We start from the raw sequence: 72,089 nt of genomic DNA on the forward strand, positions 1-72,089 counted from the left end.
TAAAGATCTCAATAATTCTGAGCCAAAGATACGGACAATCTCTGCATGGATTCTTGGAAAAGCCAGTCAGAATAACCCAGTTGTTCAGAAGCAGGTTATTCTGTACTTTCTATACAAATATTTAAATCATGCTTCCACTGCTTGGCTTTCTCATTGACTTGGACAAATTTGTCTAGCTGATTGCATTGCATCAACATTTGGTCAATATTTACCTACTTATGCCTTGTTTTAACTTCCTTTACCTGTCTATAGTTGCACCAAGGCCCACCCTACCTTCTCCATCTCATGGTTCCTAGATATTTCCTGTCCTAATTTAGTCCGCCTTCTCACTTTTATTTTCTCATTTAGTTCTTCACCCAACATCTAGCCCTCCGCAGACCCCGCAATGGCGGGAGCCTCGTGCACTGGGCTGCCTTTTTTTCTTCACCCAACAGCCATTCCTGTCATATCTGGTAATTAATCTTACTGATTCTTAACACGTGTCCCAGATTGTTGAACTTGGAGCGCTGAGAAAACTAATGATAATGGTGAAATCCAGTTCCATTGAAGAGGCCATCAAAGCTTTATATGCTGTTTCAGCTGTGATCAGAAGCAATGTTGATGGCCAGGAATTGTTCTATTCAGAAGGTGGAGATTTGATTCTACAGGTAGAGAAGATGAACTAATTGAGAATCAAAGTAGTGTTTCAAATTACAAACCCAAGTCTGTTGATTAAGACAATTGATTTTTCATCGTGCAGGATATAATGGGCAACTCTAGTATCGATGTTAGGCTTCGTAGGAAATCCGCCTCTCTAGTTGCCTCTCTAGTTGCAGAATCAGTGGAGGGTCAATTGCAAAATACAAATAAAGCAGAGCTTCATTTCTTCCAGAATCGTCTCTTCTTGAAATCTGTGGTTGATCTGATGGCGTCTACTGACCTTGATCTTCAGGAGAAGGTTTCTCTCTCGTCGTTGATTTTTCATTACAACTTAGCCCGTTATGCATGATGTTAGGGAAACAATGTGGATCATCCTGTGGATTTAACAGGGATTAATGCCGGTGTGTTTCCCATTTTAACTCCTGCCATTGACAATATGTTTTTTTCCCAGGCATTAATGGCAACTAAGAGCCTACTCGAACTTACTAGCACCGAAGCGCTAGATTTCAAGGACTTCTGCGGTCTGGATGGAGCACTGGAGAGGATGAGGGTGCAATTGGAAGAGTTAATGTTAGATGAAGACGGGAGAGACTTTGCGACTGACATGGATAACCTTCGTAGAGAAGTGGAGTTCATTTTTCGTAGCAAGCTAGAAGAGGTACAGCTGGGAGTTCCTTAAGACTTGCATAATTATGCAGCTGCTATTACTATTATCACAATACAATTGTATGGATCTAACATGGCAGGTGACATTGGTTCCAACATGACATCTATATCAGCTGTTAGGAGTTCGACATGCAAGCCATCTTTGACCTGTATTTGTGTAAACATGATTGGAGCTTTTTATGGTCTGGATGGATCTGTGATTACCTATTTAATGTGGGTTTTGCACATCCCCCATCCACAATGCTAAAGCAGTCCTTTAGTACAAAATCAGAGGCTAGTTTTTTTTTTTTAAATTTTTATTGGATATTACATGTTAACAAGATCTAATGAATCTGAAGAAACATTCAAGCAGAACTCTATGGTCTTTGTGTTGACCTGGATAGAAATCTGGATATATTGAATTAGTTTTCACTGGGAATGTAACGAAACAAGCCATGAATATGGGGATTGTCTGATTTTTTATTTTTTATCTTTGTAAAATGTTGACGTTAATCAGTTGACTGATTGAAAGTGCATCAGTGGATCTGCATTTCAAATGGCAAAATTCCATTAACTGATTGAAAGTGGTTCTGTATTCCTCAATGCTGGTGAGTATCAGATACCTGAGAACTGACCATATCTGGAAGGCCTATCTCTTTATAAAGAACCCGTAGTGTCTGATGATGAGCAACCTACTCCAGAGGAACAGGTCTTCAATTTCATTTGAAGGTCTTTGTCTTTGTGTTTTGTGTTATATCCTTTTTATTTTTTGGCAACTTTTTTAATCCTTTAGGCCTTGTTTGGATCTCAAGTAAAACATTTGTGATGGATTTTTTTTTCTTTCCACGATTTAGAGGGTAATGACATGATTATGGTTAATTTAGAGGAGGTATAATCATAATTTGAAGGTCCTTCTAAACTGGCCCTTGGGAACTCAAGCCTGTTCTTTTGAACTAGAACGGGTTCAACCATGACCGGGCAACTAAGGTACTGAGGTGTGCTCTGTTTTTCTGTTTATAAATTTCTTAAAAATGCTCTTTATCAAGTCTATTTAGCTTCATGAAACAATATCATTTATTTAGGCAACTAATATATGTCACTGCAATGTTCTGACAATGGGCTGAACTCACTGTGCTGCTTCTATGGCTTTATTTAATCTGAAAATTAAGAAATAAAAGTTTTTTTTTTTCTGATATTTTATTCTTCGTACTTTGGAGGAGATGACAAATCTCACTTGACAGGATTTTCTTGAATTTTCTTTTCTTTTCACCGCTCTGATGAAAGCTTGCTCTTCATACTTTTTTTATTAATTCTTGTTCAACTTGTCTTTTTCATTGTGTGGTTTATAAGAATATAATCCCAGCATCTTTTTGATGAGTGAGTCTCTGGACTCATATGATCATTTCTTCTTATTGGGCTGACTCTCTGTATGGTGACTAAATAGCCTTTGCACGAAGATAAATATCTTCCTTTTCGGGTGGCAGAGGTCTGAACAAGGTAATTTTTTTCAACGAGTAAATGGTTTGTAAGTGTCTTTGGATGATGGCACAGTATGGAATAGAGCAAAATATTTTACGAACTGCAATCCCAACTATTGGATTGGATGATGATCATCAAAATAATAGCAGCTTCAGGATGATGCTCTTCAATTCTAGAGTTTTTTTATTTTTTTTCCTCTGAAGACATACTCTTTCACGAGAATTGGGACATGGGAGTTCAGAACTCTATATTCTTTTTTAATGAAAGGATACAACTTGCACACAGATGTACAAACTGAAGGAACAGAAGTAAATGTGGTTTGCTCTTTAGAAAGAATAGCTTATCTAACAATGATTTTTACGTGAATGGCATTTGCCAAGGTAAGTGTGAGTTGCTGTTTAGAAAGAGTGGCTCCGAAGTTAAAGGCAAAGGCGTTATCCACTTTGGATTGTTGGACAATTTCAAATAATTTAATAGAAAAGTCAAAGATGCTTTTGTTTTGTGTTTAAAATTTGGAGGGAAGATTCAAATTAAAGTTCTCCCCCTCTTTCTTTGAAAACTAGAATCAATTGCATGAATGGGGACTTGAACCCAAGACCTTGATGTGTGTGTGAACATTGTGCTCTCTAAACCAAGGCAAAACAAATAGTCCCACATAGGAGCTCGAGAGAATTTTTCTCATCCATATAAGATGGAGAGTTGGAGAAAGGCTTGAGCTTTCAAGGGGCTTTAGAATTTGTTGGGTCTTGGGCTTTTAGAAGACCACAAGCCCATGTGTAAAAAACACACACGCGCTCCTCGCCTCGCCGGGTCGGGCCGTGGCCGTGGCCCGAGGTTTGGGTTTGGGTTTAAATGAAAAGGTTATTTTATTGCAAAAAACCGTTAAAATCTCAACGGACACAAAAATGACTGTTGGGAGAAAAAACGTTACTGGCCTTTAAGGGTGTGTTTTAATGGTGGCTCTCTCCAACAGACACTTTCTGGTCTATAAAAGGGGACTAGACAGATTGATTTGAACACAGAAAATTACACAGACGTTTTTGCACATTCTGAAATTTATAACTCAAGGCTTTCTGTTCTGTTCTTCTTCCTCCTTCGTTCCGTTCATTCTGAGCACAGCTCCGTTGGTGATTCTGGGTGGACCAGTCAGCGAGTGCACGTGGACTGGGGCCAATTTCGGCTGTTTTATCTTGGAGCGTCGGTTCGCAAATCCCGGTTGCACCGGTAGGGGGTGGATACGATTCTTAAGGAGAGTGACCAGTGGCACGACTCAGCCTTATTCTTTTCAATCCGATTTCCAGAGAGTTTTTCAATCAAACAGATAAGTTCTATTTTATTTCCGATTTCCAAACAGAAAGAGTTTTTTCATTTCAAATTGCAGATTTTTTGGGTTCGAATAAACCATAGATCAGATCCATATTCTAAATATATTTCTCCAACTGTCTTAAGAATCGTATCAAAACATATCTGATCTTATGGCTACTGATAATCCAAACCCAATTTCTGGTGAGAATTCCAATCCAAATTCTGTCGTTCGAACACCTGTTGGGAACAGAATTCTCAATACTGTTCCTGATTTTTCCAAAATCGAACGACTAACTGGTTTGAATTACAAAAGATGGAAACAACAGATCTTGTTTGCTTTGCAACAAATTGGTGTTGCTTTTGTCCTTACCCAACCAAAACCAAATGAAGAAACTGCTAATTGGGATAATGCAGATTATATCTGCAAAAATCATTTGTTGAATGGTTTGTCTAATGAACTTTATAATATCTATTATTCCTATGAGCATGCTGCTAATCTTTAGAATGCCATAGTAACTAAATATGAATTAGAGGATGCTGGAAATAGAAAATATGTGATAGGAAATTTTTTAGACTTTACTATGGAAGATGGAAAACCTATTTCTGCCCAAATAGATGAGTATCATTTTATTATTGGTGAATTAGCTAAGGAAGGTATGAAATTACCTGATACATTCATGGCTGGTTCTCTCATTGAGAAATTGCCTTTGTCTTGGAAAGATTTTAAAATTGGAATGAAACACAAGACAAAAGAATGGACCTTAGACCAAGTGGTTGTTCGGGTTAAAATTGAAGAGAAAAACAGACTTAAGGATAAGCAACTAAAGGCCAAAGAGTACACCTTTAAGGCGAACATTGTTGAAACCAAGAATGATTGATCTAAGAATCTGAAACCGAAGAAGGATAAGAACTTCAAGAAATCTGGACCTAAGAAGAAAGGAGTCTGTTTTGAATGTGGGAAACCCTGACACTATAAGAAGGATTGTCGACACCGAAAGACTGGTTCATCCAGTGCTAAGGTTAATCTAACCGAGGCAGATATGATTGCAGCAGTTGTGACTGAGGTGAACTTGGTGGAAAATCCAAAAGAGTTGGTGCTGGATACAGGTGCTACCAAGCACATATGTGGAGACCGAAGTTCCTTCTACAACTTCACTACAGTTGATGGAGGAGATCAGGTCTATATGAGCAACTCACAGACCTCGAAAGTCATGGGCAAAGGCAAGGTCCTTCTGAAGTTAACTTCAGGAAAGATACTTGCATTGCAAGAAGTGCTGTATGTGCCGGATATACGGCGGAACCTGGTGTCTGGCGCGCTCCTCAACAAAAATGGACTAAAGCTCACTTTTGAAGCAGACAAGGCGATCCTTAGTAAAAGTAATGTATTTGTAGGAAAGGGCTATAATGCCAATGGTTTGTTTCTACTGAATGTACTTGAAATTATGAATGAAAAATCATCTTCTTCTGCTTACATAGTTGAATCTTTTGATATATGGCATGATAGACTAGGTCATAGAAGTGCACCTTTGTAGACACCCCATTTTGACCGGACCCAAGTTCGTGCTGATTGTGCAAAACCCCGTCCAAAGAGTGAATGGGTGACCCAAATTTAACCCCAGCATAGGTTAAGGTCTCACCAAGATCCCCATAAAATTTTGTTGAAATCCGAGCTTGTTCACTTAGTAAACAGGTCAAGATAGTGGGCGCAATGCTGGCCAGAAGGGGGGTGATTTAGCCGCAACAAAGAGTATCCAGATGAGAAGGGGGGTGGATTATCCTGTGATGGGCGCGCCTGGGCCGAATAAGACAAAAGTGGCGGGCGCGCCCTATCATTTTCCGCGCGCCTTATCACTTAAGGGTGCCAATATGAATTGCCTTTCATTTGTATATATAAAAAAAATGAATGAAATAAAAAAAAAAATTCATTTTCGTGGAGAAAATTTCCGCAGAGGCAGAGAGGGAGGATTTTCTTCTCCGGCAACAGTGCAGGAGCTCCGGTCTACACCACCATCTCTCCATCCCAATCCCCGACTCCTCTTCTCCTTTTTCTTCTTCTTCCAGCTTCCTCCACCTCCATTAAACCCAAACCCCCATCGAAAACCTCCAAGCTCCGGCCGATCCTTGCGATCTGAGATCTGAGATCTGAGGAGAAAAGCAGAGGGGGAGAGGAGGAATCTCATTCTCGTAGATAGACAGAGAGAGAGAGAAAGAGATGGAGAGATCGAGAGATCAAGAAAGGGGATATCACGGTCATCTTCTCCGGCATATTTTGCCGGAATCCGACGGTCTTTTTTTTCGGCGAGGATCGTCCTTTTGAAATTTCTCAGATTTGGAGCATTGGAAGAATTTCCGAGACTTGCAAGGAAGAGTGAGTGTTAGAGAGAGAGAGAGAGAGAGAGAGAGAGAGAGAGAGAGAGAGATCGCCTTCTCCGATGAGATTCCGACGGAATTCCGGTCGGATTGCCATCTCCAGCAAGGTCAGATCTGAGATCTCTTTCTTTAATTCCATTTCTTCCATCTTTAAACCTTAGATCTTCATTTTCTTTGCAATTTTTTTTAAGATCTGCTAGAGTATTTTAATGGCAAATATCGAGCTCTGTTTGGAGGATTATCTTCTCAGCCTCTGAGCTTCGGATTGTATTTTCTAAGATCTTTTAATATTCCCTTCAATCGGTGTTTCTGGTAAACATTTCCCCCGAGTCTATTTTCGTGAGTTATCATGCTCCAGCTATCTTTGGGTTGTAGTGTGGATTTCATTTCTATGATTTTTTATCTGTAGAATATTTAGGAATATTTGTTGTGTGAAATTTTGATTTGATAAAATGATCCGAATGATTTGACCCTATTATTTTTAGTTGGAGAAATGTTTCTTTTGGCTAGTCCCTAATTACATGGCTGCTTGTTTGTCTTATGTGAATGAGCTGAGAGTTGTAATGGTTTCTGATGCCAATAAATAGTAGAGGGCAGGGCAAGTTTAATGTGATTATCAAAACATAGCAGTGTTGATTTCATAAACCTAGAAGGGGATCTTTTGATTATTTCTGTTGATGAGTAAAACTGGTATTACTATGTTTTGTATTCACTCAGCTTGTAAGAGCTTTCATTTATAAAATTAGGCATGAAGATACATGCTGCTCTTTTGAAATCTTGTGATGAACTTGATGTTTTTGAGGCTAATGCTTTGGTTGTTATGTTCTCGAGATCGGAATGAATGAAGAATGCAGTTAAAGTGTTTGAGGAGGTTGATAAGGGAGATTATGTCGAGGGGAATTCAATGCTTTCTGGTTGTGTGTAAAATGGGTTTTACGGTGAAACACTTGGTTTGTTCTATGAGATGCAAGATGTAGGTCTCAACTGTGACCAGGTTTCAGTTTTAAAGTGTTATTTCTGCGTCGGGTCGGTTAGGAAGCTTATTGAATGGAATGGGGATTCGCGTTTAAGGCAATAAAAAAATGGATTTGATTCTGACTTGCAGGTTGGAAATAGTCTTATAAACATGCATGTATATAAAGATGTTGTGTCTTGGACAAGCATGATATCCTCTTATGTTCATAATGGGCTTGCAAATGAAGCCCTTGATTTGTTCTGTGATATGTTAGAGGCTGATATTGAACCTGATACATTAACCTTAGTGAGCGTATTTTCAGCTATTGCCTCTTTATCTGCCATGAGAAAAGGAAAACAAGTTCATGGATTCCTAATTAGGAGGGGTTGGGTCATGGGTGGCTCTCGTGGTAGTTCACTTGTGGTTATGTATGCAAGGTATGGAAATGTGGATAACTCATGTAGAGTATTTGATGCAATTAAATGTAGTGATTTGATGCCGGACCATGTTGCCTTCCTTGCATTTGCTCTATGCTTGCAGTCATTTAGGGTAGGACGATGAAGGTGATAGCCCAAGCCCATCTTTAGGGGACTCGCTCAATCCAAGTAGCGCTCCCCTCTTTTGTTTAGTAGGCCTACCCAACCTTTTGGATTTCTTTTAACCATTTTTTTAAAAAAGAACCCTTCTCTGGGCAATGATAAGGTTACTTGGAGCCCGTCTTTGTATTTTGTGGCTCACCGTTTTTTTTTTGCACTTGAATCTGCACAAGTTGATGCCCCCTGTTATGCACCAAAATTTATAAAAATCAGAAATATCATTGCATGCATTTGTATAATTTGTTGAAAATTTAAGATTCTTCTTTTATGTTAAGTTTTGAGTTAGGTTCTGAAGATGAATGGACTGTTCAGGTGAGACTATCTTGAAAGCTTATCATACTTATTTTTTATTTAAATAAATTGTTTAATTGAAGAAGGAAATCAGATGACTACTCTATTCGATTTTATCGACATGAGTACTGTTTGATTTCAAGGCGGTTTGTAGAAATATTATATGTGTATGAAATCAGATGATTACTTTGGCATCATCTGATTTCGTTGGAGTCCCCGTATTGGGGTTTGTGGTTGGCTTTGAAGTGTTTGATATTATTTTTACTTCATTAGGCTACCTAGCGGCTGGTCTGGGCTAATTAATGTTGTTTATTATGCTATGATTGCTATTATTACAGGTTGTGTACTCTTTAGTTATAAGTCTTTCTTTGCTTAGTACTTGATTTGTTTATATAAGAATTGAATGGAAATTTGAGATTGCCTAGTAGCTCTTTTCTGCTCTCTTGGTGGACTAACACAGTCTTCTAGACTTCTTTAGATACTAGAGCCTGTACTAGGAGGCATATTTTGTCTCATTAGGAAATCCTCCTTTGGAGGCAAACCTCATTTTTTAGCTTAACCTCAAGGAGGTTGCTTTGATTTTGATGAATGATGTACCCATAGGAGGCATGCCTTGCCTCATTTAGAGAGCCTTTGAATCATTCGTTTGTGTGGTGATGTTATCGGGGGAGTCTTTGACTCATTTGATCTTTATTGTTGTTATTATGGACTCATCTGTCTTGGCTTTGTAAGTAATTAGCTTTTAGAAGGCCTGCTTGGCCTCATTTGTAGAATCCTCTCTGAGGTTGCACCTCAATTTGTACCTCTGTTAATTAGAGACCAATTTGGTCAATTAGTTGTCTTAGCCTCGCTTACCCCTTGCAAGGGCAATGATAAGGTTACTTGGAGCCCATCTTTGTGTGTGTTTGGGAGACCCACCCGGTCTCATTCTCTCGCTAGTTCTCCTTTTTGTGCGTCGTTTGGTTTTTGGGAGAACACCCTACTCGGCTTGGCTTCATACTCCTACCCTTATGGGGTACTGGGCGCACATTTGTTGCACCCTAGGGCTAAGTAGCTGTCCGGCCCGGCTGGGTGTTTTATCTCTGCCAAATGTGCAAATTATTGTTCCTTTTCTTTTAGGGAGTCTCTGACTCATTTATCCTTTAGTTGGTGTTAGTGGAGTCTTTGACTCATGTTCCTTTTCTTTTAGGGAGTCTCTGACTCATTTATCCTTTAGTTGGTGTTAGTGGAGTCTTTGACTCGTGTTTCCTTTTTCTTTTAGAGAGTCTTTGACTCATCTATCCTTTAGTTGGTATTAGTAGAGTCTTTGACTCATGTTTCTTTCTTTTTTAAAGAGTCATTGACTCGTCTATTCTTTAGTTGGTGTTATTTGAGTCTTTGACTTATGTTTCCGTTTCTTTTAGAGAGTCTTTAAATCGTCTATTCTTTAGTTGGTGGTAGTGGAGTCTTTGACTCATGTTCCTTTTCTTTTAGGGAGTCTCTGACTCATTTATCCTTTAGTTGGTGTTAGTGGAGTCTTTGACTCATCTATCCTTTTAGTTGGTATTGTTAGAGTCTTTGACTCATATTCCTTTTCTTTCAGAGAGTCTTTGACTCACTTGTCCTTTGCGGTGTTATTAGAGAGTCTTTGACTCATATGCTCTTATAATGGTATTATTAGAGCCTAGTTTCCCCTTTTAGCTCTAGGATTTGGCCATAGGATGTTGTTTTTTGTATATTCCCTTAGGTCTTTGACCAAAAGGGTGAAAACTCTTTAAAACTTCAAAACATTGGAAAAGTTTTAAAATCCAAATAAAACCTTGAATATTTTAAAACTCAAAAACATTAGAAATTTAATCAAAAACATTTGAAAAACCTTAAAAAGCCTAAAGTGTTGAGTGTTTTAGAAATAGTCATTAGAAGAGTTCGTTTTCGAACTACATTGGCTTGATCCTCTTCCACGAGATACGTAGCGCAGCTTGGGATTTACATCCCAAGTCCAGCCAAACTTCTTTGTAAATAACTGTTTTAAACCTTCTTCAAAAACCTTTAAAATCTTGTTTTCAAAAGATCTTCCTCTAGAGTTAGGAGTTTCTCCTAGATAGAGAGTTTTAGAGTTAAGGTTTTTCTTTTGATAGGTTGTTTGATTGTTTGTTTGCTGTGTGCTTGTTTTAGAGTTAGGGGTCTGTCCTAGAGTTATAGGAGCACCTCCGTCCGGTCAGTCGGCGATCCACATCGCCGAGTGATGACTAGAGTAGGATACGGTAGTCCAACTTTGGTTTTCCTTAGGAAATACAGCCTAGTTACACATAGATTGTAGGAACCACCTGCATTAGCTTAGGGCTAATCTGCATTTAGTTAGGGCATATAGGGTGTCCTAAAATCCACAATTCACTGGAAGTTAATTAATCGTACAAGAAACTTTAATAACTAGTCCGGTCTTTTAGATCGAGTCTAGGATAGAGGTCTAGGTGTCTTAGGCATCCTAGCTTAGAATAGGCGCGAAGAACTACGTTGCCTTGATTCTTGTGGAGGCGGGGATACGTAGGCTTATTTGGATGAATACCAGACCATCCGAGGACTCGGGCTAATAATTTAGAGTCTTAGGATTTTGTTTAATTATTGTATGTTTTGATGTGTTTTCTTACTTTCTAGTACTGATCCTATACCTTTTAGCTATAACTTGCATGTGTTTGCACATCAGAACTTAGACACCCATTAGGCATGTCACTCATAACCTAGCTATGCTTAGGTGACACATCTTTCATTTTATTTTATGTGTGCTTATTATCTTTATCCTCAGGAAATGCATGCTTAGGTAGACGACTCCTGAGGATTGTTCCCATTTCACATGATTTTTACCCAAACTTCTTTGGAGTTAATAATAAATGGCATAAGAGACCAAGTGCTTGCACTCGGACGAATTGGGGGTGCTCTCAGACCTTCCCCATTCGTAACCAGGCACGAACCCATATATATTTCTGGTTATCCATTGCACAGAGGATTTGATTTTAGGGTTCCATGGCATATCCATGGATGGCGACTGAGTTTATTTTAGGTATGTCTCGGTTTCGAGCCCTGGCTCCGGATCGAGACATATCTCTTTCTTTTTATATCGCCACTCGTGCTATGCTATGAGGGTGGCATCCGTTTTGAGAGTTCCTTGGTAGAGCTCTCCACACACGTGGATGATCCAGAGGGTGCTAGGGACTCGTTCCCTCGCCTCCTATCTCAGGATCGGGGTCCACAACCTTATATTAAAAGACTTTGCAACTTAGGTTTAATTAATGAAAAGATTGAACCTAGTAAAGAAAAATGTGAAATTTTTTATGAAGCAAAATTCACTAAGAAACCTCACTTTAGTGTTGAAAGAAAAACTGAATTATTAGAGCTAATTCATAGTGATCTAGCTGATTTTAGAAATCTTGAATCTAGAGGAGGTAAAAGGTACTATGTAACCTTTATAGATGACTACTCTAGGTACACTAAAGTATACCTTCTTAGATCAAGAAGCCTTTATCAAATATAAAAATGAAGTGGAAAATCAGTTAGATAAAAGAATTAAAGACTTAGAATAGATAGAGGAACAGAATACTCTATAACTAAGTTCTGTGATGATAATGGTATTATCCATAAAACCACAGCCCCATACTAACCTGAATCAAATGGTATAGCAGAACGGATGAATAGAACCTTAAAGGATATGTTCAATGCTATGTTAATAAGTTCTAATTTACCCTTAAACTTGTGGGGGGAAGCACTTTTGTCGGCATGTTATATATATAACAGGATACCTCCAAATAAGAATGGTCAAATACCATATGATTTATGGCATAACAAGATGCCTAGTTTATCTCACTTAAGAGTTTGGGGTTGCTTGGCTAAGGTTGGAATACCTGAACCTAAGAAAAGAAAACTAGGACCTAAAACTTGTGACTGTGTATTCATAGGATATGCTCAAAATAGTACTGCCTATAGATTTCTGGTTTTGAAATCAGTTGAAAATATCCTAGAATATAACACTATAATTGAATCTAGGGATGTTGAGTTCTTTGAACATCACTTCCCTATGAAGAAAGAAATTCCTAAAGAACCTAGTAATGTTTCAAGAAATCAAACTGAAACTGAAAAGGAATTGGACCCTGAGTTTCAAGAACTCAGAAGAAGTAAAAGACAAATGAAAGAAACAAATCTAGGAGATGGGATGTTCACCTATCTAATAGATAAAGATCCTGTAACTTATACTGAAGCTGTAACTTCTCCAGATGCTGTATTCTGGAAAGAAGCTATAAAAAGTGAACTAGACTCCATAATAGAAAATCACACTTGGGAGCTAGTGGACCTTCCTTCTGGAACTAAAGCACTAGATAGCAAGTGGATATTTAAAAAGAAGTTAAGACCTGATGGGACAATTGATAAGTTTAAAGCAAGGCTAGTAGCTAAAGGCTTTAGACAGAAGAATGATATAGACTACTTTGATACTTATTCTCCTGTTGCAAGGTTGTCCATCATTAGGATATTATTAGCTATAGCTTCTATTCATAAATTGGTAATACATCAAATGGATGTAAAAACAGCTTTCTTAAATGGAGATTTAGATGAAGAAATCTACATTAAACAACCAGAAGGATTCATTGTAACTGGACATGAAAACAAAGTTTGTAAATTAATTAAGTCACTGTATGGCTTGAAACAAGCACCTAAACAGTAGAATGACAAATTTGATAGTGTCTTAATTACAAATGGCTATAAGATAAATGAATCTGATAAATGTGTTTATAGTAAGTTTAATGGTGATGAAGGTGTAATTTTGTGTGTATATGTAGATGGTATACTGATTGTGGGTACTAGTTTGGACATAGTTAAATCTACTAAGAGATTTTTAATGTCAAACTTTGAAACCAAAGATATGGGTGAAGCTGATGTAATTCTAGGAATGAAAATCATTAGAAAAGAAAATAAAATAATATTGTCTGAGTCTCACTATGTAGAGAACATTCTTAGGAAGTTTGGACAATATGATAGTTCACCTGCAAAGACACCTTTAGATTGTCAGGTTCACCTAAAGAAAAACAAAGGTGAGTTGGTATCCCAAAAGGAATACTCAAGTATTATAGGTTCAGTGTCATATTTAATGAACTGTACTAGACCTGACATTGCACTAGCAGTTGGAAAACTCAGTCAACACACACATAGACCAGGACATGAACACTGGCGGGCTTTGACTAGGTTATTGAGGTACTTAAAAGGTACAATGAACTTTGGACTGCATTTTAGGGGGTTTCCTGCTGTCTTAGAAGGCTATAGTGATGCGAATTGGATCTCTGATTCAAGAGATTCAGTGTCTACCAGTGGATATGTATTCACCCTTGGTGGTGGTGCGATTTCTTGGAAATCGGTTAAACAAACATGTAATACAAGTTCCACTATGGAAGCAGAATTTATTGCCTTAGCCCTAGCAGGAGCTGAAGCCGAATGGCGCAGGAATTTTATGGCAGATGTGCCTTAATGGCCAAGGCCAGTTCCCTCGGTGTTTCTACACTGTGACTGCCAAGCTACTTTAGCCAAGGCAAAAAATAAGACCTATAATGACAAAAGAAGGCATATTCGCCTGAGGCATAATTTGGTAAAGCAATACTTGAGTGAGGGAACAATAGCACTCGACTTTGTAAGGTCGGAGAGGAATCTGGCAGATCCTCTGACAAAGCCACAGATAAACAAGGTGGTTTATGAGGCGTCGCAATGAATGGGGTTAAAGCTCGTGGCATGAACCATTAGTGATGGACACCCAACCAATGTGAAAGGAGATCCCTGGAATTTGGTTCAATGGGTACTAACAAGTCACCGGATGGTTTGTTAACACTATCACCCCCTACTCCTAGGTGCAAAATATTGGAAGATAGTGTTCACTGCAAATGAGAAAGGATGAGTTATAGGCTCTTAATCAGTTCATAACCTATATTGGGTGGTATGTTACTTGCAGTGCATACTTGATGACTGACCTAAGTGAATGTGGAAGTAAGGCCGCCTCCTATGATAATTTAACGAGTAATTCTCTAGAACATTCATGAGAACCAAGACGGGAACAAGGCCAAAATGTTCCAAAACTGTGATTGAATCACCAAGGAATCGATGGTAGGGTGTGGGTGACAGGTTAGTCGGTTACACCTACGAGGAAAAGTTGAAGAAGTATAACTCTACCCGTACTCGGTAACGTAATCTGTTTATCCTAAATATCGGTTGAAGTCCAAAAGACACCGGTATGAACCCGCTCTATTTTTTCTAATGTGCTCAGATACTTCCGTTTTTCAAAACTGCAACTGTATTTTGAATCTTGTGGGGGATTGTTGGACAATTTCAAATAATTTAAATAGAAAAGTCAAAGATGCTTTTGTTTTGTGTTTAAAATTTGGAGGGAAGATTCAAATTAAAGTTCTCCCCATCTTTCTTTGAAAACTAGAATCAATTGCATGAATGGGGACTTGAACCCAAGACCTTGATGTGTGTGTGAACATTGTGCTCTCTAAACCAAGGCAAAACAAATAGTCCCACATAGGAGCTTGAGAGAATTTTTCTCATCCATATAAGATGGAGAGTTGGAGAAAGGCTTGAGCCTTCAAGGGACTTTAGAATTTGTTGGGTCTAGGGCTTTTAGAAGAGCACAAGCCCATGTGTAAAAAACACACACGCGGTCCGAGGTCCGGGTCCGGGTGTGGGTTTGGGTTTAAATGAAAAGGTTATTTTATTGCAAAAAACCGTTTTAATTTTTACCCTTTGGTTTTGATATGGACACACTAGCTTAATTGCAAAGAACCGTTTAAAATTTCAACGGTCACAAAAATGACTGTTGGGAGAAAAAACGTTACTGGCCTTTAAGGGTGTGTTTTAATGGTGGCTCTCTCCAACAGACACTTTCTGGTCTATAAAAGGGGACTAGACAGATTGATTTGAACACAGAAAATTACACAGACGTTTTTGCACATTCTGAAATTTATAACTCAAGGCTTTCTGTTCTGTTCTTCTTCCTCCTTCGTTCCGTTCATTCTGAGCACAGCTCCGTTGGTGATTCTGGGTGGACCAGTCAGCGAGTGCACGTGGACTGGGGCCAATTTCGGCTGTTTTATCTTGGAGCGTCGGTTCGCAAATCCCGGTTGCACCGGTAGGGGGCGGATACGATTCTTAAGGAGAGTGACCAGTGGCACGACTCAGCCTTATTCTTTTCAATCCGATTTCCAGAGGGTTTTTCAATCAAACAGATAAGTTCTATTTTATTTCTGATTTCCAAATAGAAAGAGTTGTTTTATTTCAAATTGCAGATTTTTTGGGTTCGAATAAACCATAGATTAGATCCATATTCTAAATATATTTCTCCAACAGTTTAGTGTCGCTATGGATACATCATTTCGTATCATTTTTAACATAGGGGCAGCGACGATATGGTTGAAACTTGAAGGACCAATTTTTTATAATGAGACGAACTCACTTGTCTTTTCCTTCTTTTTAATTACTTGGCGCCGGAGAACTTTTTGGAGATTGTAATGGGTTAATCTTTCCTTTGGATTTGGATCAATGGCAGGGTAGGGATCACCTGATGAAGCTGCTGCCCAACTAAAATGAGCGCGAGTCGGGGTCGCTGGTCGTAATCAACGCGGCCACGTGTCCTTTTGGTTAATTAATTCCCTCACTCTGCCCGTCGGATCTTTTTCTTTTATGCTCATGCACGCTCTGTTGTGTTTTGTTTTCCGTCTAGTATCATCTACCTAACTTTGGGTTTTGCTCTCTGTATAGTATAGATGATGGCGAGTGGTGCTGCGCCTTGTGTGAAAGTGTGGACCCCGATCCGAGATAGGCGGCGAGGGAACGGGTCCCCCACACCCTCTCTGGATCATCCACGTGTGAAGGAGAGCTCTACCAAGGAACTCTCGAAACGGATGCCACCCTCATAGCATAGCACGAGTGGCGATATAAAAGAAAGAGATATGTCTCGATCCGGAGCCAAGGCTCGAAACCAAGACATACCTGAAATAAACTCAGAGTCGCCATCCATGGACACGCCATGGAACCAAAACAAATGCTCTGTTTGCAATGGATAACCAGAGATACAAAAGGTCCGTGCCTGATGACGAATGGAGAAGGTCCGAAGAGCGCCCCCAATTCGCCCGAGTGCGAACACTTGGTCTCTTATGCCATTTATTATTAACCTTGAAGAGTTTTAGGCGAAAATCATGTGAAATGGGAACAATCCTCAGGAGTCGTCTACCTAAGCATGCATTTCCTGAGGATAAAGATAATAAACACCCATAAAATAAAATAAAAGATGTGTCGCCTAATGATTGCTAGGTTATGAGTGACATACCTAACTGGTGTCTAAGTTCTGGTGGACGAACACATGCATGCTACAACTACAGGTATAAGGTCTGCACAAGAAAGTAAGAAAACACAACAAAATATACAATATAACAACACAACAAATCCTAAGACTCTAAATGATTTAGCCCGAGTCCTCGGATGGTCTGATGTTCATCCAAAGAAGCCTACGTATCCCCGCCTCCACGAGAATCAAGGCAACGTAGTTCTTCGCGTCTATTCTAAGCTAGGATGCCTAAGACACCTAGACCTCTATCTTAGACTCGATCTAAAAGACCGGACTAGTTATTAAAGCTTCTTGAACGATTATTTAAATTCCAGTGAATTGTAGATTTTAGGACACCCTATATGCCCTAACTAAATGCAAGTTAGCCTTAAGCTAATGCAGGTGGTTCCTACAACCTACGTGTAACTAGGCTGCATGCCCTAAGGAAAACAATAGGATTGCTAACGTATCCAAGACCTAGTCATCAGTCGGCGATGTGAATCGCCAACTAACCGGACGGAGGCACTCCTAGCTAGGACAAACCCCTAACTCTAAAAGAAACACAAACAAGCACACAACAAATCAAAGACGAACTCCTAACTCTAAAACTCTCTATCTAGGACAAACTCCTAACTCTAGAGGAAGATTTTTGTTAAAAACAAGGTTTTAAAGTTGAAGGGTTAATGTATATTTATTTACAAAGTTTGGCTGGACCTGAGATAAGAATCTCAAGCTGCACTACGTACCTCGTGGAAGAGGATCAAGCCAACGTAGTTCGAAACGAACTCTCAAACTACGCTATAAACTCAACACTTTAGATTTATTTTTTTAAAGGTTTTTGATGTTTTCACCCTTTTGGTCAAAGACCGGAGGGAAAATACAAAACAACAACCTAGGGACGAACCCTAGAGTTAAAAGGAGAAACTAGGCTCTAATAATACCATTATAAGAGCAAATGAGTCCAAGACTCTCTAATAGCAGTAACTGACGAATAAATGAGTCAAAGACTCTAATAAAAGCAACCGAAGGATAAAAGAGTTAAAGACTCTCCAAAAAGAGCAACTGAGGGATACAAGAGTAAAAGACTCTTCAAAAGAGAGCAAATGAGGGATACAAGAGTCAAAGACTCTTCAAAAGGAGCAACTGAGAGATACAAGAGTCAAAGACTCTTCAAAAAGAGCAACTGAGAGATACAAGAGTCAAAGACTCTTCAAAAGGAGCAACTGAGAGATACAAGAGTCAAAGACTCTTCAAAAAGAGCAACTGAGAGATACAAGAGTCAAAGACTCTTCAAAAGGAGCAACTGAGAGATACAAGAGTCAAAGACTCTTCAAAAGAGATGGAAACACGAGTCAAAGACTCCACTGACAACAACACAAGGATAGACTCCACTGATAACAATATCACACAAACAAATGAGTCAAAGACTCTCTTAAAGAAATGGAAACACGAGTCAAAGACGCTCTAAGAGAGAAAATACGAGTGAAAGACTCCACTGACAACAACTAAAGGATCTAAGATTCAGATTCTTAGATTTAGAGTGGACCCCGATCCGAGGACGAGTGCGGCGAGGGACTGCAAATCCTTCTCCTCCTCTTCTTAATCCCTGAGAAATCTCAGATTGAGTGGACCCCGATCCGAGGACGAGTGCGGCGAGGGACTGCAAATCCTTCTCCTCCTCTTCTTAATCCCTGAAAATCTCAGATTCAGATCTGAGATTTTCTCAAAATCTCAGATCCAAATCTGAGATTTCTCCTTCTCAAAATTATTTTTTTTTTAATCAAAAACGAAATGATAAATTTGACCCCTCTAATCTACCCGTGGACAACCCCCTTTAAGATGATTCACCCTCCCTTTCTACATCTGTACTACGCACATTCTCTCGGCTCGTTGGCTAGGTGAATGGGTTCAAATCTCGACGAAATTTTGTGAGGATCTGGACGGGACCCTAATCTACGCTGAGGTTAAATTTGGGGCACGTACTCACTCATTGGACAGGGTTTTGCACAATCAATACGAATTTGGGTCTGGTCAAAATGGGGTGTCTACAGATGCCCCTCTTTGGCAGAGCGTGTGTAACACGCGAATGGCAAAGCTGAACAGACGACACATTTTGATTGACCCAAAAGCAAAACAAATTTTTGGTTTTTTTTTTTTCAGCTTTAAAATGATATTCACAAAGATAAAACTCTACCAACAATAGAGAGATAGCCTCTCACTAACTCTTAACTCGGCAACTAAGACATCTCAAAGAGATAGTCTCTCCCTAATACTCATGACTCAACTATCTAAACTAGTTAATAAGAAAACGAACGAACGATTACAACAACACAAACACTTTTTTTTTTATATCAGGCTAAGCCAGAGTAAACATAACAATTGCTCAAAGAGCACCAACCAAACAAACAAACAAATCATTCCAATCACTCAAAGAGTTTTCATTTTTTTTAGAAACCACAATGTAACTTGTCTAAGACAAGCATAAATCCCAACACTCAAAGAGTTTACTTTTTTTTCTTTTTTTTTACCACCGAGTTTTTATCCTGGAATCGACAGCCAGAAAACACCTGACATAACAAAGTTAGAGGTCGAGGGAAGAAACAAAGTCTATAACAATACAAAGCTAGGAGCAAGGAGATACATCGAGTTTTTATCCTGGAGTCGATAGCCAGAAAACACCTGACATAACAAAGTTAGAGGTCGAAGGAAGAAACAATAGCTATAACATAGCAAAGCTAGGAGCCAAGGAGATACATCGAGTTTTTATCCTGGAATCGAGAGCCAGAAAATACCTGACATAACAAAGTTAGAGGTCGAGGGGAGAAACAATGGCTATAACATAGCAAAGCTAGGAGCCAAGGAGATACATCGAGTTTTTATCCTGGAATCGAGAGCCAGAAAATACCTGACATAACAAAGTTAGAGGTCGAGAGAAGAAACAATGGCTATAACATAGCAAAGCTAGGAGCCAAGGAGATACATCGAGTTTTTATCCTGGAATCGAGAGCCAGAAAACGCCTGACATAACAAAGTTAGAGGTCGAGGGAAGAAACAATGGCTATAACATAGCAAAGCTAGGAGCCAAGGAGATACATCGAGTTTTTATCTTGGAATCGAGAGCCAGAGAACACCTGACATAACAAAGTTAGAGGTCGAGGTAAGAAACAATGGCTATAGCATAGCAAAGCTAGGAGCCAAGGAGATACATCGAGTTTTTATCCTGGAATCGAGAGCCAGAAAACACCTGACATAACAAAGTTAGAGGTCGAGGTAAGAAACAATGGCTATAACATAGCAAAGCTAGGAGCCAAGGAGATACATCGAGTTTTTATCCTGGAATCGAGAGCCAGAGAACACCTGACATAACAAAGTTAGAGGTCGAGGTAAGAAACAATGGCTATAACATAGCAAAGCTAGGAGCCAAGGAGATACATCGAGTTTTTATCCTGGAATCGAGAGCCAGAAAACACCTGACATAACAAAGTTAGAGGTCGAGGTAAGAAACAATGGCTATAACATAGCAAAGCTAGGAGCCAAGGAGATACATCGAGTTTTTATCCTGGAATCGAGAGCCAGAAAACACCTGACATAACAAAGTTAGAGGTCGAGGGAAGAAACAATGGCTATAACATAGCAAAGCTAGGAGCCAAGAAGATATATCGAAAAACTTTCAAAAGGAATGAAGAATTTATCATCTATAATCAAATTCACTAATGGGCCAGTCATCTCTTACCGAGAATAACTAAGAGCGCATGATCTTTGCTGAAAGCAAAACTCAAGTAGATTGATGAGATTTTTAGGTGCTGACTCTCTTTAACAGGTGAAAAGCATTCTGATGAGGTTTGAAGGATGCAGGAGTAGATTCTATACTCTGCTGGGAATTGAAGTTTCTGAATCTGACTCCTGAAGGTACAATTTGATCAAGGAATTCAACTCAAAGAGTATGCTCAAGCTTCTCTGGTTTCTATTGGCTAAGAATAGATATCTCAGTTATCATTGTGTAATATCTTTTATGACGCAAGTCATAAAAGATGCCCCTAGTATGATGTGCTTCCATGACAAGGTCTTAAGAAGGCAGAACCAAGGTAAGTAGAAAAAAATTTGAGTTTGCATGGGTTCTTTCTTTGGTATAATGGTAAGACCATCTTCACAAAGGCTGAACGTAAGAGTTCTTCATTTTGCTCAGTGCTTGAGGCTTTGATGTTTCAGGCAGGTCTGAATAACAAATCTCTTGCCCTTCTTTGATTCTTAAACCAAGATCTACTCTAGGTTTTTCTTTATATTTCGGAAGGTGTACACCCATTCTCTCCAGTGCCAAACACTTTTGATTCGAAAAGAAAACAATGATAAACAAGGAACAAACTCCTGAGGACTCTTTCAAAGAAGACACAGATTATTCAAGGGACTTGACTTACTTTCGATTCACCCTTAGATAAAATGTATTATTTTGTTATGGTAAGGTTAGCCACTCTTAGAGTACTCTAAAAAAAAAACCATGTCAAGAAGTTCTAATTTCCTCCATCTGGATCTCCGTCATGGTTATACCACCTTCGGATTGCTCAGTTTCAATGCCCCTAGTTTAAAAAGGTGTCAAAGTAAGTCTCGCTGACACTATTCGGATTCCAAGATCCTACCCTATGCAGTGATTGTTTCTCCGTCTTCTTGAGTCTCCTCTTCAAAAGAAGTCACAACTTTTAATTTTCAAGTTTTCAGTCTAAAAGACCACTTGTCTCAACTTTTACTTTCCAAGTTTTCAGTCTAAAAGACTACTTGTCTCAACCTTTGCTTTCCAAGTTTTCAGTCTAAAAGACTACTTGTCTCAACCTTTGCTTTCCAAGTCTTCAGTCTAAAAGACTACTTATCTCAACTTTTGCTTGCACTCAAACTTGGGAATTCTACGTAACTGAGGAACTCCTTCTGCTTCTATTCAACTCAACTTTTCATGGGAAGTATTTGCCTCTGAATAGATTGCATCTTCAAGATTTCAATCCATCAGACCGCTACCCTTACTTTACATAAGTCAATCTCTTTGGTTATTGACTTAGTAAGAAAATGACTTTATCCAGGCCGCCCTTTCGGGTTTTCAACCTAGCGGGTCTTCAGACTCTCATTCTTTTCTTTCTGTTTTTCTTTTAATTCGCCTCGAACCTTTACTTGTTTCACCAGAAGGGCTTTCTAGGTGGGCTCGGGTTCAAAATGGTTGAATACCTAAGGTTCTAAGGATTCGGACCGAATCTGGTCTAGCCAGACTACCTACGTACCCCAAAAATGGAGGATCAGGTCCGCGTAGTTCGCTTAAGGATTTTTCAAAGAATGGTTTAGCATTTAGCTTCAAAATTTTGAAAAGGGATTTTATCCCAAGGTTTGACCGAACCTGAATTAATCGAGTTGCCTACGTACCCCTGAAGAAATGGGGATCAGGTCCGACGTAGTTCGGGTGCATAATGCCCCGGGTTTATAATGTGTTTGAAAAGAACCATTGGCTTTAAATTGTTGGCCCAAAGGGTTCTCAAAAGGATTTTAAAACGTTAGGATTTTGGCTATTAAGGCTCAAACGTCCAATGATGGCCTCCTGATGTATTTGGTGCATAAGCTCTTTTGCTTAAGGTTCAAAGACTTAAAAATTTTCTAGGAGTCTGACGGCATGCCAGGCAAAACTTCAACCACTGTGCTTCACTCCCATCTTGAAAATCTTACATTTATGCTCAAGGTTCCACAACTCCTTGTCTGAAAATCTTCTCTCAGTATCTCATCAGCTCCACAGGATGTCTGATGCTTATCTCTTTAAAATTATACTCTTCAACTGGATGCCTAAAGCAAATGAAATCTTGCTTTGCTCAACGACAGGGCATTCCCCTGGTTTATCCTTATAGGATCAAGCAAGACTACCTCGAACCCCTCTAAACAGGTTTATCAATTCTTTGCGCTCCTTAGGAGATAAAGTTTTTTCCAATCCATTTCTCCCGAGTTTCGGATTTCGATACCACTATCAATGGCTTTGATTTCTTCTTTAAGTGGCTATGCTCGACGCTCTTCCTCTCATTCGACCATCTTTCAGATCTCGAGGTGAATTTCGTCTGCATTCTCATCCGAGAAGGGGGTCTTTAGTTGTTTAAACATTAGATCTAAGAGTGAATCATAGAGTATCAAAGATACGAAATCAACCATTTTATTGAATTGAAGACTGTAAGTACATTGATGATTTTTGACACACCTCAATGGGCTCTTCATCAGTTCTGATAGAAAACAGAACACTGACTCTATATAAGAAAGACTGACAGATATGTCACTTTTTTTTTTCTTTTAACATCTATGTAACTGACTTAGAGAAAAGAAAGTTGATGTACGCTCAATGAAAGACAAATCTAAAGACACAGGACACTTCTTCAAAGGTAGTGAACTGACACTGAAAGCTTATAGGTGATACACCTTTCCTCATGAGAATGATAACTATAAAGTTCGATCTTGGAGTAGGAATCCCAGAAAAGGCAATTCCACAAGGTCTAGGTTAAATGGGGCAACAAAAGGCTTATGTTGACAATGTGGGTAAAACAATAGACTGCCTGGATCAAGTGATTTGGATATGGTCAGTCTTTTGAAAGAATGGTCTTTCGCTAAACACAGACTGTTGACTTGGAAGCACACACACTAGATCAATAGTCATGAGATAAAAATTCTGAACAAATAGGGAAAAGAGTAATCTTGAAATACATCAAAGGGTATTTTATTCTGAAAATCAAAGAAATACTGTCTATGAAGGTTAAAGAAAAATAGACAGTGATAATATGACCTACATCAACAGGGTCTCAATGAATTCTCAATCCACACCTTTAAGGCTCATTTGAGTACAAATGTTCTTCTTTTGGGTATGAAAGAGTCAGGAACGATAAACATCCCTAATCTAAATAAGTTTCGATCTCATCAATGATCATGCACTCAAAGAATACAGGTAAGATTAAACTTTTGCATCAATGATTTTGAAATGATCCAAGGGTAAAAAATATATGATTGGTAAACACGGATCAAATGAAAATCAATGACTCAGATAATAGATCATGGCCATAAGAATGACAAAAGTAGGGTCAAAGACCAGATCTAAAATCTAAATGATGGATATCAACAACTGTACGATCAATATGATCAAAAATGATAGATCATGGTCATAAGGACAGCAAACGAGCTATCGGCCAGATCTCAAGACAAAACAGGTAAGGATCTAATCCTACTGAGCAATGTATACATGGGAATCAAGATAAGGTAGACTGACTCCAAAGGATAGCAATCATGCTTAACATGCCTTTGGATAAAATCCAGCAGCACAACGGCTATACAAGGAGGTCAAAGTCCATACTAAGTGAACTGACTCTGAAAAGTAGCCGTTATGTTCAAAATATGTTGCGAAAAATTCGGCAGCATAACGACTAGACAAGAAAGTCAAAGTAAGGTAAACTCATGGTTTAACTAACTCTAAAGGATAGCGGTCATGCCTGAAAAAATATTCTGGATAAAATTCGGCAGCATAACGGCTATGCAAGGAATCACCCTAGCTCAACCAAAGGTATGTGAATAACGGTTACCAGAAAAAGGTAATCAACTAAAGGACTGACCAAAGGTGAGAATATACAACAACAGGTCAAACCCTATAATCTACAGATCAAGGACTAAATCTGACCAAGGTAATGGCGGTCAAAAGTCACTGACTAGATCTAGATTTGAATAACGAATGGATACAACTGATTGAAATGAATAAGGAATCTCTAACTAAGAGGAGAATCCTAATATACATAATCAGTATATATAGGTATATACACATATACACAAATCCTAACCAGGGGCACCAGCCCTAATTCTAATCTAGCTGAGTCAAGAAAATCTCGACTCAAGACAGACTGATAAGTGTGTACTAGGACCGAGTTGTAGCCATATAAAATGAGCTACCCTAGTCTACAAATGGGGCAAAGCTCCTAACTCTAGGCTCCACATGTGTAAGCAACACACGTTCGACCCTATATGAATGCAATACAGATGTATATAAACACAGGTACTTCCTAGTTGGATTTCACTAGGCCAGTTTGTATATACATAATATATAAAACAAAGTAAGGCTCCGGACTCAATCTAAAGGGTACTATGCGTATGAAACATACCTAATATGTATAACACAAGTACACCTAGTGTTATACATAGTATGCTTCATTGCTCATCGGCTGCTGTAAACACAAGTACACCTAGTGTTTACGGCTGCAGCACCGGCGCATAGCTTGGAAATAGATTCAACAGTACCATTAGGATGTAATAACATCCCAGTCAGGCACGCATCAAATCTATCCCGTGGAGCCAAGAAGGAAAAATAATGAAATAAATAACAAATATGATAATGCATGATGTGTAGTGTGTGAATCCCTCGTTTTAATTACGCACCTGTCCGGTGCCCCTGGATTCTAACGATAGAATTCCCATTTAAAATGATTTTAACTCAAATTTCTCCAAAGTTAGTAAAAATGGCATTTCTATAGAGTTAGGCAATGTTTCAAAAACTCCCCAGCAGAGTCGCCAGCCTGTGGACCCCGATCCGAGATAGGCGGCGAGGGAACGGGTCCCCCACACCCTCTCTGGATCATCCACGTGTGAAGGAGAGCTCTACCAAGGAACTCTCGAAACGGATGCCACCCTCATAGCATAGCACGAGTGGCGATATAAAAGAAAGAGATATGTCTCGATCCGGAGCCAAGGCTCGAAACCAAGACATACCTGAAATAAACTCAGAGTCGCCATCCATGGACACGCCATGGAACCAAAACAAATGCTCTGTTTGCAATGGATAACCAGAGATACAAAAGGTCCGTGCCTGATGACGAATGGAGAAGGTCCGAAGAGCGCCCCCAATTCGCCCGAGTGCGAACACTTGGTCTCTTATGCCATTTATTATTAACCTTGAAGAGTTTTAGGCGAAAATCATGTGAAATGGGAACAATCCTCAGGAGTCGTCTACCTAAGCATGCATTTCCTGAGGATAAAGATAATAAACACCCATAAAATAAAATAAAAGATGTGTCGCCTAATGATTGCTAGGTTATGAGTGACATACCTAACTGGTGTCTAAGTTCTGGTGGACGAACACATGCATGCTACAACTACAGGTATAAGGTCTGCACAAGAAAGTAAGAAAACACAACAAAATATACAATATAACAACACAACAAATCCTAAGACTCTAAATGATTTAGCCCGAGTCCTCGGATGGTCTGATGTTCATCCAAAGAAGCCTACGTATCCCCGCCTCCACGAGAATCAAGGCAACGTAGTTCTTCGCGTCTATTCTAAGCTAGGATGCCTAAGACACCTAGACCTCTATCTTAGACTCGATCTAAAAGACCGGACTAGTTATTAAAGCTTCTTGAACGATTATTTAAATTCCAGTGAATTGTAGATTTTAGGACACCCTATATGCCCTAACTAAATGCAAGTTAGCCTTAAGCTAATGCAGGTGGTTCCTACAACCTACGTGTAACTAGGCTGCATGCCCTAAGGAAAACAATAGGATTGCTAACGTATCCAAGACCTAGTCATCAGTCGGCGATGTGAATCGCCAACTAACCGGACGGAGGCACTCCTAGCTAGGACAAACCCCTAACTCTAAAAGAAACACAAACAAGCACACAACAAATCAAAGACGAACTCCTAACTCTAAAACTCTCTATCTAGGACAAACTCCTAACTCTAGAGGAAGATTTTTGTTAAAAACAAGGTTTCAAAGTTGAAGGGTTAAAGTATATTTATTTACAAAGTTTGGCTGGACCTGAGATAAGAATCTCAAGCTGCACTACGTACCTCGTGGAAGAGGATCAAGCCAACGTAGTTCGAAACGAACTCTCAAACTACGCTATAAACTCAACACTTTAGATTTATTTTTTTAAAGGTTTTTGATGTTTTCACCCTTTTGGTCAAAGACCGGAGGGAAAATACAAAACAACAACCTAGGGACGAACCCTAGAGTTAAAAGGAGAAACTAGGCTCTAATAATACCATTATAAGAGCAAATGAGTCCAAGACTCTCTAATAGCAGTAACTGACGAATAAATGAGTCAAAGACTCTAATAAAAGCAACCGAAGGATAAAAGAGTTAAAGACTCTCCAAAAAGAGCAACTGAGGGATACAAGAGTAAAAGACTCTTCAAAAGAGAGCAAATGAGGGATACAAGAGTCAAAGACTCTTCAAAAGGAGCAACTGAGAGATACAAGAGTCAAAGACTCTTCAAAAAGAGCAACTGAGAGATACAAGAGTCAAAGACTCTTCAAAAGGAGCAACTGAGAGATACAAGAGTCAAAGACTCTTCAAAAAGAGCAACTGAGAGATACAAGAGTCAAAGACTCTTCAAAAGGAGCAACTGAGAGATACAAGAGTCAAAGACTCTTCAAAAGAGATGGAAACATGAGTCAAAGACTCCACTGACAACAACACAAGGATAGACTCCACTGATAACAACATCACACAAACAAATGAGTCAAAGACTCTCTTAAAGAAATGGAAACACGAGTCAAAGACGCTCTAAGAGAGAAAACACGAGTGAAAGACTCCACTGACAACAACTAAAGGATCTAAGATTCAGATTCTTAGATTTAGAGTGGACCCCGATCCGAGGACGAGTGCGGCGAGGGACTGCAAATCCTTCTCCTCCTCTTCTTAATCCCTGAAAATCTCAGATTCAGATCTGAGATTTTCTCAAAATCTCAGATCCAAATCTGAGATTTCTCCTTCTCAAAATTTTTTTTTTTTAATCAAAAACGAAATGATAAATTTGACCCCTCTAATCTACCCGTGGACAACCCCCTTTAAGATGATTCACCCTCCCTTTCTACATCTGTACTACGCACATTCTCTCGGCTCGTTGGCTAGGTGAATGGGTTCAAATCTCGACGAAATTTTGTGAGGATCTAGACGGGACCCTAATCTACGCTGGGGTTAAATTTGGGGCACGTACTCACTCATTGGACAGGGTTTTGCACAATCAATACGAATTTGGGTCTGGTCAAAATGGGGTGTCTACAGAAAGTAGAGCAAGTCCCATTTTCACAATCGCAAGATGAAGCAGAACAAGTGGAATTGTCTTGGTCTTCTTCCTCTCATTCTTCTCTTGTTAAATCATGTGTAGGCGAGTTGAATGGCGTCTCCTCTGCTCTCTCCATTTTCACCAAACAATGGAACGAATTAGAGCAGCATCTCCATTCTAGTCAGAAATCCATTCAGAAGAAGCTCCATGATGATCCCGAGGACCACCGTCTTTCTGAGATCGAAAGAATCTGCGAAAGCATGAAAAGCCGCGGCCTGCGAAGATATGTCGCCCGCCACTTTCACGACATAAAGAAGCTCCGTGACGAGGTTTGTAAGGCGCTGAAGCTCGCTCCCAACCCATCAAGGCTTGTCTTGGATTGCATTAGTACCTTTTATCTCCAGGGAAAAAAGGCCTATACCATAAATTCTCCCATAGTGGCCATCCGCAGGGCTTGCATCCTCATCCTCGAATTCTTCCTCTTCTTCTCCCAAGCCAGCATCATCATCGACCCTTGTGTCAAGGCAGAGGCTGAGCCGGCCGCTGTTGCTTGGCGGACCCTCCTTCTCCATGAAGGTGGCATTGCCAATGCCAGCCCTGATGATGCCCTAGCCTTGCTGCTTTTTGTAGCATCCTTCGGGATTCCGTCTGACTTTGCCAGCGACCTTCTCTACCAGCTCATTTGTTTGGGTGTATTACGGAAGAAAGCCCAAGTCCTTCGCCTGTCCCCTGTCTTCGTCGACAGGGTTCAAGGTTTAACTGATGCCTGATAAAATAGTCTGCTTTCTTGCTTTTGAATTCTTATTTATATAACTCCATCTCAAATTGTTGGAGAGCAAACTCTGAATTTTATTTTGTAGAGTTTTGGATTCTCTCTCTCTCTCTCTCTCTCTCTCTCTAGAGAGAGAGAGAGAAATAAGATTGAGCTAATTGAATTCAGATTGAATGATAGGATTCCTTGTCCACTGTAGAGCACTGTTCGTATCGGGAATGTTTTTAGAATTTAACCTGCAACTTCATTTCAGTTTATCTTTTGATGAAGTAATTCCAACTCATCTTCCTTCATTTCCTCATTTAAACATTAAAAATAATACAAGTTTTTTCCATCTATTTCAAGCGAATTTTGTAATTTATAATTTTCTAAATTGAATTGAATTACAAATGCAAATTTTTGTTTGGATTTTGCTTGATTCATAGGGTTTAAATTGGGATCAGATTTTGATAACTCTGCTTGGACAATTATGACAAAAAAGATTATTATATGTGACCAAATTCTCCTTGCTAGTAGGTGCATCTTATGCAAGGACTAAGGAGGTTGAGGAGTCATTAGATCATCTAATGGTCTACTGTCCGTTTTAACGCCACCTTTGTTGTGCCAGTCCTAAGGTCTTTGGAGTTTGGGGCTGGTTCAGTGCTCAATCAACAATATTCTTCTCAACTAGGAAGGAAGCCCTTTTGGAAGTGTCGGGAAAATCCTTTGGGAACTCCTCCCATGCATGTTATTTGGGAATTTTGGATGGAGAGCAACAACTGTATTTTCACACACACACTGGTTGTTGGAAGGAGAGAAACCTAGAGGCTCTACTTGATATATTTGAGCATCTTGTCTTTCTCTGGTTGTTGCAACCAAACAGAAGAAAAAGAGTATATAATCTTTTTAGAAAATAAGTTTTAGATTGGCGGAACTGCCTAATTTGACCAGTGTTAATTCTAGCTTCTTAAGCTTTTATATGATTAGTACATTTTTTTGAATGGTTATATGATTAGTACATTCTAAGTCTAATTTTGGTAGCTTAATTTTTTTTTATTTTAACAATTGATTCATTAAAAAAAATTAACAATTGATTAATTTCTGTAAGGCTTATAAGATCCTGTGATTGTAAACTAATAATTCTATGCCTTTTGTTTTTAAGTTTCTTATTGTGTGCGAGTATTTTTACAGTTTATTAATAAGTAGAAAAGTCACCTGCCAAAAGTATCCTAGTGTTTAAAAAGATGCGCAACTTTGTTTTCTTGACCATCTGATTTGAGATTTTTATTTTCCTTGCTCTTTTAATAAATTTATCATCACACTTCAAACAAAATACACAGGTTGGGAACTTGGGATTGTAGCACAATAGTTAGGTTCACTTTAATTTCAAGGAGGGTCAAGGGTTCTATTTTACAGAGGGATTGGAAAGGGGGAAACATTTGTGCATGGATGACCCCTTTCCTGTGTGGATTAACGAGAAATATTTCTCACATCCGACCATTTACAAGTCTCAAATAGTTATATAATGTCATTTGCCACCAATGCCGCTGCCACACATTTGATATATGTGCCATACATTAGGTGTTATCATGCAAATATTCTTAGAAGGGTCCATAATGTACTTGTTTCCTGTTGTCCCATATGCTACCACTTTGGTGTTAACTCTTAAATATGCCCCTCTTTTAATTTCCCTTTGCTTTGTTCTTTGTTTCATTAAAAAATCCCATGCTTTGGACTTCCTGCCATCACCTTAGAAAAAAATGCTCTATCCCATTCTCTGAATAGAGATTGTGTCCTTTGGGAACACCAGCGTATTTGATGTTGAGGATAGCATTCAGAGAACTGATTGTCTCATAATGTATAAACCAATAAAGTATAACAATTAGGCATTACTCGGGGCAGCTCACTTATATGACTGTAATGTGGGCAAACCAATAAAGTATCACAATTAGGCATGAGTCGGGACAACTAACTTATATGACTGTCATATGTGGGATGATTGTGACAGTTCTCGATTACTAGAGTGGGACATCCCATCCGCATATAATTTAATTCCTTAAGATTGTTTATTGCGATTAGTTCATTTTGTTTGACCCCATAGGAAAAGTAAAGGAACCTTGATATAAACAATATTTGATTAATTAGATTAATATCTCGCTTTAGTAAGGCGTTGCGTTCGTTGGTCTCTCAATGAGCGTGTCAACGAAAGCGTAAATCAAAGGTTTTTTTAACCTCTGAAATGCAGATCTCTCTAATCTTTCAATGGCTGACAGAGATATTACTCTCCTATTGTCAGCATCATAAAAAGATTCTGCTTCTGCACGTTCCTTCCACGATTTTTTCATTTTATTTAATTTAAACTTTCAAAAAAAAAATTAACTAGATTAATAAAATCTGAGGAAAAGTAAAGGGACCTTGGTACAAACAATCATTGTTTAGCTACATTAATAATTGTGATTATCCTTGCTTTGAAAAGTCTCTAAATTCTAGCAGACCCCACGTCCTATTCTAAACCCCAAAGTTTTGTCTATTAATAGTGGAGCGGGGACCCATATCCCTCTTAACTTACATATTGCATTAGAGGTGGATAAACCATAGGCATAGGAATACCAGGTTAGAAGCTCCAGGCTTCTCCGACAAATTGTGGGAAGCTTCCAGGCTAGCACACCTCCCACTCAAATTCCAATGTTGAAGTTTATGATCCAATGATCCATGGATTTCAAGACAAACCTTAAGAGAACCCTGTTTCTCTATAAATAGGGATGAAGCGACTGATAGCCCTCATAACTTACATATTGCATTAGAGGTGGATAAACCCTAGGGATAGGAATGCTAGGTGAGAAGCTTGAGTCTTCAACAGCAAATTGTGGGAAGCTTCAATGTTAGCACACCTCCCATTCAAATTCTAATGTTGAATTTGAGTGGCAGGTGTGCTAGCCTTGAAGCTTAACATCCAATGATCCATGGATTGTAAGGAAAACCTTAAAAAAATCCTGTTCTACACAGTTCCCCTTCTTTTTACCTTGGTGGCTGAATCTTGGAGCCAACTCATTTCGAAACCTGAGGAGATTGGGATGATTTAAGGTTTTCAGACTAGGAGTGGGTTGATTGTCTCCCACGTTCAATTTGCAGATGACACTATCATTTTTTGTAGCAAATTCATTGGAGAAATTGCGTGGTTTGAGATGTGTTCTATGGTGGCTTGAGGTCTTAGGGTTGAAGACAGAGGCAAAATTTCTTGGCAGGTTTTAAGTTGGAACTTGGAGTGTAGAGTGATTGATCTTGCTGAACCTTTTGGTTGCAAGGTAGACAATCTCCCTCTTGGATTTGGTGTCCCCTCCAAGTCATTATGGAACTCAATTATAGAGCGTGTTGAAAGGAGGCTGGTTCATTGAAAGAAGCATTTCTTGTTAGTTGGGCGCGGGGATCATACTTACGGAGGAGACCTTGATCAGCCTCACTACTTATGCCCCCTCTCAGGATTCTGATGTCAGTTGCTTATACATTAAAAAGCTCCAGTGTGACCTTTTGTGGGAAGGGCAGTGGGTAAAAATAATGTAGCATCTTTTGAAGTGGGATATTATTTGTGGGCCTAGAATGGAAGGTGGTCTAGGGATTGGGAATATTCAGTTTTGAAATAGCCTGCTTCTTTGGAAATGGCTATGAAGGTTGGGGGAGGAGCAGGACATAATTTTTTAGAATATGGGGAAGGATTAGTGGTTTGGGACGGGAGAGAGAGAGTTAGGTAGGGGTAAAGACTCGGGGGTATGGCGGTCAATCTGTAGTGTAAAAGGTGACTTTATGACATAGGTTTATATGGAGAGGGGAGAGGGGAGAGGGGAGAGGGGAGAGGTGATTGTGTTTTAGGAGGATATATGGTTTGTTAGAGTATGAGAAGGGTGTCTATGTTATGGATTGTTGTTTGAGAAGGGTGATGTGAGGTGGGATAGTATATGAGAAGGGTGATGTGGTTATCCGAGTCTTTACTGGATAGTATGTGAGAAGGGTATGCATGTTATGGATTGTTATGCAAGGCAGGAGAAGGGGCTGTGGTTTTGGATCATCCGAAGGTAGTTGAATGATGAGGAATTTAAATCCTTGGCCTCTCTTCTTGGTCATCTTGAAGTAGTGTTTGTGTCTTCCTTCCTAGTGATAGGAGGACATAGACTCTGAATCCTAAAGATATCTTCACGGTTGGATCCTTTTGTCAGAGTTTCACTAAAGGAAAGCACCCATCTTTCAATTCATTGAACTAGAAAGTGTGGTGGCCCCATGCTCCCTCCAAAATCCATAGTATTTGTTGAACTGTTACCAAAAAATCAATACCATCAATATCCTAAAGAGAAAGTTGACAAATGGTGAATAGATGTGCTTTGCAAGGTAGTGGAAGAGAATCTTTCTTCATTCTTGATGTGCAAGGAAGGTGTGGTGTCAGCTTTTGATCGTTTTGGTATTCTCTGGGTTTTTCCTTGGTCTTTTCTCCAGTATTTAAAAATGCGGATTTGACGCGGAATGCGGAAGCGGTGCAACGCGGAACGCGGCCAAGGTAAAAGTGAGTTGACTCGGGCGAGTTCCGAGTCAAGTCAAAGACTTTTTAAACACTGCTTTTCTCAGCCTTAATGGAGGAATGGTGCTGCCATTGTCTTTGGGGGAAAGGTCGTATCCTTTAGTGCCTGACTTCATTCACGGTTGCTTCGGGCATCTGGAATCTCAACTCAACAAAGCCTTTGTCCCAAACTAGTTGGGGTCAGCTAAATGAATCCTTTAGAAATATATGATTCATTTCATAGAAGAGTGGCAAAGTTTTTCAGCCGGCTGACAACCTGACGCCAACCCTCCTCCTTTATCCTGGCTTGGGACAAACTGTGAAAAACACAGGCGGAGTTTTCGGGCATCTGGAATATATGGAAAAATTGACTTTTGGTGATAAAAAGAAGCCAATAGTGTATATGCTTGGCGATATTAAAAGCTTTATTTTCTTGTAAAGGAGTTTAGGGGTTTTCTATTCAAAGTCCTAATTGCCGATGGGAGGAAATCATATTGGATAGAGTTGGTAAGCAAAAGAAGAAAGTCGGTTGGCCCTCTCTTTGAATACTCTTTAAGACTCTCTCTTTGAATACTCTTTAAGACTATTAAGTTCAACTTGGACAGGGCTTTTATTCGCAACCCCTGTCTGGTGGGTATGGTCGATGTTTTTAGGAACCATTGGTGAAACTATGCTCTCCTTTTCCGTGCCAATTGGAAGGATTCCAATGAAGCCGAGGTGAAAGCGCTCTTGACCACCTCAAAGCAAAGATCTGGGTGGTAATCTTATTGTGGAATGTTAGACTCCGCTAACATATCATTTCTCGGTCTAAGAAGTACTCTCCAAGCTATTGAAGATTAGCGGGCATCGTTGATGAGTTATTTTCATATATGTAATTTTTCTTTTTAAAGTTAAAAAGGAATGCCCTTGAGACTTGAACCCATGAGCTTAAATATAGAAAATCATATTACTTCAGATATCTAATTTTAATTCCTTTCGTTCCTGTCATGTTCTTCATAGTACTAATGTAATAGTGGACCATAGAATCGGTAAGGGAAAGAAGAAAACCCTTTTGACTTGGTCCCTGCTCTTAACCACCTCAAAGTCAAGATCTAGGTGGTAGTCTTATCATGGAAGGTTGACTCGGCTAACATCATTTCTTGGACTCAGCTAACATCATTTCTTGGACTAAGAAGTCCTCTACAAGCTATTGAAGATTAGCGGGCATCATTGACGAGTTATTTTCAGAGATGTAATTTTAATTCCTTTCGTTCCTGTCATGTTCGAATTACTATTGTAATAGTGGACTCTTCCGCCCAGGAAGGAGTTGGAGGGCTTCGTTATACGCGAGGTAATCTCTGGCCCACCTTCTTTATAACATTCTCCTGCTTTTATAAAGTTCTATTTGCTGTCTAGAAAATATAAATAAAGGAATTGTATAATTTAACAAAAAAATTGATACAAAATTTTAGGGTATGATTGGTTTGTTGGAAAATTTTAAGCATTCATCAAATTTCTCATTATTCTCTAGAAACTTTTGAAACACTCCTGCGGTTTAAACTTTAAATTCTGATTTTAGGATTCAGTCTGTTCTGATCTTACCCTTCCATGTTCAACTTCAACTTTCAGAATGTTGGCTTGAGCATCACATCACAAACAATCATTCTCTTTCTTTAATCCCTTGAGCATCAATGTGTGGGGGGGTGCTTTTGTTGTTTTTTGAGTTTTGATACTGTTCTTTAGTATGCTGTATCCTCACTAAACGGTTATTCTACATGTATATGGCAACTACATGAAAATGACGTGAATGCCTATTTATGTTTTCTGTCTTATGTCACAGATATTATTCAGGGGATGGTAGATAATGGGATGCATGTTGAGGCCATTGGTCTTTCCTGTGCTTTCAAGCTCGAGGACAAGTTCCCTCCTGTGTCTCTGCTGTCATTCTTTATACAGGGAGTCAACCAAACTACCAAAAAAATGAGTAGAGGAGGACAGGGTTCGCCTGTGGTTTTGGTATGGTTATCTTGTTAGAGTTTATAAATCCTAAATTTTGCATATCGGGCTTACCCTTTATTTATGTTGTTACACTGTGATGTTATGGCACAGAAAGAGGCAGATGAAAAGCAGCTAGCTGCTTTAAAATCAGTTATCAGATGCGTGGAGGACCACCAGCTTGATCGTGCAAAGCTTTCCAGCTGGAAGATCGATGAGAAAATTGCCAATTTGGAGAATTTGAAGGTAGCTTCAAAGAGAAAAGCTGATGAACACGTGTCATTGGATAAACTGAAAACTCATAAAGCAAAACATCACCGGCCTACCACTGCGGCACAAAGGCACCCTCTTCCTCCTCCTCCTAAGGTTATCCCATCTCAGGAAAAGAGCTTACTGCTGCATGATGGGTTGTCAGATGGTGGACACCCTGGCAATCTCAGTGGCTTCTCAGGAGGCACCTTGGCAGGACCCGTTGGTGCGCTATCTGAGAGAGGACTGCTGCCTGCTGGAAATTTTCTTGGAGCTGGGCCATCAGCTGGAAGTGGGGTTGTTGGAAATGGTTCATTTCCTGGAATGGGCAACAACAACAGGATGGGAACATACAGTTGGCATGGGAACGACAGCACAACTGGTGGACAGAGCTTCCCATCTTCAGCAATGCAAGGCTTTATGGGGGCAAATGGGTTGTTATCAAAAGGATCACAGGATCCAACCTTTATCAGTTTGCTGACACTGTTGCTCAAAGTGAAGCCCATGATAGTTCTGCCCTCTATCCCCAAGCTTACTTCTGAATTATGGGTGTTTGCTACAGGCGAACAAGTTTTTCTGGCTCTATGGGATTTTGACAGTTTGTTACCCCATAATGCAAATATACATGAAATCATTAGCAAAATTATTTGGAACCACCCCAATGCCTCCCAAAGGACATCAGGCCTCCAATGTTGAATTACAATTGGCTTCTACATGTGAGCGTTATGACGACTGTGCAGGTCTTCGAAATACTTGAAAATTTGTCTAATGTCATTTAGGTGATCTTTTCATCATGTAAGCTTGTGAGGATTGTTTCTTACTCAAGTATTTCATGAATGTATGCAATAGAAATTGAGAAAAATAATGATTTGTTGGGTACTAAATAGTTGTCCGTTCTAAGTTTATAGAGTTGAGTCACTAGGCTCATTGTGTGTGCATCTTGTTCTTACTAACAGTATCCAAGTTGATGAAAATAAGAAAAATGAATTGATCCATTTTGTCTAAAGCCATCCGTCAGTAGGAAACTAGGAATGATTGCGCACATCATTTGATTGGTTTCGAATCATTTCCCCTTACAGATCTCCTTGTTTTCGTGGTACAAACTCCAGCATACATTTGATAATAGAGAATAATTGCATTGCTAACTGCAGTGAACACTACATCTGAGCATACTGAGTGAGACCTTGATATGTATTATTCTGGATGCCAGTCTTGGGGTGTTCCTTTTATTCAGGTCTTCTCCCTCATGCTTTTGCTCAACTTTGTTTCTCCCTAGTTCAATTTCTCTTGCCTAAGCAAAAAAAAAAAAAGGAAGATGAGTGAGAGCTTCATATGTAATGTGAGTAGATTTGAATTTAATGTGGTTTTAAGTTGAGATTAATCCCATACCTCAAAGTCGAGGCAAGTAGATTTGAATTCAATACTAGGACTGCGCCCCATCCATCTTTTTTCTTCCTCATCTTTCTGTTGAATAGTGTTACTGTGAAAGAGATGGTGGAGGCTCGAATTTCTCATGAGTATGGAATTAGAAAGTAATGTTAGAGTTGTTAATAATAATATGATAGAAGACGGTTGATTTGATGAACTCACCTCGTCTTTTATTAACAACTCTAGGTGTGGGTGGGGGTTTAATACTTTCTTTAGGAAAGCGAAAGAAGACAAGGTGAGTTGGTCCCATTATAAAAACAAGTGAAATCTGTGTCCATCACATTACCCTAAATCAACGCATGTGCTGCGGCCAGGTGTTCTTCTAGTTTTTTTAATTCCCTCGCTCTGTCCGTCTGATCTTTTTTTTGGCTCACGCTCTGTGTTCTGTTTTCCATCTAGTATCGATCTACCTAGGGTTTTGCTCCCTCTGCATTAGGCTTTGTAGTGAGGGAGTGTGGGCATGTCTTCTACATCGATGATGATGGCTCGTGTGAAAGCAGAGCAAGTCCCAGTTTCACCTTGGCAAAATGCAGATCAAATGTCTTGTATATGTGTGAAATTAGAGCCATTTTCACCTTCGCAAAATGAAGAAGAAGAAGCAGAACAAGTGGAGGCTCCTTCATCTTCTTCTTCTCTTGTTAAATCATGTGTAAGCGAGTTGAATGGCCTCTCCTCTGCTCTCTCCATTTTCACCAAACAATGGAACGAGTTGGAGCACCATCTCCGCTCTCTCCAGAATTCCATTGAGATGCTCGACTCACCCGATGTTTCTGAGATCGAAAGAATCTGCGACACCATGAATAGCGGGAGCCTGCACCAATACGTGGCCACCCATCTTCACCACACCAACAAGCTCCATGACGAGGTTTCTAAGGCGCTGACAGGGGCTCCCAACCCACCAAGTCTTGTCTTGGATTGCGTTGCTGCCTTTTATCTCCAAACAACAACAACAACACCTACTTGTGCTCCTATCGGCACACCCTGCTTACTCATCCTCGAATTCTTCCTCTATGCGGCGGCGGCCAGACCAGGCTTCTCCTTCTCCCAAGCCCAAGACATCATCGACCCTTTTGTCAAGGCAGAGGCTGAGACGGCCGCCATTGCTTGGCGCACCCGCCTCCTCCATGAAGAAGGTGGCATTCCCAATGCCAGACCTTCGGATGCCCTAGGCTTGCTGCTTGTTCTAGCCTCCTTCGGGATTCCGTCCGACTTTGCCAACGACCATCTCTACCAGCTCATTTGTTTGGGTGTATTACGGAAGAATTCCAAATTACGCAAGAAAGCCGACGTCTTTCGCCTTTCCCCTGTCCTCGTCGACAGGGTTAGAGGTTTAACAAATCCCTAATTAAGTAATCTGCTTTCCTGCTTTTGAATTCTTATTTATATAACTTCATCTTAAATTGTTGTAGTAGGGCAAACTCTGAATTTAATTTGTAGAGTTTTGGATTCTCTCTTCTTCTTCTTCTTTTCCCTTTCTAGAAAACCGAATAAAAGGTCCAGAAATAATCATAATTTTTTAGAAATAAGATTGAGCAAATTGAATTCAGATTGAATGATAGGATTCCTTGTCGACTGTAGAGCATTGTGAGTATTCGGGCATCAAAACATAATGTTTTTAAAATTTAACCTCCAACTTCATTTCAGTTTATCTTTTGATGAAGTAATTCCAACTCATCTCCCTTCGTTTCCTCATTTAAACATTAAAAGTAGTAAAACTCCATGCCATCTATTTCAAATGAATTTGTAATTTATATTTTTCTATATTCAATTGAATTACAAATGCAAATTTGTGTTTGGATTTGGCTTGATTTATAGGGTTTAAATTGGGATCAGATTTTGATAACTCTGCTCGGAGTAGTTTGCAGTGCTGAATGTTGATATTGTAAGTGCTCTTTTCGATAGGAGCACGATCACGGATCTTGGGTGTTTAAACTTCGAAAATTACATGTATTCATTAGATTCTATTCATTTTGAAACTAATGGTCGTAAAGCGCTTACTAGAGTCCATGGGTGTCGGTTCCTTTGTGCGCGAGCGTCAACCAGAGATCATGATCATCAACAGAAGCTCGCAAATGTCTCTCCTCTCTGGTTTCTCCTTGCTTCACGACCAACAGTGATGGGGACCGGCTTTCATATGCTCTACTTGCCTTGGACTGCAAGGGGATGGAAAGCTTGAAGTCGTGTGCAAGTTGGGACGTGGAGGGGACTCTTATAGAGGTTGGGCTGAGGAGACTCCTCATCACATCTCTCTTGTCCCCAACTTCCCCCTCTTTTTGTTCACGGGTTCTCAACCGATAATCATCACAAGAGTTTGTTTTCCATCAAACTTTATATGGTTTGTTATAACTTTAGGTGGTATTTATAAAAAGGAAATTGTGATTAATGACTATGTTCAGGTATTTATAAATACCAATAAAAAATAGATCTCGACTGTTTATAAATAACTTATGGTTATATTACTTGCAATCTCACCAAAATGAATATACATTTTTTTTTTGAATGGTAATATATTATTAATAAAAGAAGAGGAACAATATACAAGGCCAAACTGACCGAGAAGGTCAACCAAGATGGCAAGATACAAAGAAGATCAGAAAAGCAACACTACACACAGCCATTAGGGAGATAAGAAATCAAATAGCTGATGCTCTTGTTTTCCCACTCCAACTCTAGCAAGCTTGTCTGCCCCAGCGTTGGCAAATCTCTTGACATGGTGAAAGACTACTTCCAAATCTCCCAACCGAACTCTAATCTCGTCGATCCACCTGGCAAATCTCCAAGGGGTGGGTATATTACCTTTCAACCACCGAATGACATTAAGAGAATCACCCTCCACAGTCACCTTTGCTAAATCGATGGACTCAACGAATCTGATACTCTGTAAGGCTGCTCTGATCTCTGCCTCATTTGAATATGCCACTCCTATTGGGCTAGAGAAAGCCCAAACTTTATTCCCCAGCTCGTCTCTAAGAAGGCCATCAATCCAGACGGACCGGGGTTGCTTAAGCTAGAGCCGTCAAAGTTAAGCTTTAGGCACCCCGGAGGAGGAGGGCTCCATTGTGGGCCGCCAGAATCTTCACGTTCACTACTAGAACACACCTCTCTCCAACCAAACCAAAGTTCGTAAGCCGAGGTGAATCTAAATTCGGGGAGAGCTCTAGCCCACGAGATAGATAAAGCGACAACCATGGTGGATACGAAGAGAGGCCTTTTCTTCACACCTTTAAAAACTCTAGCATTTCTCTCCTTCCAGATAGACCAAATCGCAGCCAATAGAGATAACCTCAATAATATCTTACCTTTCTTACGCCAAGGGGAGAAATCCCAACAGTTGGCTAAGTCCACCAACTTGGCAGAGAAAATCAAATCCAATCCAAACCTCTGAAGGATCCTACTCCAAACGGAACGCGCAAATTTGCAATGTAAGAGGAGGTGGTCCACCGACTCCCCGGCCTCTATGCACAATGCACAGTGATCCACTATCAACATATTCCGACTTCTAAGATGATCTGCTATTAGAATCTTATTGAGGATCGCCGTCCAACCAAAAGCACACACCCTGGGAGGAGCAGGAATGCTCCAAACTTTGGCTGCCTGAAGAGATCCCGTGCAGGAAGTGAGCTGAAGGTAGAATGACTTGACATTAAACTCCCCTGAAATGCACCAAATCCAAACCCTTTTGTCCGCCCTCGAATGGCTTATGTATTGCGACTCTAGCATCTCTAGGAGTTGAGTTATACTCTCTAACTCTATCAAAAAAAATTCTGCGAAAATTAAAATTCCAAGAAATACCATTTTCCCCAAGCAGCATATAATCTGAAACCCATGCCTCCCTGTTAAACGCAATCAAGAAAATATCAGCAAACATGTATTTAAAAGAAGTCTCACCACACCACTTGTTATGCCCGAACCTAACTCTTTCCCCTGAGTAAACCCTGAAGCGAATCCCATTGTTAAACTTAAACCTCAGTTTTAAGATATCTCTCCACATTGTCACCCCCCTTTTCTTGAATTTATCGTCAGATATCCAATTTCCATGACCTACTCACTTATCTCCAATTAAGTGGACCCACAAATGATGACTTTCCTCCCCAAATCTACAAAGCCAGTTACTAAGGAGGGCCATGTTTACCTCCTTAAGCCTTCTAATTCCCAAGCCTCCCAACTTCAAAGGTTTGCAAACTTCCTTCCATTTCACTAATGCATTTTCCTTTTATCATTCGCGCCCCCCCAAAGAAATCTTCTTTGAATATACTCGATATGTTTCACAATGCCTAATCGGACATTTAAATACGGACAATTGATAAATCGGAATATTAGCCAAGACCGCCTTAATAAGTGTAATTCTCCCACCCAAGGATACCAAATTACGCTTCCACGTGTCAAGCCTTCTCTCTACTCTATCAACAATAGGGTCCCATTGTTTCTTTTTTGGTTTGCAATGCCCCAACGGAAGACCCAAATAGGTAGTAGGGAAAACGCCAACACTGCAACTCAAAAGACTAGCCAACCCTTCCAACTCAAATTGGGCCACATGAATCCCAAGAATCTTGGATTTGGAGAAATTTGATCTCTGTCCTTAGAAAATCTCACAAGACCTTAAAATCGCTTTGAGCTTCAAAATCTTTTCTATAGAAGGAACACTAAACACTAAAGTGTCATCGGCAAAATAAAGATGAGAAATTTGTGGGCCCTCTTCGCTAAGCCTCAATCCTTCGATCAAACTCATATCTTTACCCTTATCTAGCATTTTACTAAGCATCTCCGCCATAATCATAAAGAGAAAAGGGGAAAGGGGGTCCCCTTGCCTCAAAGCCCATCTTATCCAACTTAGCGCGTTCCAAGAAATCAACGTCACCAATTTTTTTTTGAATGATTATAAATATCAACCTCACTATTGGTGGTCAATATGTGGTCCTAGGTCCCTATATGAATCCTGAGTTAGGTTTAGCATGGGATGGGGAGGAGGTGGGTGGTCTTTAGACGGGTGAATAGACTTGGAAAAAACCTTAAAGATAGTGACATTGATAGCCTCCCATCCTTAATAGGGCTCCTTAGCAAGTCTTACCTTTCTTTCCTTGAACTTGTCAAAAGAATTTGGTTACTATGCACCCAAGCTCCTTTTTCATTCAATCTTTGTGTCATAGCTTGCTTGATTTGGGAGGAAATATCCTTCTTAAAGGCTTTGGAAGTCAATCGCACCACCACGAGTGATTGCCTTCTCTCCAAAGGAGATGGCATCTTATGCAAGTAGGATGAAAAGTCATTAGATCATCTAATGGTCCATTATCCGTTTTCATGCCGCCTTTGGTGTGCTTGTCCTAAGGGCTTTGGAGCTTCTGGGTGTTTCGGTGCTCAATTATGAATATCCTTCTCAATTGGGGAGGTAGTCCTTTTGGAAGTGTCGGAAAAATCCTTTGGGAACTCGTCCCATGCATGTTATTTGGCAAATTTGGGAGAGAAACAGCCGCATTTACACACACAATGTGGCTGGATGGAATTAAATTTTGATAAGTTGTTTAATGGAGAACATGTAGTAAATTTGGGAGAACTTGATAACGCTTTTGATGATACAAATCGGAGGTTTGTTCGTAGAATCCGAACATCAGAGGTAAGAATAGCTATGAAACATATGAAATTAGGTAACGCTAGGGGGCCTGACGATATTCCTATTGAAACTTGGAGATGCTTGGGTGATGTGGGTTTAGTTTGGTTAACTAGATTATTTAACAATATTTTGAAGACTAAGAAGATGCCTGATGAGTGGAAAAAGAGTACATTAGTACCTTTTTTGAAAAAAAAATTAACAGTGAAACATTAGTACCTATTTATAAGAATAAAGGGGATATTCAGAGTTGCACCAATTACCGGGAAATTAAGCTAATGAGTCACACCATGAAGCTTTGGGAGAGGGTAAATGAGCATAGACTAAAAAAAGAGACTAAGGTGTCAGAGAATCAATTTGGTTTCATGCTCGAACGATCGACTATGGAAGCTATCTTCTTGATTAGGCGGTTAATGGAGAGATTTAGAGAAAATAAAAAGGACCTTCATATGGTTTTCATTGATTTGGAGAAAGCGTATGATAGGGTTCCTAGGAGTGTTATGTGGTGGGTCCTTGAAAGGAAAAAAGTGCTTACTAAATATGTTGATGCGATTAAGGATATGTACGATGGAGCAATAACTAGTGTTAGAACCACGGATGACACGTCTAGTGAGTTTCCAATTACAATAGGACTGCACCAAGGATTAGCTATAAGCCCTTATCTTTTTACGCTAGTTATGGATTAGCTTACGGAGGGTATCCAGGATGAGGTGCCGTGGTGTATGTTATTTGCAGATGATATAGTATTAATCGACGAAACCAAAGCAGGAGTAAATGCTAAATTAGAGTTATGGAGAACTACTGTAACGACCCGATTTTCATGACCGGATTGCTACAAGCAAACACCTGCCAAAATACCCATAATTTTTTTTTTTTGTTTAACCAACCATGAAAATTAAATAGCCATCGCTCTTATTCCATTTCCAAAATGTCTCCTTACAATGACTTTAATTTAAAACCAATCTACTCAATTAAGTAAAGTCTCGAACGAGTCAATTTAAAATGAATTCAAAGTGTTGACGAGGGGTATCGTCTTCCTTAATTATTTGCTCCCATCATCCTACGCTCCTAGACGTCCTCGTGCGCAAACGCACCCTCATTAAAATTCTCTAATCCTGGGGATAAAAATAAGGTCAGCAGAATGATAGAAACTGAACCAATATAAGAATTCAATTTAAAACAACACATCAAGATCCATATTATAGATAAGACAATTGAAATTTTCCAAAATAATGGTTTGCCAAAATCTTCTGCAATTGAATAGAAAAATCATTTAGGGTGAACAAATGTACTAATAACTGAAAGAGAATAGTTCAATAATCATTAGGAACAATTATAATCTGCTACATTCTTATCGTAACAATTTCATTTAAACCCAGGGCACTCCAGCTCCCACTAGCTTGTTGCCCTTGCCGACACGATCGACTCCGCATGGTATCGGAGCAAAGGTCTTGAGTTCAAAACTACTTGATATTAAAAATCCACATCTAATGGCCAACCCAAAACAGAAAAACATGTGCCACGTGTAGGCCACCCTAAAAAGGAGGGGTGGTCACACGTGAGGGGGAGTGTTAAGAGTATAAAAGATTAAATAACACCTTCTCCAACAGCTTAAGCTTTTGGAGTAATTGGTTGTTTGACAGATCTATAGAACACCAGTTAAACAAAACAAGCTAAAAACCGAACCAAGTAACTTACTCAGTCCCTAGAGTGCAAAATGTCTGTGTTTTTACATAAAGGGGCTATATGTGATCTAAAGAACACCAGTAAAACAAAAACAAGAACACAACCGAACTAAGTAGTAACATTCTCAGTCCCTACTATACAACATGTTTATTTTTACAGAAAGGGGCTATGGCTATGCGAACATAATTTCAGAGTGTATTGATAGAGTGATCTTTGATGATAGGAATGTCCATAATCCAATTTTTTTCAAATTCCAAAGATTTTACCTATGACTATAAGCCAAAGATGATATAAATTTTCAAGGACGTAATAGTTAGTTCCTGTCTGGTATATCTGAACACTAGAATCAGCATATGACATGCGTGGTTTAACTTTTTTGTGTTAACAATAAACCAGAAAGTAGCTCAACCAACGGAAAATATTGTTCCAAGCCTAATATAGAGAAAAGTGGTCCTGTTTCTAGATGTCTCTGAGACTTGACGACATAGCTCAACATCAAACTCAGTGAATAGGGAGGTAAAAAGTCAATAAAAAACTAGTCAAACGGAGTGAAACAAATTGAGCAGAGGGAATAGAGTCATATAGCGTTTATTAAACAGAACTGGTAGTCACCAAAAACAGCGAAACCATCTTATCAGGAGGAAGTATATGGAAACCTTTCAGATCAAAAGCAGAACGGCAGAAAAAAACATCAATCTTCTTTCCCTTTAAGGATTAATATAGAAGAATTTTTTATTAAGTATATATAATAAGCCCAATGTTTTCAGGGGCAGAAACATGAGACAAGGTGTTCAACTCTCTTGTGCGGCAAGTGATAAGCCTCAGTGTGAGGCAACTTTTTGAGTTTCTTATACAAAAATTTAAAGGGATGACTACCAATGGATGACCCTTCGGAAGCTAGCACTGCTAGCGACTCCCTGGGCTCTCTGGAAAGAAAGGAATGCCCGAACCTTCAACAATGTGGCTAAGAGTTCGTCATTTACCTACTAGAGGATGAGCTCCTTTATTATCTCTTGGGCTAGAATCCTTCCTGAATTTAGGTTATATTCAACCTTAGATATCAGATGACGTTAAATGTGAGATTTGCTCCTCTAAGGAAAGGTCAAAGGTTGTAGCCTCCAAATGGTCCTTCCCGGATCCAGGATGGCTAAAGTTAAATTTAGATGGGTCAAGCCTAAATAATTTGGGTCCAACAAGGAATGGAGGGATCCTTAGAGACGAGTCGGGGTCGGTCAGGTGGGCCTTTTCGGGGCCTATTGAATTTAAGGAATCTAATGTGGTGGAAGTGAGGGCCATTTTGCTAGGGATAGGGATTGTGGACCCAGATATATGGATAATCTTATTTGAGGGAGATTCATTAATGTCATTAGGTGGATGAACAGGAGCTCCCCTCATCCAATGAGATTTTCGAAGTTGATTGACAAGATTCAAGATCATGTGGTAGAACGACAAGTCCATTTCCAACATGTTAGGATATTGACTAGGGTTGATAGGGCATCATTAGAGATTTTTGACTTCTAACCAGCTTGACAGGTTTGCTATTTGGTGTATCTTGATGGGATCATGTATCATAGCTCTGACCACCTCGGTCACGGGCTCTTTTAATTTTATTTGATAAAACAGAGAATTTAGATGATGGGTGGCCGTGAAAACACGTGAAGTCTCAAAAAGTAGGTACGACCCACTTTTTTTGATGATCCAAACCGTTCATCTGTTTGGGCACAACGTAAATAGGTTGGGTCCCAAAAATCATTTCCATTGGATAATCCTAACCCTCCGATCTGAACTGATCTGAATATGGAGATTTTCAAAAACCATTTATGGAATCTTCTACAGATCGGAGGGTTAGGATCATCCTATGGAAAGGATTTTTGGGGCACAACCTATCTACGTTGTGCCCAAACAGATGAACGTTTGGATCATCAAAAAAAAGTGGGCCGTACCTGTTTTCCAAGACTTCACGTGTTTTCACGGCCACCCATCATATAAATTCTCTGATAAAACATCCATCATTTTCAAAAAAATAAATAAAGAAAAATAGAAAACTTGAGAAAAAACCAAAAATAGAATAATTTATAGAAAAAAAAGTGTGCTTCATTTCAAAGCATAAATCATCATTAAACTAAATAAAGTATAACCCACTCTTTCAAAACCTTGTGTCAATTGTTGACTTGCCAAGTCGACTCCCTTTTACCTTTTTGTCTGAGCCCGTGTTATGCCCTACCAACACCAAGCCAATCAAAATTCCTTTGACTCTCACAATTTATAACCGCACCAATCAAGTACTCGGCCGCGATGCGTAGCGCCACACCGAGTTTTGAAATAAAACATAAAACTTTAGACGCGTTTTAGTTTGCATCCATGTTTTGAAAACCTGGTATAAACCTCATCTAATAAGATATTACAATCGCATAGAGTCAATAATGGTTAGTGTTATTGTGGATAAGAGGAAGAAGAAGAAGAGTGAGGAAGAAGATGGAGTCTAGTCTAAAGGAGCTCCTATGTAATATGATATATATACAATAATGAGGGTTACATGTAAAAGACCAAAATACCCTCTACACACGCCCTCAAGCTGAAGTGTATAAATCATACAACCCCAGCTTATTGCAAATATCTTTCAACTTGGATTTAACCAATGGTTTAGTGAGCACATCGGCCAACTGATCTGCAGACCTAGTGAAGATAGTACTAATCTCACCACCTTGAAGCTTCTCATGAACGGAATGACAATCAACATCAATATGCTTCACCCTCTCATGAAACACTGGATTAGAGGCAATACGAATCGCTGCCCTATTGTCAAAATGCAAAGGCGCTAGAGATGAAGAACGAATACCAATCTATGTCAAAAGAGACCTCAACCATATCAACTCTCCACATGTGTTAGCCATAGCTTGGTACTCAGCCTCTGCGCTCGATCTAGCCAATATTATTTCTAACTACGCCAGGAGACAAGATTTCCTTCCACAAACGTATAGTAACCACTGTAGTTGATCTCCTATCTACTAGAGATCCTGCCCAGTTTGCATCTGTGAACCCTTCCAGTCTCATATGATTATACTTTTTGAAAACAAACCTTTCCCAAGAGCACTCTTCAAGTATCTGACTATCTGAAGGGCATCCGGCCAATGTGAAGTACGAGGACAACTCATAAACTGGTTCACTACTCCCACTATATATGATATGTTGGGTCTAGACACAGTCAAGTACAACAATTTGCCCACCAACCTTCTATACCTAACAGGGTCCTTCAATAACTCCCACTGCTTCGGAAGAAGCTTCACATTAGAATCCATAGGAAACTGAGCTGGCTTTGTTCCTAATGATCCCATCTCCACTAGACTATAAAGAACGTATTTCCTTTGCGACAAGGAAATACCACCACAGGAGTATGCCACCTCTATACCCAGAAAGTACCATAGACGTCCCAAGTCTTTAGTACAAAACCCTGTCTGAAGGAACTTCTTGAGTCTCTAAATACCTGACCCATCATCCCCAGTAATCACAAGGTCATCCACATATACAATCAAAAGGATATATGCATCACCAGAGTGAGCACTGAATACAAAGTGATCAACAGCACATTGTCTCAAACCAATTCGCTTTACAGCATCGCTGAATCTTCCAAACCTAGCTCGTGGAGATTGCTTTAGCCCATATAACACCTTCCAAAGTCGACAAACAGAACCAATCCCCCCGGAGCAACAAACCCATGAGGTTGCTCCATATACACCTCTTCAGGGAGGTCACCAAGTAGGAAGACATTTTTAACATCCAACTAATAGAGAGGCCATCCACGATTAACTATCAAAGAAATGACTACACGAATCGACAATATCTTTGCCACAGGGGAAAAGTTCTTCATATAATCGCTGCCAAAGTTCTGAGTATAACCCCTAGCCATCAAACGGGCTGTCAACCAATCAATAGTACCATAAGACAATAAACACCCAACTGACAACTAACGGCTTGAGCTAACCTATTGTCAAAATGGAAAGGCGCTAGAGATGAAGAACGAATGCCAATCTGTGTCAAAAGAGACCTCAACCATATCAACTCTCCACATGTGTTAGCCATAGCTTGGTACTCAGCCTCTGCACTCGATCTAGCCACAGCATATTATTTCTAACTACGCCAGGAAACAAGATTTCCTCCCACAAACGTATAGTAACCACTGTAGTTGATCTCCTATCTACGGGAGATCCTGCCCAATCTGCACTTGTGAACCTTTCCAGTCTCATATGATTATACTTTTTGAAAAATAAACCTTTCCCAAGAGCACTCTTAAGTATCTGACTATCTGGAGGGAATCTGCGCAATGTGAAGTACGATATGTCAGGTCTAGACACGGTCAAGTACATCAATTTGCCCACGAACTTCCTATACCTACCAAGGTCCTTTAACAACTCCCCCTGATTTGGAACTCGGAAGAAGCTTCACATTAGGATCCATAGGAACCTGAGCTGGCTTTGTTCCTAATGATCCCATCTCCTCTAGAATATCAAGAACGTATTTCCTTTGCGACCAGGAAATACCACCTCAGGAGTATTCCATCTCTATACCAAGAAAGTACCATAGACATCCCAAGTCTTTAGCACAAAACCCTATCTAAAGGAACTTATTGAGTCTCTAAATACCTGACTCATCATATCCAGTAATGTAAGCCCAAGGGCACATCCCACTAATGTTTTGATGATCAACAAACCCAAATTAATGGTGGTTAGCTAATGGCTTCTCTAGTATTGTGATTTAGACTTGTTACATTCATATCAACATTTGAAGCTAGAAGATCACGGGCTCGTCTTGGAGAAAGTCAAGTCTTGGTGGTCAACCTTCAACCCGTATTGTCTTTCAAAGAATCAAGGGAACCACAAGCGCAAGAGGAAGATAGAAGACTATCTCAAGATAAGGAACGGCTCATGCAAGCGATCAAGAGGATTGAAGATAGAGAAGACTCAAGGTTCATATGTTTTAGAATGCATTGGAGTCCTCTTGGCATTTAGTGTTTGCATGAATTCATGTTTTCAAATCGCTTTGAAAATCACTTTTCATAGTTCATAAAAGGATCTGAAAAACACAAGTCTAAAGCCCAAAGACCATGGCCCAAAGTCCCTTAAACTCTACTTTTAAAATCAAGTTTTTTAAAACATGGCCGATCGACCGGGCTATGTCGGGCGACCGCGGGATCATGGCTGGAATTCCAGCATCAACCCAACCAAAGGGGGTCGGTCGACCGCTGATGGGTTTTCTGAAAATCCAGAAACCGTCCAGGAAGGTCTTGGCGGTCGACCGAGGATGCCCCGGTCGACCGCGGAACGTTTTGAGCGAAATTTTTAAATCAAACAGAAAGCCCTTGGCGGGCAACTGCGGATTCCCCGGTCGACCGCGCCATGTTTTTATGCAAAACTATTTAGTTTCAATCATTTAGAGATTTAGTGAGCTTTGAGAGTTGTATTCGCCTTTAAGAGGCTTGAGAGGTTGTATTCTTTTCTTTCTTCCATTCTTGTATTGCCAAGATGAGTTTCATCCTTCAAGGCGGTGTGCAATGAAGGAGAACGTTCTCGGAGGCGGATTGTACAACAAGGGTTTGTCCCCTTTGTGGCGGAGGTGTTCTTTGTAACGCTTAGTGAGGCGGCGTTGTGGAGTCTCACAATAGTGGAGAAAATCCCAAGGAAAGACCAAGTACTTGGGAAGTAGAGTAGGTCAAGTTGTAACTGAACCACTATACATCGCGGTATAGTCTCCTCACTCTCTCACTCTTCTCTTGTGGTGTTGTGGTAACCTCTTTCCTTTTACTTGAATATAATTTGAACAAGGGCTAGAACTAATTAGGTTAATTTCACATACTCTTGTGGTTTAAGAAGAAAATTTTAAAACACCCAATTCGCCCCCCTCTTGTGTGTTGCCCTTTGGGATTTCAAGTAATCACAATGTCATCCACATATACAATCAAAAGGATATAGCCATCATCAGAGTGAGCACTGAATACGGAGTGATCAACAACACATTATCTCAAACCAATCCGCTTAACAGCATCACTGAATTTGCCTAGCTCGTGGAGATTGTTGTAGCCCATATAACACCTTCCAAAGTCGACAAACAGAACCAATCTCCCCCCGAGCAACAAACCCAAGAGGTTGCTCCATATACATCTATTCAGAGAGGTTACCGAGTAAGAAGGCATTTTTAACATCCAACTAATACCGTCCACGGTTACTATCAAAGAAATGAATACACGAATTGAAAGTATCTTTGCGACAGAGGAAAATGTCTCCATATAATCGACACCAAAGGTCTGAGTATAGCCCTTAGCCATCAAACGGGCTTTCAACCAATCAACAGTACCATAAGATAAATATTTAACAATAAACACCCAACGACAACCAACGGCCTAAGCACCCAGAGGCAGAGGAACCAGCTCCCATGTATGGTTAGAGGCAAGAGCCTCCATCTTTGCCTCCATAGTAGAGCGCCAACCTAGATGAGATAAGGCCTCTACAAAAGACTTAGGTATAGCGTGAGATGATAATAATGATAGAAAACTCATGTAAGAGGGAGAAACATGATCATATGAAAAGAAATGAGAGATAATATGAGTAGTAGACTGTGAACGAAGTCGAGAAGCAATAGGAGACTCAGAAGAAGTAGACAGAACATCAATACTTGGACGGATCCACTAGACTGAGGAGGTGGATCGGAATGAGGTGACAGAGAGGAAGCGACAGGCGTATCAGTGGACATCAAGTCATCAACTCGCGACGGAAGATCAATACCTGGGGTGGATCCACCAGACTGAGGAGGTGGATCGGACTGAGGTGACAGAGAGGAAGGAGCAGCAGTGTCAGTGGACACCAACTCGCGCGGATGACGAGTATAAAACTTCACCTGTTTGGATGGGCAGTGATGATAGGGTTAGATAAGGTAGGAGGTAAACCAAACTCAGTGATGACAGGGCTACGTAAGCCAGGTAAGATAGGCAGTGATGACAGGAATAGATAAGGGAAGAGGTACCCCATATACAGGAACAAAGCTAGTAGTAGTGGGAAAGAAATAGGAGATATCCTCAGAGAAGGTAACGTCAGCACAGACAAAGGTTCATCGAAAGGGTGGGACTATAACACTTGTACCCTTTTTGTTTGCGAGAGTAGCCAAGAAAGATGTACTGCTGAAAACGGAGGTCAAGCTCATCCAACCCAGGAGACAACTGATGAACAAAGCACAGACAACCAAAAATACGGGGTGTTAAAGGAAATGGATCACCCGAAAGGTGAAGAATGGAAAAAGGAGAACGATCACCCAACACGGAAGATGGAAGACGGTTCCCAAGGAAGCAGGCTGTAAGAACGGCATCACTCCAATAAGTCTTGGAAACCTTCATCTGAACGAGACTCTTTGTGTGGCTTGAGAAAGTGAGAGACAGGGAGAGAGAGAGAAAGAGAGAAGAGAGAAAGAGGGAAGGAGAAAGTGGCTTTCCTCTTGGGGTTTCTTCTTGGGCTTTTCTTTTGGGATTTTCTCTTGTGGGTTTCTCTCGAGTTACTCTCTTCTACGGTCTTGGGTTGGGAAGCAAGGAAAGGGTTTTCGGTTTTCGGTTTTGGGTTAAATCCATTGTAATCCTTGTATATTGATTTTCTCATAGTGGAAGATCGTGTTTCTCGCCCGTGGAGTAGGCTTGGCCAAACCACGTAAACTCTTGGTGTTCATTTTGTGGCTTGCTTGTGTTTCTTTTATTTTTTATTTTTCAGTTTAATTTGCACATGATCGGATCGGATTTGGCCTGTGGATTTTCTTAACACAAGGCATATGCAAGAAAGCCAAAAACAGGAAGCAGTACACATTTTTTCACGACCCAAATGAAATCATTAAGGGGCTGTTTGATTGCAGAATAGGCGTTCATGGATAAGACCATGTTCTGGGATTCCTTGTATTCAAGAATAGGCTGTTCCAGATAATTTCTATCCCACATGATATCTATCCTTCAAGAACACTAACGTTTCTAAAGACGAGGATAAGCGGAATACCATCTGTTGGCTAGATTACACTTCACTTTTTGAAGATATGGTGCTTTTTTGTGATAAATTATATATTGAATAGCGTCCAACAATCAAACAGCCTCTAGGAGTTGCATGCAATGATGGCTAGATAGCAAAGTGGATGCTTGAGCTGTCATTTAAATTACTTTGTATTATGTTCAAAGACGAGAGTTCAAAAACTATACAAAATAAGAGAATAGGAATTGCTATACTGAATCAAACAGAAATTGAAGTCTATCTTAGGACAGCAGGCTGCCATGTGCCAAAATAACTGAGAATATCTAGTTACATAGTTCTAAGATGCAATTATGAATTATTTCTAAGATAATTATCTTACTTCCGCTTCATTATGAAGTGCTTTTTTGGGATAAATTTTATCATGGATGGCATGTAAGTCAAACGGCCTCTAGGAGTTGTATGTAATGGTAGCTAGGGCCTAATATAGCAAGGTGGACACTTGAATTATCATTCAACATACTTCGGAATTCTGTATAGTGACAAGAAAATTTAAATGAAGATAAAAGAAAAGCAATCGCTATGATGAATCAAAGAGAGGCGATGTCTATCATAGAAGGATATGCTGACACTGCTAAAATAACTGAGAATCATGCATCATCTAGTTACATAGTTCTAAAACATATTTGAATTATTTCTAAGACAAATCTCTTACTTATGTTTCATTAGTATCTGAGGAAATAGCGAAAGAAGATGTGGGGAAGAAGTTGCATTCAATTGAATTGAGCTATGGTCATCAAACGATATCCATATTACAGCATAAAATAGCAAGAAACAATTATAAATCATAACGAAAGAAAATATTAGAGCGGCTACTTCCGTCATTGACAGTAATTTAGTCTATTTTGACTAGCAAAGTTCAATCACACCATCGAAGCATAAGGAACAGAATCTCTAAGCTATAAGCCAGCAATTCAACTTGAAAATTGCACAATCTTTTTCAATCATGCGAAATAAAAACACCAAAGTAAAACTACAACATAAATATAGACCAGAATAGAAATGCAGTCCAGATTCACGGTTCTTTGCATTACAAAAGGATCAAAGATGTATACGTACGCAATTCCTTGTGCAAGAGTCGTAGCAACTCTCATTCTCATCACCCAATCCAAGCTCCTGCCCCCCCTTGGTATGTGGTGTAGCCATCTATCCAGGGGCCCATTAGCAACAAACTCATACACAATATAATGGTTTCCATGATCGTAGCAACATCATTTCACAGCCACAAGATTCGGATGATGAAGTCTTGCTACTCTTCCAATCTCAGAATAAAATTCTTTTTTCCTCTGAAAACTAGACCGCTTCAATCTCTTGACTGCTACCCTCGAACCATCGGGCAAAAGCCCAGTGTATGTGCCCCCTGTCTTGGCATCTCCAATAAGTCGGTTTCCTTCACTTAAATTCTTTGTAATTGACCTGACTTCTTCATTCGTGAATACTTTCCATGATGGAGGAACCAAGGCAGCTTCTGATGGATTAGATATTTTCCTCGACCTTCTCCGTCTTTTGCTCCGCCTGTATTCAAGGAGCCAAATTACAACAGCTAGGGTGGTAGCAAGAATCAACCCACTAAAAATTGCTAGGATGATAAGATACTCCTTGTGGCATTGCTTGTAGTAACATTTATTTTCTGGTGCAAACAAGAATAGAATATCAAAATAAGTTCATGTTTAATTTAATCTCAACCAGGAAGGTTTGGAAAAGCTCAAGCAAGAAGAGAATATCAAAATAAAAATCAAAGGATGGAATGGTATCAGTTGGTCAGAAATACCTATATCAAGCATGCATATGAACTCATGAGACGTATTGCATCTCTCCCCGACCAGAGAAGCATGACCATTAGTCACCAATTTACATGAATCGAATGGATTAATATTGCGGCACGAAGCATTGTTACAATTGAAGTGAAATGGTGATCCTGGAAACACCGACTCGTTCCAACGTGACATATTGTCAGACCATTTCCAACTAAAACCGACGATAGAATTGTAACCTCGTCCACCAACGCAGCAACCATTGACGGTCTCTGCACATAACTTCTGAGCATAACTTAATTCCTGGACTGACGTCAATGCTGCCAAATGTCCGTGATAATCTTGACAAAATGCCTCTGCCCTATCCCAAGATTGGGAACTTCTCATACATTTAAAGCATTTATCCTTATTTGGGCCGACTTCCCAATCAGAAGGGCATAATGCTGCCAAGAGAAATTGTTACATTTTAGCACAATAAACACAACAGGTTTTACCCAAGTTATAAATTAGGACATGTGTCAAGAATCAAATAACAGAAAGCTCAATAAGTTGCCATCAATATTCTTAAAGTTTTACGATTTGCAATTCAAATCATATGATTCCATTATGATCTCAAATGGAAGTGAACCACAATTCAAGTTGAATAACAATTACGTTTTACAATTTGATTTTGGCTTGCCATCTCATAATATAAATTCAATTGTTAGAACATTGATCCCACCATTTATTTTATGATAATAGAAAACCCATTTAGGCAAAAAAAATAAGTACGTTGCCACCGAAAAATACACAGGAAGGATGATATTGAGGAGGTTCCTATCCTGTTTCCCTGGGAATTTGGCTTGATCTAGTTACTAGCGTTATTTTCAGGAGTCACTGTGTTGGGAATTTAACCGGGTAGAACTCATCCCTAATAGCTAGCCATTAGAGTGAGGGTGCCCATTCCCTTGTAACCCATCCCCATCCATTTCACTTATCCGATGTGGGACTATTTGCTTCTGCGTGGAACCCCAACACACTGCTGAGAGATATAATTATTAAACAGCGACGCAAAGTAAAGCTTTTATGATACTAGCTCAAAAAAGCTTTCATGCTTTGGTTAAAGAAAGCATGAAATGTGCAAAAATCTTTGCAACCCAGTTACCGAATCATAAGATAGATTGGGAAGGAAAAATAGAACGGTAGCAGGAATAAGCAGAGACATTTGTAAACCCTCCAAATATAAAAAAAAAGGGAGGGTTGTTTTACAGACATAATAGCCATGAATTGTGCAGACGGAGTTTGGCAAAAGCCAAACCTTTCATTTAGAAGAGAGAAGAACAACTCACCACTTTGAGCCCTGACGAGACTAGTCAGATAGAAGAGGAGGCTCAGATTGGAAATCAAACCCATGTTGCAGAGAGAGAGATAGAGAGAGATCTCAACCGATACCCATCTGCTATTCTGCTGTGATTTTACAAGTTTCAGTTCACAAGTTTACAAGTGATGAAGCTACAATTTGGGAATTGGGTTGGGGGCGAGAAGAGGGAAGAGTAGGGGTCTCATTTTCTATTTTTCCGACATAAATAATAAATGCGTAGCAAAAGAAGGAAGTAGGCCTGTCAACGGACCCAAAAAGTCCAACGGATCCGACCCAGATCCGATCGCACCACCCAAATTCACATGTGATTGGGACCCAGCCATGACCATCTCATACTCTCATCCTTCAATCCCCAAAAAAAATGTATAGAAAAAAAGAGAAATGCTAGAACTCAGGGGCGTCCTTGCAAAAATCAGATGAAAAGCACCCACATTGGTTGCATGTCATCAAAAAACATTTAATGTTCTTTGACTGTTGCATTTTTAGGTGATAAATGCACGGCAACCGGGTGCCACTGTGGACCCCGATCCCGAGGACGCTGGCGAGGATACGAGATCCTCATCAATCCTCTGAGACCTCCACACGTGAATGAGAGCTCTACCAAGGAACTCTCGAAATGATGCCACTACAGCATGGGTGGCTATATGTGAGATACCTCTTGATCCGGAGACCGGAGTCTCGAAACCAAGACGTACCTAAAATATGAAGAGTCGTCATCCAAGGAAGTCGGCCCTGGACCCCATGAAATACTCTGTTGCAACGGATAACCAAAGATACAAAAGTCCGTGCCTGATGATGAATGGGGAAGGTGTTAGGGCCCCCAATTCGCCCAAGTGCAAGCACTCGGTCTCTTATGCCATTTTTTATTAACTTCGAAGAATTTTGGACGAAAATCATGTGAAATGAGAACATGCATCCCTGAGAAAACATCTACCTAAGTATGCATGACCCAGAGATGGGCAAAAAAATCAAACAAGTCCTAACTCATCACATCTAATCATAACTCAACACATCTAAGAAAGCAGTAAACAACCACATGCACAGCTACAGCTAAGCAGATAATCAAGATAAGATGAATGAATAAATGCCTAAGCATGTGAATGAACAGATAAGCACAGTAGTAAACAACCAAAGCAATAGAATAAACACACTAGCATGCGAGCCTATGCAAGAAATAATGCTAAGAAAATAGTAATCAATCACATGCTAGAAAAGCAAGCAATCTAAAAGTAACACATAAGAAACCAAAGACAAACACACAATGAGTTAAAAGATGCAAGGAAAGAAAGGGATCGGAAAATCAACGGTATATGAGGACCAAAAAGGCCAAAGAATATAAAAAGGGACATACGATAGGCTCAGGAAGTGATTCTAAAGGAATCAAGCCCAGCGGTCCTAATCCTCTAAAGATCGGACGAGTCTCGCGATCGTCATAACCTATCGTTGAGCTCAGCAAGGACTATCCTGGTGAAGGGGCCACGCTACGTCATCGCCCGTCCCAAAACCCGATAAAACGTCGGAAAACCGATAAAACCGGAAAACTACAATCAAAATCGGAAATGAAATGAAAAGAGGGCTCCGAGTGACCTGGCAATCACCATCCTTGCCCATTTTTTAGCTTTTTTATATTTATTTATTTTTAGTTTATTTGTTGTTTTGAAAGGTTTGAAACTGTTTTATTTAAAAGGTTTAAATGATTTTTTTAAAGATGTAAAACTGTTTATTGAAAAGGTTTGACTGGACTTGGAATGACGGTCCCAAGCTGCCTACGTACCCTGTGGAAAGGGATCAAGCCAACGTAGTTCGAAACAACTTTTCGAAAAACATTTTTAGAAAGGGGGTTTCGGCTCAAGAGGTTGCCATCCGTCATCGCCAAACCCGACAAAGTTGTGTTCCCAAAATCGATGGGATCATGAAATGCAGAGAGTACCCCAAGGAACGTGAAGAGAGTAGTCCCGAAAGAAGATAAGGTAGAACCCCTGAACCCTATAAGAAGTAGTGATCTCGAAGAAAAGGGAACCCCTAAGCCCTGTAAGAAAGGATGACCTCAAAGAAGGGGAAACCCCTAAGCCCATGTAAGAAATGATGAGATAGGAAAAAGGACATGAAGGGCAAAGGGGTGGCTCAAGAAAATTGATATGCGTACTATCCCTTTTTTTAGATTCGTACAAACAATGAAATTGGGTAGCACCAATATCAACTAGTAGTGGCTGATACTTGTACAGCAACATTTATTAAAGGCATAACCAACTTTATACTCAATCTCTATTCCAATCCTAATGAACAACACAATTCATATAATGACAAGGAACAGCGCAACTGTTGGAGTACAAAACTGGTTGAGTGATTGATTAGACCTGTCCATTTCCTTCATCAAAGAAAGTTAAATGAGAGGACAGGCTATTGGACCATTGACAGGGGCTCCTCAACTTGACATTCCAAGATCACGTAGAGAACCACTAAGATGGTTTACCCAAAGAAAAGAAAAGAGATCAACACATTCACATCAACAGGGTCAGGTTACGTTATCTGCCCCCTCTGGTCTCATACACTTTCTTTTTGACATTTTAAGTAGGTAGAAACTTCCTAAACCGATTGAAGAGATAAGAGAACAGTGATAGTAAGAGTGCCATTATTAAAGAGAAGAGTACAGACATCAGCCCCCTAAACTTGATTGGCATTTGTTTCTTAAGTAGATCAAGACTGAGGTTAGTTTCACAAAAAAATTTGTAACTTTCGGATCAGGAAACTATCACAAACTTTTAATTCAGCCTATGAAACCCACATCCCAACACCATGAGACACCCACATAGAAATAAAGCATAGCAATTAGAAGTTGTCCCAATACCCAAAAAGGAAACTATGACAAACCAATTAAAATAGAATAGGCAAGCCAATTCTGTGAATAAAATTTGGTGAAAGCCAAGTCAATAGCAAAGAACATCCACTAGCTTTACTTATCAGACCTAACGTTGAATATGTGAATTACATAGTGCAGATTTGAAGTTACCCTCAGAAATTGATTTTGAAGCTCTGTTGTGATCAAAATGGAGCAATGCAAGTATCAGTTCTCTAGTACCACCTCATAGCAGTGCTTGTATTTAAGAAAAGATAAACGAGCAGACCCTCAAACCGAATTTATGCCATCTAAAAAAAATCACAGCATTTGGGGCAAGGAAAATTGAGTGCAAGGAAAGTACAGAGGATCTTTTCTATCACTTACAGACACACTATCCATGATCCAAACCATTCAATTCCATAAACCATAAAAATGAAATGATAGAAATTGTGAGCATTACCTAAGATTGAAGATGGTCGGCACGGATCGAATGATTTGCTGGAGTCGGTTGTACTCGAGAATTGACGGATCGAAGCTTGAAGATGGTGGTAGATAGAGGGTTTAAGGGATGATAGAAGAAGAAGGAATGGGTTGATAGTGATGATTGTGGCTGAGTGGAGGGGGTGTAGAGGAGGTGGGAAGATGTGGCCGCCGGCAAGGAGCCCGGTGGCTGGTGGCTGGTGGCTACAAGGGTGCTCGGACCCAACTCCCACTTTATCTCCTTCGGCTCCCTCTTTCTCCTTCTATTCTCTGTTCTTTGGAAAATGAGAGCAGCCCCATCTTCTCTTTCCTTATGAAACCCTCTCTAAAATTCCATAAATCTCTTTTGCTTCTTCTCATTTTTATTTTCAGAAACCCTAGAGAGTCATTTCCCCAAATCAGTGAGAGAGAATGGGAGGGATAAATGGACTTCGGTGGGATGGCCGGAGTTAATGGCGGGTGCCGAGTAGGGTTTTGATGGTGGGGATTGAGGTGAAGATGGTGTAGAATGGAGGAAGAAGATGAGGGTTGTGGTGGTTGATGTTGGTGGGAAGAAGCTATGGTGGTTTTGATATGGGTTTTGAAGTGGGTTTGGGTAGCAATGGTGATGGTGTTGGAGGTGGTGGCTGCAATAAAAGCAAGAGGGTGGAGGTAATGGCTGTGGAGATAGAAGATGGAGGCTAAGATGGGTTTCGGTGGTCGGATTCCGGCGAAGTGGCTGGAATCAATGGTGGAAGAGACGGAGAAAGGATGGTGGATGGTGGTGGCTACGATGGGGAATAGATGGTGGATGGTGGCTGATAGGGAGGTGCGACCATGGAGGGGCGAGAATGGCTGGAGATGGTGATTCGGATGAGTGGAGCTTGAGCTCCCTCTCTCTTTCTCCTCCTCCTCTGTGTGGCTACCAAGTGAGACTCCCTGGCCTCCCTTGCGACCCCCTCTTCCTTCCAAGACAGCCCCAGTCTAGTATATTTATGACTACATTTTCTACAAAACAGGGCTGTCTAGGATAGAAAAGAGAAATGATATATTTTCACCCCATTAACTTCGTGGACACCCTCACCCAATGCATTTATGTCTACTCTTTTCCCACAAAGGGTGTCTTGGTGATGTAATCATAAATACATTTGATTTCCTTTTCCTCTTGAGACAACCTATTTTAAGAGAATTCACCCCCCCTTCTTCAAAAGAGAAATGATATCTACACAACCTATTTTGATATTTGCACATGTTCGGCTCATCTTTTCCCCATTTCTTGCTCATTTTCTGTGAAATTTTACACAGATCTTCTAAGGACAGCAACAACCCTTCGGGCAGGATCTCACACGCAAACGAACAAGATGGGTTAGTAAAAATATCAAAACCAGATTGTAATCAAGCATTTGGAACTTAGGGGTGTAAGCAAAGGGGTGCAGTACCAAAACTCAAGGGCATTTCATGATTTTTGCAAATTTCGGGGAAATGAGGGAGAAGATCACAAGTAATTGAACGGAATATATTAATGGGATTCAAGGATCATTCGGGCTCCATAAAGGCTTCATCAATGATGTGCAAATAGGCATTTTTTGTTTTTTTGGTTCCTTCGCATTCAGGGCTCGGTTTTTCGGAAATTTCGGAACTCGGTTTCAGGCACCATTCCGGAACCGGTTTCGGAAGCTTGAACCTTGATTCTAGGGACTCGAAATTTGGTTTCGGGACTCAGGCTTCGGGAACTTTGTTCGATTTCAGGATTTTTATTCAAATTTGGGAAATTGGGGTCAGGTCAAAATTGGATGTCTACAGCCACTTCATTCGATTTTTGCAAGGGCGCCGTTAAGTTTAGCATTCCTCGTTAAAAAAAACTATATATTTTGTATGAACCCCTGTGGAACCAGATCCGGGACGGGCGTGAGGGGACGGGCCCCCGCGCGAGTCTCTAGATCATCCACGTGAAGGAGAGCCCCACCAAGGAACCCTCGAAAGAGTGCCCCTCACAGCATGAGCGGCGATGTAAAGTGAGATACCTCTCGATTCGGGAACTAGCCCGGATTCGAGACGCACCTTAAGCAAAGAAAGAGTCGCCATCCAAGGAAGTGGGCCCTGGATCCCATGCTGTGCTCTGTCGCAACAGATAACCAGAGATACAAAGGGTTCGTGCCTGATGACGAATGGGGAAGGGATTAGGCGCCCCCAATTCGCCCAAGTGCTAGCACCTGGTCTCTTATGCCATTTATTATTAATTTTGAAGAGTTTTGGGAGAAAATCATGTGAAATGGGAACGAATATCTCCGAGATAACGTCTAGCTAATCATGCATGTCTCGGAGATGAATAAGAAGCACACACAAAAGAAATGAAAGATATGTCGCCTAAGAATAGTTAGATTATATGTGACATGCCTAATTGGTGTCTAAGTTCTGGTGGACAAGCACATGCATGCTACAGCTAAAGGTATAGGATCTGTACATGAAAATAAGAAAACACAGCAAAATACGCAACACACGACTCAACAAGACAAATCCTAAAATTCTAATGTAGGACTTGACTCGGACCAGGATGGCCATCCATCCTAGCTGCACTACGTATCCCGGCCTCGGGAAGAATCAGAGCCAACGTAGTTCGGTGTCCTATGCTAAACTACAATGCCTAAACCTCTAGGACCGCTATCCTAGACTCGATCAACTAGACTCGACTAGTTTTTAAAGCTTTTTCTGCGATTGCTTAAATTCAAGTGGATTGTGATTTTTAGGACTCTCTATATGTCCTAACTAATGCAGGTTGTTTAGCCTTAAGCTAATGCAGGTGGGCCCTACATCCTATGTGTATCTAGGCTGTGCAACATAAAGAAAACCATGGGCTGACTATATGCTTCCTAGTCTAGCCATCGGTTCGACTAAGTGTCTGACCGATCGACTCGAGGCCTCCTAACTCTAGGGACACTCACACGACAGGACACACCACATCAATACAAATCAAGACCGACTCCTAACTCTAAAACACCCTAAATATCTAGGACAGACTCCTAACTCTAGGGGAAGATCTTTTTGAAAAGGTTTTGAAGTTTTTTGTATTTTTTGGAGGTTTTGAAGTTATGAAAAATGGTGAAAGTTATGAGAAATATTTACAAAAAATGGTGACTGAAAATGGTGAAAGGGTGTAAAGATGGTGTCTAAAAATGGTGACTGAACTCAGGGTGCCAGCAGCACGCCTGAGCTGCCTACGTACCCCTCAGCTAGGGATCAAGCCATCCGTAGTTCGGACCAGAATTCCTAACTACTCTGCACATGACTCAAGATTTTTTTTGAAATTTTGATTTTTAAAATGTTTTTGGATTTTGAATTGTTTTTGAGATGTTTTTGAATTTTCAAGTGTTTTTTGGAATGTTTTTGTTGTTTTCAAGTATTTTTGAAATGTTTTTATTGTTTTTTGACACCAGAGAATAAAATCCTATCATCATACGGGTAGGGAGACTTCTGGAATCCCGCAAAGGTTGGATAGCATCCTATGCTTTGCGGGGGAACGAACAGGAAAATAACTCGGCAAGGGTTGGACAGCATCCTATACCTTGCAGGAGCGGGTAAAGATCACGACTTGATGAGAGGATGGACAGAATCCTAACCCCTATGATGATAGGAAAAACTCCTGGACTGACTGAAGGACTGACTCCTGTGCTGAAGACTGTTATAATTACTATTTATAATTACTATACAAGATTACTATTCAAAAATACTATTCATAATTACTATTTATAGGTACTATTCAAAACTACTATTCATAATTACTATTTATAAGTACTATTCAAAACTACTATTCATAATTACTATTTATAAGTACTATTCAAAACTACTATTCATAGTAGGACTCGTTGATGTGGGACCCGCTGTTGTGGGACCCGCTGCGGGACCCGTTGTGGGACCCGTTGTGGGACCCGCTGATGTGGGACCCGCGGATGTGGGACCCTCTGTGGGACCCGCTTTGGGACCCGTTGTGGGACCCGCTGATGTGGGACCCGCTGATGTGGGACCCTCTGTGGGACCCGTTGATGTGGGACCCGCTGTGGGACCCACGGATGTGGGACCCTCTGTGGGACCCGCTTTGGGACCCGCTGTGGGACCCGTTGATGTGGGACCCGTTGATGTGGGACCCACTGTTGTGGGACCCGCTGTTGTGGGACCCGCTGCGGGACCCGCTGTTGTGGGACCCGTTGATGTGGGACCCGTTGATGTGGGACCCGCTAATGTGGGACCCACTGCTGTGGGACCCACTGCTGTGGGACCCACTGTTGTGGGACCCGTTGTGGGACCCGCTGTTGTGGGACCCGCTGGGACCCGCTGTGGGACCTACTGATGTGGGACCCGCTGTAGGACCCGTTGTGGGACCCACTGTGGGACCCATGTAGTGCAAAGAATGAATAATTAAAAAATAAAAAATAAAAAAAATGAACTTACGCCACAAGAGATCCAGGAAGGTGTTGACAGAGTCGTGCTTGTGTGGGGCCCGCTGATGTGGGACCCGCTGATGTGGGACCCGCTGATGTGGGACCCGCTGGAGGTGGGGCCCGCTGGAGGTGGGGTGGAGGAGATGTGGATGCCGGTGGAGCTCCGGTGGTTGGTTGGGAGGATGTCGGAGAAGGTGGTGGTGATCGGTGGATGGCCGGTCGGAAATGGGTTTGGCCTCGCCGGATTCCGGCTGGGTTGCCGGAGGAGAAGACTCTCTCTCTCTCTCTCTCTCTACAGATCTCTCCTCTCTCTCTCCCCTCTGCAGATCTCCCTCTCTCTCCCTCTCCCCTCTGGTTTTTTCTTCTTTTTTTTTTTTTTTCTCTTCCCTCTGGTTTTTTTCTTCTCTCCCTCCTCTCTTTTCTCCCCTGGTCTTTTGGTTTTTTCTCGCGAGAGAGAAAACAATCATGAGTCATCATGATTTTTTTTTTCTTTTTTTTTTTTTTTTTTTCGTCAAATGGGAGCTGTGGGCCCAAGAAAAGAGAAAAAGGGGGGACAATGATGATGGGTTTTTATTTTATATTATATATATATATATATATATATATATATATATATAAGAAACCGACGATTCGCTTCTCTCTCTCTCTAAAAAAAACGGATTTTTTATTTTTTTTATTTTTTTTATTTTATAAAAACAGGGTGGTGATATTGGCACTACCAATATTGATGGGCGCACTATTGGCGGAAAAATTGATGGGCGCACCATCCAATCGTGTCTTATTCGAAATCTGCTCTGCACCGTTCCAGGATAATTCACCCCCCTTTTCTGGTTTACACTACGGTCCTTTCTCTGCTCGTTCGCTAGGCGAACGTACTCGGATTTTGACGAAATTTTGCGGGGACCTAGCTGGGACCCAAAGCTAGCCTAGGGTTAAGTTTGGGACCCTAGATCATTGATCTGATGGGGTTTTGCACAAAATTGGAAGGTTTAGGGCACGGTCAAAATGGGGTGTCTACAGATGCCCCTCTTTGGCAGAGCGTGCTTGTCGCGCGAATGTCAAAGCTGAACAGACAACACATTTTGACTGGCCCAAAATCAGAGGTTTTTTTTTTTTTTTTTGATTTTTGAAAATGATACTCACAAAGATAACATGGTGAAATAGCCTTTCACCGGACTCTGACTCTACAAACGCTGGTGAGATAGCCTCTCTTGAACTCGTAACTCAATAATGGATGTATGGATGAGATAGCCTCTCTTGCAGAACCTTAAAAGATTGATTTGGCTGCGAGAGAGCCGGGAAAGATATTGGCATGGTTGCGATTGAACCAGAAGCCTAGAATTGACTTGATTGCGAATGAGTCGGAAGGTCAAAAATTTGCTTGGTTGCGAGCGAACCGAGAAGCGAAGGGTTGACTTGACTGCAAAGGAGCAAAAATCAGGGATACTGGCCGAGTTGCGAATGAACTATGAGACCGAATAATTGACTTGGTTGCGAATGAACCAGAAAGTCAGGGATTGACTCGACTGCGAATGAGTCAGAGTTAGGGAGATTAGCTTGATTGCGAATGAGTCAAAGGAACGGGAACTGGCTTGGTTGCGAACGAACTGAAGCGAACGAACCGAAAAGCAAAGGGTTTGACTTGACTGCGAGGGAGCCAGAGTCAAGGATACTGGCCTAGTTGCGAATGAACTAGAAAGTGAGGGATTGACTCGACTGCGAATGAGTCAGAGTCAGGGAGATTAGCTTGATTGCGAATGAATCAAGAAATCAGCAAGAAACTTGGCAGCGAATGAGCCGAAGAGTCTAAGATTTTAGCTTGGTTGCGAATGAACCAAAAGGATGGAATTTGATTTGAGCTGTGAATGAGTTAAGAATTGAAAGATTGACTCGACTGCGAAGGAGTCGAAGTCAGGGAGATTATCTTGATTGCGAATGAATCAAGAAATCAGCGAGAACTTGGCAGCGAATGTGCCGAAGAGTCCGAGATTTTGACCCGGTTGCGAATGAACCAAAAGGCCGGAATGATGACTTGGTTGCGAACGAACTGAAGTCAAAGAGATTAATTTGACTGCGAACGAGTCAAGAGTTTAGAAAACAGGCCTGACTGCGAATGAGTCGGAAACCTAAGATTTTGACCCTGTTGCGAATGAACCAAAAGGTCGAGGATACGAGCTAGACTGCGAATGAGCCAAAACTCAAAGGATTGACCTGGTTGCGAATGAACCGAAAGGTCGAAGATATGCAAACCTGAATTGGGATCTGAGAAGATAGCATCTTGGCAGATGAACAGGGCGGAATGATTAGACAGTTATCATGATCAAACCTATGACCTGGTTGCGAATGAACCGAAAGGTCGAGGATATGAGCGAGACTGCGAATGAGTCAAAACTCAAAGGATTGACCTGGTTGCGAATGAACCGAAAGGTCGAAGATATGCAAGCCTGAATTTGGATCTGAGAAGATAGCATCTTGGCAGATGATCAGGGCGGAATGATTAGACAGTTATCATGATCAAACCTATGACCTGGTTGCGAATGAACCGAAAGGCCGAGGATATGAGCGAGACTGCGAATGAGTCAAAACTCAAGGATTGACCTGGTTGCGAATGAACCGAAAGGTCGAAGATATGCAAACCTGAATTTGGATCTGAGAAGATAGCATCTTGGCAGATGATCAGGGCGGAATGATTAGACAGTTGTCATGATCAAACCTATGACCTGGTTGCGAATGAACCGAAAGGTCGAGGATATGAGCGAGACTGCGAATGAGTCAAAACTCAAGGATTGACCTGGTTGCGAATGAACCGAAAGGTCGAAGATATGCAAACCTGAATTTGGATCTGAGAAGATAGCATCTTGGCAGATGATCAGGGCGGAATGATTAGACAGCTATCATGATCAAACCTAAATTGGGATCTGGGAAGATAGCATCTTGACAGATCAACATGGTGGAATGATTAGACAGCTATCATGATCAAACCTAAATTGGGATCTGGGAAGATAGCATCTTGACAGATCACCATGGCGGAATGATTAGACAGCTATCATGATCAAACCTAAATTGGGATCTGGGAAGATAGCATCTTGACAGATCAACACGGCGGAATGATTAGACAGCTATCATGATCAAACCTAAATTGGGATCTGGGAAGATAGCATCTTGACAGATCAACACGGCGGAATGATTAGACAGCTATCATGATCAAACCGAAATTGGGATCTGGGAAGATAGCATCTTGACAGATCAACAGGGCGGAATGATTAGACAGTTATCATGATCAAACCTAAATTGGGATCTGGGAAGATAGCATCTAGACAGATCACCATGGCGGAATGATTAGACAGCTATCATGATCATACCTAAATTGGGATATGGGAAGATAGCATCTTGACAGATCAACATGGCGGAATGATTAGACAGCTATCATGATCAAACCACTCTAAGAATCAAGAGCACGAAACTCAAGGAGGAACAATTTTGATTCAAGAAATCGAGATTTCGATCGATTCCATTACATGATTGATTGTCTCTTGCCGAGAACGTTAGGAGTGCGCGATCTCTGCTGAGAACCAGACACAGGTAACTTGCTGAGGTTTTGAGTATTGACCATTTTTCTGATTTTGCCGGGGATTGAAGGCTGAGGGAGCAAATTCTAGACTCTGCTTGGGAAACTGATTTTCTGGGGAAGTAGACCTTTTAGATAGTGCACTCGTCTGAGAAGTTTGAAGTTTGGCTCGAGATATACTCGTACATCTCTTATCTCAAATTACTGAAGACATTGGCACTGATTGCCTTTTGTGCTTGATATCTTTTATGACGCAAGTCATAAAAGATGCCCCTAGTATATTGTGTTTCCATGACAGGAGTTTTAAGGAGGCAGGGCAATGATGGTTGAAGAAAAGATGCTTCGTTTCATGAAGGCTCGAGGATGCAAAGTTCTTTTGTATGGAGAGAATAGGACAATAACCATGATGGCTGAGTCTGGAAATCTCTTCTTTCGCATGGCTCACTTTTGGAGGCTTAAGGTCTCGGGTAGGTTTGAACAAGATGTCTCCCGCCCCTTCTGATACCTAAACCAGGATTTACTCTGAATTTTCTTCGCAATTTGGAGGACACGCTCCCATTCTTCTAGCACCCGACAGTTTGGACTTTGCAAGGAAAGGGAACACAAATATGAAGGAGGAGTAGATTTCCAAGGACTCGGTCAAAGAAGATTCTTGTTGTTCGGAGGACTCGACTCGCTTTCTACTCACTCTTGGATCTGATGTGTTATTTTTCAAGGGTATGGCTTAGCCACTCTTAGAGTATTTCGAAGACCGTGTCAAGAGGCACTATTCTCCTTTTTCGGTGTTTATGTCATGATTATTATCCCTTTCGGATTGCTCGGTTTCAATGCCCCTAGTTTAGATGAATGTTAAAGTAAGCTTGCTGGCACTACTTGGACTCCAAGATTTTACCCTGGTTGAAGACTGTTTCTCCACCTCAATGATTCGCTTTTTCGTTGGAAGTCATTGCCATTGACCAGATTGCCTTGTCAGGTTTTCAATCTGGCGGACCGCTTGCCCTAACTTTTGCCTGGTTCGCCCTTTCGGGTTTTCAATCCAGCGGGCTCGATACCCTAACTTTTGCCTAAGCTGAATTTTCAGTTGTCAACTTAGCGGGTAAATGACCCTAAATTTTGCCTAGACCGCCCTCCCGGGTTTTCAACCTAGCGGGTCTTCAAACTCCATCATTTTTTCTTCTTGACTTTGAACCTCTGCTTGTTCACCAGAAGGACTTTCTAGGCGGGCTTGGGTTCAAAAGGGTTAGATATCGGAAGTTCAAACGATTTGGATCGAATCTGGTCTTGCCAGACTACCTACGTACCCCAAAAATGGAGGATCAGATCCGCGTAGTTCGCTTTGGGTTTAACAAAGAATGGTTTAGCTTTTTAGCTTCAAAAGTTTGAAAAGGGGATGATTTAGCTTTTATCCCCAAGGATTTGACCGAACCTGAATTGATCAAGTTGCCTACGTACCCCCGAAGAGTTGGGGATCAGGTCCGCGTAGTTCGGGTCGAAATGCCCCTGGTTTGCGGGTGTTTGAAAAGAATGTTTGATTTTGTTGAGGCTCGAAGGTGTTCGCAAAAGGATTTTTTTAAACTTGGGATTTGTGGCGTTTAAGGCTCTGGCGTCCAAGGATGACCTTCTGATGTTTTGGCATACAAGCTTCTTGAATGGCTAAGGTTCAATGGCTTTGAACTTTTTTTTTTTAGGAGTCTGGCGGCATTTCCTGGCAAGACTTCATCTGCACTGTGCAAGCTAGACTGATTGAATTCCCACTTTGTCTTTGAGATCTTGCACTGATATTTGGGATTCTACGACTCTGGGTCTTCTCTGAATGCTGAAGATTTTGAAATTTTCAATCTACTTATCGACTCCGCTTCCTGCGATTCTGATGCTCTTGAGGAGTTGACGCGGGGCATGCTCCCTTCTCCTTTCTTCTCTGGATTCTATCTTATTTTTCTTTGTTCATTCTGATTTTTATTTTTTTGCTTGGATGTGGGGAATGCCCCTACGCCTGGAATGCTTTAACTTGAAATTCCATCGCAATGTATAGCCCAAGTATTCTTTTTGGGGTTCATGCTCTATGCTCATGACTTTGTTGTCCGAAAGTCTTCTCTCAATTTTTCATTCACTGCATTTGATGTTTGGTATTCTTCATTTGAATTTTTTTGCTTTTTTGACCTGTCTGAAGCCGAGGGTGACTCACATTGAACGATGCCAAGGCACGCTTCTGGTTTATCCTCATAGGACCAAGCAACACTTCTTTGAACCCTCTAAATAGGTTTATCGATTCTTTGCGCTCTTCGGGAGATTTTTCCAATCCTTACTTCTCGAGTTTCGGATTTCGATACCACTATCCACGGTATCGATTTCATCTGCAAGTGGCTTTGCTCGACGCTCTTCCTCTCGTTTGATTATCTTTCAAATCACGAGGAGAATTTCATCGGCATCCTCGTCCGAGGAGGGTGTCTTTAGTTATTTTAAACATTAGATCCAAGAGTGAATCATAAAACATTGAAGATATTGAAATCAAACTTTACATTGAAGATATTGAAATCAAACTTTATTGAATTGAAAACTTTCAAGTACATCAATAGTTCTCAACACGCCTCAGTGGGCTCTTCATCAGACTTGACAGAAAATAAAACACCGACTCTAAATGAAAAAGACTGACAAACAGGACACCCCCTTCTTTTTTCTTTTTCTTTTTGACATTGACACTATGACTCACCAACCTTCAACACAAGAGTTGGTATACACTCGATAGAAGTTAAATCTTGAAACATGACATTTGGAACACCTCACTTGAAACACGACACTTGGACGCGGACAAGGACTAGGCACTGAAGTTCAGAAGTACACGTCTTCCTCCATGATGTTGTCGGCTAGTGGTTTCGGTCCTGGTATAGGAATCTCGGAAGAGGCGGTCCCATGCAGTTTTGTCGACCTGGCCCAAACTGCCCTTGAAAACCTGCTGGTGGCATCATGCTCTCTGCCCTGACATTCTTCGGAGGCTCACATTCTGACATTTTTTCTTTCCCTTTCGGTTCATCCCTCTGCTTTGATGCAGCATAAACAGAGGTGGTGGAACCTTTGAAGGGTTGAATAGGTCTAACCGGTGCATAATTCATGAAAGCACAGAGTTCAGGAAGAAGGGAAGAGTCTCCATCTATTTCGTCCTGAATTTTGTGTTTCAATGCCAGGCACTTTTCTGTTGTATGACCAATACCTCTATGGTACTCGCAATACTGATCTCTTCTCCAGTGCTTGGGGAGTGGGTTAGGAATAAGCTTCGGATCTAAAAGTGTCAAACGACCTTCGCTGACCCATTTCTTCATGATAACTTCCTGAGAACATGGTAGCTGAGCGCATTCTCTCCTCAGTCTCTGACCCATCCTCTCTTCCACTTCTATGATTGGCTTCTTAAAAGGTTGACGATAAGGTTCAACATTCTGAACTTCACTGGGAACAAATACAGGCTTCGTCCCACTATGCAAATCAATATATCTGTCAAGAATTAAACTCTGAACTGATGTTTCTTCTGTCATAGTACCCATATCGGCAAACTGCTTAGGAGCTGAATCATATCCGGTAGACAGATATCGTATCTGAGTTTTCATCTCCCTCACTTCTTCAGTTAACATGGCCATCTGACCAAAGAGTTTAACCATCCAGTTTTCCATTCGGATGAGGGCCGACCTTTCAAAAGATTCCTCCATTGGTCGAAGGCTTGATGGAACAGGTGGCATTTCTGAGATAGGACGAATAAGGGATGCAGGATCCAATAATGGTTCATCCGTAGAGATAGCTCCTACCATCGGTAAAGGGCCAACTGATCTTTGCACTGGTTTTTTGGTAGCCCCGGGTTCTCCAACAACTACCTTACCACCCTTGATAAGTTTTAGGATCTTATGTTTCAGGGCTTGGCAACTGTTGGATGAATGTCCATGAACTCGATGATATTCACAGAAATCTTGTTCATAAAATTTGCTAGGAAGAGGATTTGGAGGAGAAGAAGGTTCAGGAAGTTCAAGTTTACCCACTTCGACCAATTCTCTCAAAGCTTTTTCAAGATTCTTCGGCAATGGAGGAATCTCTTCTTGTAACCTCTGAATAGGCTTGTTTCCTTTCTGAACCACCTTCTTGAAAGGTTAACGAGAGGTCTCCACATTACTGACTTCTTCAGCTGCTACCATAGTCCTCTTTCCGTCTCTAACATCAGTTGAGGTCCTTGTCTTTAGGCCTTTAGCCAGTGCATCCTCTACTTGGGTTCCCGTCTTGATGAGGTGATTGAAATCGAGAAAGTATTGGATAGCCATATGATGATAATACTGTGGAGACAGGTTCTTAACTACAATCTTGATCTGATCTTCATCGGACAATCTGTGGGTCATCTGAGCAGCTTTTCTCCTCCATCTTCGGATGAAGGAAGTGAAAGTTTCATTATGCCCCTGTTTCAACATTTTCAGATCCCTTTTGGTTACCTCTATCCCTTCCTCCATGGAAAATTGTTCCACAAACTTGTTAGCAATGTCTTCTAAGGTTCGGATCTCTTCAGACTTCAGACTCAAAAACCATTTCTTTGCAGTTCCGACTAGAGACCTGGGGAATAGGAAAGCAATCTGCTCTGGAGAGAGTCCATGTTGCTGTAGAAGAGGAATGACAGATTTCAGATGACTGGTGGGGCATCCCGTCCCATCATACTTGTCAAGATCAGGTACTGTGAACTTAGGAGGAAGAACAACTCCCGGGACTGTCATGAAGTCGGACATGTTCAACTTCTTAGGGCCTTGGAACTTCATGCTTTCCATTTCTCGGGTTAGCTTATCCAATCTATTTGTTATCGCTCTGCCCTCATTGGCTCTCTCCAGATGAGGGAAACAATTATCTTCTGCATACTGCTCATCCTCGACATCGTCTTCGACATTCAAAACAGCAAGCCTGGCCATTGCAGGATGTGGGGGAGGTATAAGTGGAATTTGCCGGGGTACAGGTTCTTCAGAAGTAGAACCTCTATCACTTTTCAGACGGACTATCTCCTCACTCATATTATTCATCTGTTGGAGCATAGACTTCATCAACTCATTCATCTCGGCCAGAGTATTTCCAGATTCAGCCATAGGTTCTGGTGTGGGTTGAATAGAAATAGGTACTGCAAATGAGTGAGGTCAATAAGGTCAGATTCCCGCCATGGAATGGACAAACACTATAGCTCAATATAGGGTAATCAAATGAAAATCCCATACACAAGCTGAGACAAAAGATGATACGAGTATATCCTCCCATGGATAAAATCCGGCAGCATAACATCTATGCAAGAAATGTGGTAAGATAAGCACATGGTTTGTCAACGAACCAGAAAAGATAATGATTACGCTCAAGGTTTCTAAAAAAAAATCGGCAGCATGACGGCTATACTAGGAGATATGGTACGGTAAGCACATGGTTTGTCAACAAGCCTAAAAAGATAGTGACCACACTCAAGGTATTTAGGAAAAATCCGGCAGCATGACGGCTGTAGTAGGAGAGACTCAGCAACTAAACATGAAGAGTATGCCGTCATGGTCAAGATAAAGCAGGGCTCTCAGCAAGAACACACACTCCGGTAATGATGATGGCAAGATAGACTCATAATCGACATGCGGAGTGATCTGATCAGGATCGATCAAATGATCAGGCTCACGGAAAACAGATCATGACTAAAAGAGCCAAGAATCTTATGATAATCCACAGAATGGATAGAT

At 40.6% G+C, this 72,089-nt stretch overlaps 4 protein-coding genes across 7 annotated transcripts in view; 3 read left to right on the forward strand and 1 right to left on the reverse strand.

Moving 5' to 3' along the window:
• Positions 1-1,862, forward strand: part of LOC143860795 (hsp70 nucleotide exchange factor FES1-like) — a 13,551-nt gene extending 11,689 nt beyond the window's left edge. The window contains exons 4-8 of the mRNA XM_077371611.1: positions 1-94; positions 489-647; positions 740-937; positions 1,091-1,297; positions 1,386-1,862. The exon at positions 1-94 is cut by the window's left edge and continues 34 nt beyond it. Of these exons, the coding sequence (XP_077227726.1) occupies positions 1-94; positions 489-647; positions 740-937; positions 1,091-1,297; positions 1,386-1,406 (679 nt within the window). The 3' untranslated portion in view covers positions 1,407-1,862. The remainder of the gene's footprint in view (positions 95-488; positions 648-739; positions 938-1,090; positions 1,298-1,385) is intronic.
• A 25,785-nt stretch (positions 1,863-27,647) lies between these two features.
• On the forward strand, positions 27,648-28,433 carry LOC143861685 (inactive protein FRIGIDA-like). Its single transcript, XM_077372561.1, has one exon. It carries the CDS (start codon positions 27,648-27,650, stop codon positions 28,431-28,433), a length of 786 nt encoding a protein of 261 aa, XP_077228676.1.
• A 6,354-nt stretch (positions 28,434-34,787) lies between these two features.
• Positions 34,788-36,061, forward strand: LOC143859945 (uncharacterized). The gene is made up of 2 exons (XM_077370414.1): positions 34,788-34,955; positions 35,049-36,061. The coding sequence occupies exons 1-2, from the start codon at positions 34,794-34,796 to the stop codon at positions 35,877-35,879; spliced, it is 993 nt and encodes a 330-aa protein (XP_077226529.1). The 5' UTR covers positions 34,788-34,793; the 3' UTR covers positions 35,880-36,061.
• Positions 36,062-36,145: 84 nt separating this feature from the next.
• LOC143859946 (C-type lectin receptor-like tyrosine-protein kinase At1g52310) lies at positions 36,146-59,326 on the reverse strand. 4 transcript variants are annotated; one of them, XM_077370417.1, is made up of 5 exons: positions 58,364-59,326; positions 53,722-54,147; positions 53,010-53,580; positions 36,573-36,647; positions 36,146-36,474 (listed from the first exon to the last, which is right to left on the reverse strand). In XM_077370417.1, the coding sequence occupies exons 2-3, from the start codon at positions 54,089-54,091 to the stop codon at positions 53,162-53,164; spliced, it is 789 nt and encodes a 262-aa protein (XP_077226532.1). In that variant the 5' UTR covers positions 54,092-54,147; positions 58,364-59,326; the 3' UTR covers positions 36,146-36,474; positions 36,573-36,647; positions 53,010-53,161. The 4 variants fall into 4 exon arrangements, with proteins under 4 accessions (XP_077226532.1, XP_077226531.1, XP_077226533.1 ...); XM_077370416.1 differs by having other exon boundaries at positions 36,573-36,663; XM_077370418.1 differs by lacking the exon at positions 36,573-36,647.
• Between the last annotated feature and the right edge of the window lie 12,763 nt (positions 59,327-72,089).

Source organism: Tasmannia lanceolata, unplaced genomic scaffold, assembly GCF_043159265.1.
Source record: "Tasmannia lanceolata isolate RefF3 unplaced genomic scaffold, GAP_Taslan_0.1 ptg000037l, whole genome shotgun sequence".
Lineage (NCBI taxonomy): Eukaryota > Viridiplantae > Streptophyta > Magnoliopsida > Canellales > Winteraceae > Tasmannia > Tasmannia lanceolata.

Coding starts and splice junctions, on each gene's coding strand:
- LOC143859946 (XM_077370418.1), bottom strand. CDS start 54,091: ATGAGAAGTTCCCAATCTTGGGATAGGGCAGAGGCATTTTGTCAAGAT. Junction 53,581..53,721: donor CATATGCATGCTTGATATAG/GTATTTCTGACC, acceptor TGTTTGCACCAG/AAAATAAATGTTACTACAAG.
- LOC143859945 (XM_077370414.1), top strand. CDS start 34,794: ATGGTAGATAATGGGATGCATGTTGAGGCCATTGGTCTTTCCTGTGCT. Junction 34,956..35,048: donor AGGGTTCGCCTGTGGTTTTG/GTATGGTTATCT, acceptor GTTATGGCACAG/AAAGAGGCAGATGAAAAGCA.
- LOC143861685 (XM_077372561.1), top strand. CDS start 27,648: ATGGGGTGTCTACAGAAAGTAGAGCAAGTCCCATTTTCACAATCGCAA.